Source organism: Euleptes europaea, chromosome 6 (assembly GCF_029931775.1).
Source record: "Euleptes europaea isolate rEulEur1 chromosome 6, rEulEur1.hap1, whole genome shotgun sequence".
NCBI classification, from domain to species: Eukaryota; Metazoa; Chordata; class Lepidosauria; order Squamata; family Sphaerodactylidae; genus Euleptes; species Euleptes europaea.
Genome location: NC_079317.1, coordinates 95,902,173 through 95,970,421, shown reverse-complemented (window position 1 = coordinate 95,970,421; position 68,249 = coordinate 95,902,173). Strand labels below are relative to the sequence as shown.

The window sequence follows — 68,249 nt, the reverse complement described above, 5'->3', positions numbered from 1 at the left end:
ACAGCCCATCTTATGAAGGAGCCTGTCCTCTGACTTGCAAGTATCCCTTGTTCCACCCAACCAATTGAAGTGCACCTATCTCAATGCTTTATATAGGTCATTTCCACATGGGGTTTTTTCTGACTTTTTCACAGCACCATGGATAGGACTGCCAGGTCTCCCAGACTGGGAGTTTGAGTGGTGAAAGGACCCTTGAGATATGGCACTTCTGAGTGTAAACCAGAAATGATGCGATCGCATCTATGCGGCCATGCGCACGCTATCCGTGCCTCGGCTCTGCCCCAAAAACCTGCCGCTGGAGATCTCTGCAGTGGGGATGGCCAATGCTGTAGAGATCCAGGTCTGGCCACCCCTGGAGTAGCCCGAGGCGTCCCTGCCCCCCGGCTAGGCCTGGCTCTCTGTGGTGGGGATGGCTGCCCGTCTCCAGATCAGCCTGAGGCATCCATTGCAGCATAGGAACCACTCCCCGCATCTGCTACAGCAGGGCAGCCAGGCCCAGCTCTCTGTGGCGATGACTACCGCCGTTTTGAAAGAACATGCACATGCAACATTCTTTTAAAAACCAGGGGAGTTTGACACACACACACCCATTTTTTTAATTTCAGATTTTTCTGCAGCAAGGCAGCATCACTGGAGAAAAAAAGAACAGTCGAACCGCGTTGGCCCAGCAGCCAGGCCAGGTCCTATACACTGTGGTCTTCCCCCAACAGTCAGTTCTCTCTTCCTTGGCCACCCTAACCCTTCCATTACAATGGAGGACAGGGCTCTTGCCTTCAATAAGAACAGCAGGGGTCATGGCATTTTGGCAGGGACAGCTTGTCATGTAGGGCCTACCCAAGAGTAGAGGAGCAGGTGGACTCCTTACTGTTAAATGAAAGTTGAGAGAAGTACATAAGGTGATCGTGAAACTGCAAAATGGTGTTAAATGCAGCCCATTCAATGCCAAACTTTATGAAACCGTCCAAGACGTTTGATGCATGGACAAAATACATTTGTTCAGTCCCTGTCCTGGTAAAAGATGAGGCCATTTCTGTACACGTGATTGGCAACTGGGATGACTCACAGATGGTTGCCTGACCAGAGTGAACTCAAAAACAGTGCATCTGAGAACAGAGATTAAGGTTGCCAGGTTCCTCTACGCCACCAGTGGGAGGTTTTTGGGGCGGAGCCTGAGGAGGGTGGGGTTTGGGGAGGGGAGGGACTTCAATGCCATAGAGTCCAGTTGCCAAAGTGGCCATTTTCTCCAGGTGAACTGATCCCTAACAGCTGGAGATCAGTTGTAATAGCAGGAGATCGCCAGCTAGTACCTGGAGGTTGGCAACCCTAGCAGAGATGCAAAACCACATGGGCACATTGTCAGAATGTTTCTCTTGGCAAATGAGGCGCATGCATGTGTGATTCATCAGGGTGATTGCAGACTGCATAGGCCACAGAAGCAAGGGGGGGAATCAGGAGCTCTGAAGATGGAGAATTAAAGAAAATGCTCTGAAGAATTAAAGAAAAAGGCTGGCTATTGTTTGAGGTTGTTGGGTTCTTCCCCTCTTCCTTTTCTATTTGATCAAAGGCTGTGAAAGCAATTAGAGCAGAACAGCATTCCTGAAACCAGCAAAGCTATTAGAAGCTCCATCTTCACAGGGAAAGTACGGCAACAAAGGGACTTTTTAAAATTAAAACCTGCCATGAAAACATTAGAGATAAAGGCAGCTGCTCAGATAGCTGTTGAGTGGAGTTGGCCCAAGGTCATGTGGGAGGAGAGGATTGTGTGTGCCATGGGTACAGCTTGCCTCCTCCCCGTTCTATGAAATTCCCTTGGTGGTTCTGGCTCTCTTCACAAACAGCCATTGTGTCACCCAAGCAATGGGAAGTTCCTGTAGCACAAAGCCCTGAATGAAGCTAGAATAATTTAAATGCACCTGACTTCTGCTTTGACTCCAAAATGTGGCACAAGGAGGTTAATTCCCCTTGCAGCCAGAAACAGGAGCTGATATAGTGGTAGGAGATATAGTGGTAGGAGATAATTTAGTGGGTGATATAGTGGTAGGAGATAATTTATTTGTGAAGATAATGCAAATAAATACATCAATAAATACATTATGATGGCTTCCCCCCTGGCCTTCTCCATAGTCAAGGGGCCTGTTTCCCAGATGCCATTGCTTGAAACGAAATGATAAGGTGCCCGGCCCCCAGCCCTTTCGTCCCTGACTGCTGCACAGCTCCTGCAAAGTTTCCTCTGGACCTTGATAAGCCCGTGGTTCTCAAACTGTGGAGAAGTACCCACAAGTGGGTCATAATTCTGCCCCAGGTGGCTCGCATGGCCAGGGGTGAGGAAGGAGGGGAGCTGGGAGAGGAGGCTTTGGGAGGCTTGATGGCAAACCAGGCTTCGTTTCTGCATAATGTGCTGCTCAGCAATACTTTGCATACAATATATTTGTAAAAAAAAACTAAACATGGAAAATCAAACTGATACTGAGATTCTTGCATTTTGGGGCAGGGGAGAGTAGCACTGAGACAGTTTGCAAGCAGGTCCCCAAAAGTACCGTACATATAGAAGTGGGTCCCACTTTACTTGAGAGCCAGCGTGGTGCAGTGGCTAAGAGTGGAGATCTGGGTTTGTCCCCCCACTCCTCCACATGAAGCCTGCTGGGTGACCTTGGCCAGTCGCACACAGTTCTCTCAGAACTCTCTCACCTCACGCAGAGGCAGGCAATGGCAACCCCCCCGCTGAACGTCTCTTGCCTTGAAAACCCTATGGGGTCACCATAAGTCCGCTATGACTTGACAGCAAAATCACACACACACACTTTAATAAGTCTGAGAACCACTGCTGACCTCCTACTGCTTGGCCTCCCATATGCAATTACCCACTTTGGTCCTTCTTTGCTTTCTTATAAACTTGACTTCCATTTAGGGTTGCCAACCTCCAGGCTCTCCCGCTATTACAACTGATCTCCAGCCGATAGAGATCAGTTTACCTGCAGAAAATGACCCCTTTGGCCATTGCACTCTATGGCACTGAAGTCCCCCCCCCAAACCCCACCCTCTTCAGGCTCTGCCCCCAAAATCTCCAGGTATTTCCCAACCTGGAGCTGGCAACCCTCCTTCCATGATATTATGAAAAGCTCTGCGCACACCAACCTAGAGGTGCCGTTCGGGTTGGACTTCTTTTCATTTCCTCTTTTCCTCAATTGGGGGTGTCCCACCTCCACCATAGGACCCCAGTGTTTCTTCGCAATTTTGCGTTTTCGCAGTACTGCCTCTGTGAAGACATCCCGGGAGGGGTGTGATCCTACAGCCTTTACTGAAGAAAGCACAGCACAGTAATCTTCTGGAGCGCTGTCTTCCCAGGCATTCAATTGGTGAGCATCCCGCGGCTTACGTCTTCTTCCCTGCCGCCTTGGAACCCTGCTTGTTGGCAGCTGCCTTGTGGGAACGCTCGACACCGTTCAGCGCCCTTCATGGCAGTCCCTGCCGAAGCAGGCAGGACTGATACCCTGGGGCAGTTGCCTCTTGCTCCGAGTTGGGCGTTATTTCCATAGATTATAGAACTGCATTGTGTTATTTCCGTTTTTGTATTGTTGGGGATACGGTTTACATGTGGTTGATGTGATTTTCATCTGTATTGTATATAGTGAGTTTGTAGAGAGAGATATTAGATTTAATGTCAATATAGCATGTTGAAAATGATAAGAGGTGGGTAGAGTTTTCATTAATTAGGAGCCTTTGTGAAGTCCATCAGTGGCACAACTAGATATGGGGCCTAATAGGGTTGCCATTGTCCAGATGGGGCTGGAGAATTACAGTTGATCTCTAGACTACAGTGATCAGTCACCATGAAGTAAATTGCATCTTTAGAGGGTAGATTCTGTGGAATTACATCCCCACTAAGCCAGCGTGGTGTAGTAGTTAAGAGCAGTGGTTTGGAGCGGTGGACTCTAATCTGGAGAACCGGGTTTGATTCCCCACTCCTCCACATGAGCGGCGGAGGCTAATCTGGTGAACTGGATTGGTTTCCCCACTCCTACACATTAAGCCAGCTGGGTGACCTCAAGCAAGTCATGCTCTCTCAGCCTCACCTACCGCTCAGCCTCACCTTCCCCAGATTCTGCCCCCAAATCTCCAGGAATGTCCCAACCTGGAGGTGGCATCCCTAGTGGCTAAAGGGAGCCTTCCTATATGCAGGCAGCCTACTTCTGAATACTAGTGCTAGAAGACAATATCAAGGGAAGGTCTTGGTCTCTAGGCTCTATGTGTTGGCTTTCCAAGGCAGTTGGTTGGCCCGTGTATGAAACAGGTTGCTGGACTAGATGGACCAGTGGCCTGATCTAGCAGGTTCTACTTTTGTTCTTATGTGCAAGGCCCCTCTGCATATGTGGGACATATCCAAATAAATATGTCTAGGATTTGGCTGCACATGCATATTTACACAACAGGAAGTTGTGTCTACCACTCATGGCTTCCCATAAAGAACCTTAGAAAGTGCAGTTGGGAACGCTGAGCCTAGCATTGTTACTCCTATCTAAGCTGGAAGGCTGTGTGTGTGTGTGCTCCTTCTGTTTTGTCTTATTAATTTCATTCCTTGTGAGAAGCTATTTTATTTATATCATGAGCTTTCTTTTTGCATATTGCTGAGCGATGTTCTCTGAAAATCACAAGGCAGCATGTGCTTCCCCATTCATACGAAGTGAGAAATCCTCAACGGACAGATGGGTTATTTGAATTTGGATGAGTTCTGTTTTCACATCTCTCTCACTGAAACTCTCAACGAAGTAGCTTAATTCAGGGGGGAAATTATGATAGGGAAGTCTGCTCATGTGTCTAAGCTTGGCATCCGGACCATTCTAGACCAGCCTGCTCCCGTGCTCATCCATAGTCTCTGTTCCCTTTTGGTCCAGCCACCAATAGTCAAGTTCATGGTTGCCCAGTTCCTCTTATGGAAGCTGAATCTTAAGAGGAACTGATTCCTCTTGAGTTTCACCCCTTATGAAACTTATAGTACAATTTGTGAGACACCCAAACCTATCACTGAGCTTGGTGGCATCAAGAATAAAGCTAAGCTTTCTATTAAACAATTGTAGTTTTAAAGTGCATCGGCTTAACTGTTGGGTAAGCTACCTCAATGCAAAACAAAAATATTTTCTTTATTCACTTAATTACTTTAATTAAAAATATTTATACTCCGCCTTTTAGCACATAACTCCAGGGGCAGCTTCCAACAACAGTCAAAGCAACGGGAATGCTGACAAGATGCCAGCATGAATCACATTTTAAAATCTACAGTAACGTTAAATAAATAAATAAATAAATACGGTAGCAGTAGAAGAATAAAAAAACAGTACAATAAATAAACCCAACAGTAAACAAACAAACAAACAATAAAAACAGCCACAAATTAAATACGATCAGCAAAAAAAGACTGGGTGACAGGGTGCGTGTGTGTCTTTGCCTGGCACCTAAAGCTTAGAAGTCTTGGCGTCTGGCAATCTGATGTGTGTGTGTGTGTGTTAAGTGCCGTCAAGTCGCTTCCGACTCATGGCGACCCTATGAATGAAAGTCCTCCAAAATGTCCTATCTTTGACAGCCTTGCTCAGATCTTGCTAGTTGAAGGCTGTGGCTTCCTTCATTGAGTCCATCCATCTCTTGTTGGGTCTTCCTCTTTTCCTGCGGCCCTCAACTTCTCCTAGCATGACTGTCTTTTCCAGTGACTCTTGTCGCCTCATGATGTGACCAAAATACGATAGCCTCAGTTTAGTCATTTTAGCTTCTAGGGTCAGTTCAGGCTTGATTTGATCTATAACCGACATTTGATCTATAACACCACATTTCAAAGGAATCTATTTTCTTCCTATCAGCTTTCTTCACTATCCAGCTTTCACACCCATACATAGTAATAGGAAATATGATCTGGCAATATGGGGAGAGAATTGCATGATGGAGGTGCCAAAACAGAAAGACCCCTGAATTCAGTACTCATCTGTCTTAGTTCTCGAAGTGGGAACACATGTAGCAGGTCTCTGTAGCTGATAGTGCCTGACAGGCAGGCTAGCATGATAATCCTTTAAGGTGGTCCTTCAAATAGCCTGGTAGACTGCTTCAGCATCTTGAATTATGCCCAGAAACAATCAGCCTGAGTAAATTGTTCTAAATTAGCAAGATCTGTTTTCTGTAAGTCACACCAGCAAGTAACCTTGACCTCCCTGCTGCATTTTGCAGTAACTAAAGCTCTTTAGCATTCCTCAAAGACCGCCCTCTGAAGAATGCATTGCAGTAAATAGGGCTTTTTTGGGGGTGGGGGGTTGACAGTACTCACTGATACAGAGTACTGGCACCTTTTTTCGGGGCTCTCCCCAGTCATGAGGGAGGAATTGGTGGAAACTGGTGTAACCTTATATACGAGTACCGGCACCTTTTATTTTTAACAACAAAAAAGCCCTGGTAGTAATCCAGTTTGAACACAACCAGAATACAGACCACTGTGACCAACTCATGTCTCCTAAGGAAGGGCCAACTGAAGTTGGCTGAAGGAGCTTTATGCCGCAGGTGAGACCTGCATTTCTATCTGTAGGCACAGATCCAAAAGCACCCCAGCTTGTTCCTTCATTGGGTATACAACTCCATCCAGAATTTAGGATAAGCACCTTATCCAAGAAGGGAGTATTTTCCACCAGCCAATAGTTGTTTAGATCATTGGGATCCACAGAAGTCTCGTGCTGGTGGATTTTCATGATTTCCTCCTTCCAGGGCCTGGAAATCTCCTGGAATTACAACTGATCTCCAGAATAAATAGATCAGTTACCTCAGAGGAAACTGAAGTGTCAGAGGGTGGACTCTACGGAATTACGGTATACCCTGCTGAGGTCCCTCCCTTCCCCAAATCCTGCCCTCCCCAGGCTCTACCCCAAAATCTCCAGGAATTTCCCAACCCAGAGTTGGCAACCCTAAGTCAGTCATTAGTACCCCTTCCTTTAAGGGAGTATTATGTCTCTTTCCTGATGCCTGGAAGTGTCGTCATCATGGTTAAACCATAGTGTTTGGGCTGAACGCTAGGGCATCCCCAGTGACTCATCCCCAGTGCCCCCACGGAGTTGCTGGCAAGGCCCCACCAGATGAGGTGAGTCTCCCACGGGTTACTAGCCTCATGCTGGCAAACCTACTTCCTCACCTCTGCTCCTTCCCTCTCCTCCCAGGAGCCACAGCAGCTAGTCCCCTTGCTTTGCTACCTTCATTGCCACAGAATAGGCTGGTGTTCTGATGTTTTCACTATTTTCTGACTTTGAAAAAGTCCCAGTGCCTGCCAGTGGGTGACACTCTTTCCCTTATGAGCCACGTCTTTTTAAATGCTTTAAACTGAACGAATGTGCTTGGGATTAATTCAAAATCGGTCTACATTACATAGAAACAAAAAACACACAGCGTTCATATTAAATACCCTGGGAATAAAATGTCTGGCATGCTACATGAATAGCTTTCAAGAACTCTGAAAATGCATACACAGGGGATCATTACTTTCATTTGTTTCTTCTAATGCCAACCCATTTTGCAAAATCAACAAAGTCTTGGGGAAACTGTGAAAGGCTTACAGATTTATAGCGGAATCCTAAAAACACTCCTGGAGGAAGCCACGTTGAATAGACCTGAGTAGGATTTTGAGTGGGCCTGTTTAGGATTTCATTGTTATTGTGGGACAGGCTTTTATGGACTAGAGCCCAATTCATCAGATATGTGGAATGCTGAACACATTAAGCTGCCTTATACTGGATCAGATCATTGGCCCATCAAGGTCAGTGTTGTCTACTCAGACTGGCCGTGCTTCTTCAGGGTCTCAGGCAGAGGTCTTTCATACCACCTACTGACGGGAGATGCCAGGGATTGAACCTAGGAACTTCTGTATGCCGAGTAGATCCTCTACCACTGAGCTCCAGCCCCTTCCCTTGCTTGGTAAATGCATGTATAGATACAGTGGAAAAGTATAAACAGTGGGGCCAAAATAAAATAAAATGCAGGAAGGAAGCAGCAGGTTTCTAACATGCTTATGCAGTGCTAAAATGTGTATAGGATACTGTGACACCCACAATCTATAATGATGATGATGATATGAGAAGGTGTACAATTTCATGACATCCTCAATTTGAATTAACAAAAAGCCTTAGTGCAGGGAACTTAAAAGCTTGGCTTAAACAAATCTAACCAAATGAGTGTACCTGTCTGATTTTACTATGTGAACAATAATAATGTATTTGTATGGGCCATGAAAGCGAGGAACAATGTTCAAAAAGAAGTATTCACATTCCAGTGCACTTCCCGTTGCATTAATTCCTCTTGGCCCTTATACCATAGAGGAAACATGAAAGACATGCCATGATTACAACAGACACAATTCTTTACTTGTGCAGCCTTTCCTATAATTTTTCCTGCATGACAACTTGCATCTCTGGGCTAGCAAAATGCATTCAAAAGTGATCCAGGTACACATGAAGTTTGGAAATTCCTAAAACCAATGTTTTGAAAATAGGTCCGTCCTTGTTCCTTCCATGATGGGTGGTTCCTACAGTCAATGGTTGTCACAGGAGAGTGTTGTTACAGACAGAGCCAGTGGCTAACCTGTGATAGAACAGAGCGTGTGATACACAAATGGATGGAAAGTTGCATGTATAACTGGCATTCATAACACCCTCGTGGTATTTGCATATATTGTGTAGAGATGTGTTTGTAGAATTGGGAACGGGATCAAACCTTCTCCTGTAATGACTAACTAGCTATGATGAGAACCCTGTATGTGTACTTCTTTGTGTGCCTGTCCACATCTTAACTTCTTATCTTAATTCTCTGGCCTCTTATGTTCTAATTACTACAAGTGCATGTGTATTTGTGTAGCAGATGAATGAGACAGTAGTCTTGGAGACGGTTTTCCGCCTGTTAATTGGTTACTATTACAGTCATTGTACCATGGGAAAATATTTCACGTTATGTTTAGATTAACCAAGGTCGTTTATGCATGGGTACTTTCACTCACGTTCATCCCCCGCCCCCGGTCTGTCTCAGTTGTTCCTTGGAGATGCATGAGTTTTCCCTCCATTAGAGATGACCTCGCTGCCCAGCCCTCACAAATCCCAGGACTTCCCATTCTTCTGTTAACCAGATTCTTCCCTCTCCCTTGAGCTCAGCCCAGGTGAAACCCCCATGCATAAGGCAAAGTGCAGGGCACACAAGCTTAGTTTTGCTCACAGCCAGTTACAAAGCAGCATGACCAGACAAAGGGATTCAAATACTTCCTTCTTCCTCGGAGCTCTTTCTGAGCAGAAGAAAGGCTTTTTAAAACTGAGGTTTGGATTTCTCCCCCACCTTCTTTTCAAATTGCTCCGTTTTATGTTCTTAAAATGCTTTTTTATGGGGCAATTGGGTTTGCAGAGGGGAGGGAACTTTTCTCTCACTACAGCCAATTACGAAGCAGCATTTCAAGGGGTGGGGATTCAAATACTTCCTGATTTGAGCTTGGAGACTGCTGGTGCATAGACTCCAAACAGGACAGTGTGGGTCCAGCGAGCGACGAACCTCCGGGGAAACTCCCATGCATAAATGACCCAAGGAAAACTAATTGCAATCAGAGAGATGAATTTGAAATTATAAAACCCACTGCCTCAATCTAGCAAGAGGTTGTGGAACCTAAGTACCACTGAAATCAATGGTATTTTAGTTACTACCAAGACATTGTGTTGCTTTCAATAGGCCCATAATGGCAATTAGATGTTGCTACATTCAGCCCAGAATCTGTATATATTTAAAAAGAATGCTGGATCCCATAAACATGCATATAAATGTTCTTCTATCAATCCCCCACAAAATGTTCTTCTATTAACCCCCTTTCTCTCTCTTTTGTTTTTGTTCCTTTCTTTTCATAGTTTTTAAAAAGCAATTCAAGTAGCGGCATTGCTGGTTATACCTCTTAAGCCCAGTTTTATTAGAACAGATCTAGGATGGCCCAGGCTAGCCTGATCTCGTCAGATCTCAGAAGCGAAGCAGGGTCAGCCCTGGTTAGTATTTGGATGGGAGACCACCACCAAGGAATACCAGGGTTGCTATGCAGAGGAAGGCACTGGCAAACCACCTCTGTTGGTCTCTTGCCATGAAAACCCCAAAAGGGGTCACCATTAGTCGGCTGCGGCTTGAAGGCACTTTACACACACACAGTGTGATACCAGGTCCATAATTGTCCTTTCCCATGCTGCTAACTCTCCAAAGGAACTCAGAGAAACATTACTGGGTCTGAATTAGAGTATGCAAATCACATATGCCCCGGGGCAATCACCTAGGACTGCCTAGTGGACGGGGCCAACTAGTATAGTAGCTCTCCCACTTCCTGTTATGGGCCAATTAGTAGCTCTCCCACTTCCTGTTGTGGACCAGCCGGTCCTTCCTCATTGCATCCTGGTTAGGGATTCCTTTTCCCTTATCCTAAACTCCATTCCTGTTTTTCATAGAATCATAGAGTTGGAAGGGACCACCAGGGCCATCAAGTCCAGCCCCCTGCACAATGCAGGAAATTCACAACTACCTCCCCCCTCCACACCCCTAGTGACCAGAAGATGGCCAAGATGCCCTCCCTCTCATCATCTGCCTAAGGTCACAGAATCAGCATTGCTGACAGATGGCCATCTAACCTCTTCTTAAAAACCTCCAGGGAAGGAGCGCTTACCACCTCCCGAGGAAGCCTGTTCCACTGAGGAACCGCTCGAACTGTTAGAAAATTCTTCCTAATGTCTAGACGGAAACTCTTTTGATTTAATTTCAATCCGTTGGTTCTGGTCCGACCTTCTGGGGCAACAGAAAACAACTCGGCACCCTCCTCTATATGATAGCCCTTCAAGTACTTGAACATGGTTATCATATCCCCTCTCAGTCTTCTCCTCTTCAGGCTAAACCACACCTTTCCCACCACACCTTCTGGTCCCAGCTTGGGCAGCCTATCATCTATCTTTTCTCTCTGGTTTGCTCTAGACTTGCCAAGCAGGAAGAACGTAATTTGGATTAAAAGTGCTTTAGTTGGGCGTTTAGCTTGAAGTGGCACAACTGCACTTCAGGACTAGGAATATTGACTGTTTTATTTGGTCTCAGATGCAGCTGCCTACTACCTCAGTTTCCCTCGCTGATTCGCTATTCGAGTCTGTATCTTGTAAGGGTAATAAAGTTATGCTGGTTAAGTGCTTGGTCTTCCTTGTATCTTTTCTTTGCTTGTGATTTGCTGTGTCCAAATGGGAGTCATGCATATAAGGGACTGGAACAATTCCAGTTTCCCCCAAGGTCTGGTGTGTGGACGGTAGGTGTATAGGGGGCACGCTGACAATATAGGCCTTGCATAGAAACCGATTTGGGTAGTGTCCTCAAACACAACAGTGCTCTCACTTGGTAGCAAAACTGGCCTTGCGTAAAGTGCCCTCAAGCTGCAGTTGACTTATGGTGACCCCGGCAAGGGGCTTTCAAGGCAAGCGAGAAGCGGAGGTGGTTTGTCACTGCCTTCCCCTGCAGATTCTTCCCTAGTGGTTTCCCTTCCAAGTACTGACACTGCTTGCCGGTAGTTTCTGAGATTTGTCGAGATCGGGCTATACCATGCTGCATTCTCTCACAAAACGGAGCACACTTCCCTTCCATTACATGTGAACTAGGATGCTGTTGGATGTTGATAGTGTTAAAAAAGAGAAGTATTACTTTCGCTAGAAAAGTACTCCCTTGCCTGGCAAAACCAGAGTGGTCCTGGCAGGGGAGGGGTGGCCCCAGGCCATCCATGAATTTTCCAGACGATGCAGTGGAGGCAATTTGGAGCTACATCACAATTGGTCCCTCATCCCCTAATGTAAAATTCTCCAGTCTGCTACTGAAAATTGTTACTACCCTACAGAAAGTTTCCCTTCTGTGCATTTGAACCATCAAGACTTCTGAGTCTCACCCCTCCCTTCTCACTGTTAGCTTCTCTGTGGAAAGCAAGATGATTTCACAGTCCAGCAACAGTGCCGGATTGACGTATAAGCTAAACAAGCTATAGCTTAGGGCCCCACTCTCTTGGGGCCCCCCAAAAAAATTTAAAGAAAAAAAACCTGGATGTACATTTCCAAAATATAAGATAAAAAACAAATAAAATGAAACCTACATACAGCAACAATGTTTCGTGTTGTGTAGGCTCCTATGATGCAAGTAATGGGCCCCGCCTGCTGGCCTATTAGGTCCATAAATTACCATATAGCATATATTCAACACAAAAAACAGCGACAATTTGTTGTTGACAAAGGACAGCTGGACATATAAAGGGCCCCATTACCTTCAATAGCTTAGGGCTTCATCAAACCTAAATCCGGCCCTGCCCAGCCATACTAACAAAGCACAGTTAGCCTCCCTTTGCTTTATATGTGACCCTTCTTTATGGGAATTTGAGGAAGCTAGCAGATTCTATAAGGAATGGGGACATTGATGGTGAGTTAGGTCGTTTATGCATGGGAGTTTTACCTGAGGTTCGTTGCTCGCTGGACTCACACATTCCTGTTGGGAGTCTATGCGCCAGCAGTCTCCAAGCTCAAATTAGGAAGTATTTGAATCCCTGCCCTTTGAAATGCTGCTTTGGTTGTAGTGAGAGAAAGGTTCCCTTCCCTGCAAACCCAATTGCCGCATAAAAAAGCATTTTTAAGAATGTAAAACAAAAAATGGAGCAATCTGAAAAGAAGGGGGGAGGAGAAATCCAGGCCTGGGTTTTTAAAAGCCTTTCTTCTGCTGAGAAAGAGCTCTGAGGAGCAGGAAGTATTTGAATCCCCGCCTCTGGTCATGCTTCTTTGTAATTGGCTGTGAGCAAAACTAAGCTTGCGTTTCTTGCACTTTGCCTTATGCACGGGGGTTTCACCTGGGCTGAGCTCAGGGGAGAGGGAAGAATTGGGTTAACAGAGCAATGGGAAGGTCCAGGATTTGTGAGAGCTGGCAGTGAGTTCATCTCTAATGGAGGGGAAACTTATGCATAACTCCAAGGAGCAACCGAGGGTGAACGTGAGTGAAAGTACCCATGCATAAAGGACCTTAGATGATCCGTAAAAAATAATAGCTCTTTTCCGATGTTACATCTATCCATAATGGGTGGCTGGCAACCGTAAGTATTGGGTGCATTGTTCCTCCTGACATGTACAGTTGCACAGGGGCATCACATGTATTTTGTATGCATGTACTGCTTTGGAAAATCTAGTGGTCAGTTTGTACATAGTGAAGCTGTGTAAACATACAAAATATGCGCAACATCTGTATTCAGGCAACATGGTGACTGCACATATCAGGAGGAGCTTTCTCTTGATATACACAATTGCCAGCATCCTGCTACACATGGACATAATGCAGCTTACGGTATCATTCTTCCCTCCTCTATTTTACCCTTATAACAACAACCCTGTGAAGTCCATTAAGCTGAGATTGTGTGGCCCAAGTTCAATCAAGCAAGCTCCCATAGCAAAATGGAGATTTTATCAGGCCTGGATCTCCTAGATCCTGGTCAGACCCTCTCTCACCACAACAACACACTGGCTCTCGTAGCTCTTGCTTCAGTCTTATTTGTAATGTGGAAATAAAATCTGCATTTGCCAGAATGTGTATCCTTATTACAAATGTCTCCCTATTCCTATTCAGCCTGAACAATTATCAGACATTAACAATAATTAGCTCAGGAGCGTTTCGAAGGCAAAGGCGATTTAAGCTCTGCATATAAAAGACTTTAAAAAGTAGGAAATAATGACATTTTGTAGACTTTAAATCCATAGAGTTGTCTGTAAGGCACTATAATTATTTATCAGAGGGAATTATTTGGGTCTGCTGGCAGTTTTCTTCACAAAGTTGTCTCATTGACTCTCTGATGTTATTAGGCTGACACGGAAAATAGGATGAGGAAATTAATGAAACCCTGCTTTTATGTCACCGTAGAATTTTAATAGCGACGAACAATTCTAAGGTGTCACTTGATGGAACTCAGGCAATTTAAGGGGAAACTAACAGAGGGGAAAGCTTTACCAACCTAGGCTTTGTTGGTTTCTCATTTAAATTAGTTCCAGAGTTTAAGATATGTGCGGTTTCAACCTTGTTACGCTGTTCTAAATTGGTTCTGAATCTCCTGACATAATTTTAGCTTAGGCTGCTTCCACACAGAAATCCCACTCCTACCAGGGTGGCGGCGGCGGCAGCAAACGGCATAGAAGCAGATGAGAACAACATCTCCATTCCCTGTTCCCACACTCCTCGCTGCTGCTACGCCCCCTCTCCCTTTTCCTCTGCCACATCTATGTAAAAGCCCAGTGGAGATGGAGATTGGGTTCCCCGTGACACAGCAACCCCCCTTTCCCCTTCCCAGCCAAACTGGGTTGTAAAGCTACAGCACCGTTTAGCTGGGAAAGGAAAAAAGCAATTTAAAGGGCTAACAGAGGGGAAAGCAATACGGAGCTCAGCTTCCCCCCACTCCCCATAGTGACTGTGGGTGGTTGGTCCACACGGACTCTCTGGCCATTTATTCATGGAAGGTTTTGCATTGGATTTGCCACTCTTTAGATTCACTTTCCCCCCATCCATATTCTCAAAACTCAACAATAAGCCACCATGCAGAGTTCTGAGAATTCAGATGGGGGAAATGTGCATCTAGAGAGTGACAAATCCAAAACCTTCCATGAATAAATGGCCTCTGCCTCCAGCCACCCCCACAGTTTTTCCTTTCAACTGGACTGAAGGAAGTTGTTCTTCCATCCAGTTCAAAGCTCTATGTAGGGCTGCCCTCGAAACTGATCCGGAAACTCCAGCTGGTACAGAATGCCGCAGCGAGGGTCCTCACAGGGACCCCGCTGCGGGCTCATATTCAGCCAGTGCTCCGTCAACTGCATGGGCTCCAGGTGGAGTGCCGGATCAGGTGCAAGGTGCTGGTTTTAACTTTTAGAACTTTACACCGTCTGAAGGGAAGTATACCCTTTACACCATCTGAAGGGAGACTAATATGAAAGAGGGGTCTTTCTTGGTGATATGATTAAAGGGAATGGGTTAAAGGGACTGGTTTTAATGGAAAGACAATCATAATTGATATTGATTATTAGAATATTAATGCTTAAAATAAAGAATGGGCAGATCTTGTTGGAAATTATATACTTCTTTTAATGAATGGAAAGAGATGTTGGGTAATTTTTTATTATTATATAAACACCTAGCGATAATCTATAATTTTTTGGGGGTAAGGAGGCGTGGAGAACTTATTGTGACAATTATTTTCTGATGGATCAACTTAAAGGATAAATTTTGATTTAATCCCATGTATATATTTTGTATAATGGCTAACTAGGTTACCATAAGATTTGCATTAGATAAAACAGGAAAAGGATGCATTTTTTTATATAGATGGGGATTACGCTGTTAGCAAAAGTATTTACAATTTATTTTCAGACGGAAGAAAGTGAAGGGGGAGTCATTTTTATTTGTATTAGACATTTTATAAGATTTTAATTTACATTTAGTAACTTTTATAACTGAGTAGTGATGTATGTATGAGGTATTAAATGAGAAAATAATAAAAATTCTTTTTAAAAAAAACTTTACACTGTCTGGGACCCTCGTATCTGCGGGACTGCCTCTCCTGGTATGCCCCCCAGAGAGCATTACATTCTACTAACAACAGCTTGCTGGTAGTCCCCAGCCCAAAGAGTGTCTGACGGCCCTCGACTAGGGCCAGGGCTTTTTCGGCCATGGCCCCAGCCTTCTGGAAATCTCTTTCTAGTGAGACCAGTGCCCTGCGGGACTAGGGTTGCCAGCTCTGAGTTGGGAGAATTTGGAGGTGGAGCCTGAAAAGGACGGGGTTTGGGGAGGGGAGGGACTTCAATGGGGTATAATGCCATAAAGTCCACCTTCCATAGCAGCCGTTTTCTCCAGGTGAACTGATCTCTGTCACCTGGAGATCAGTTGTAATAGCAGGAACTCTCCAGTCACCACCTGGAGGATGGCAACCCTATGCGGGACCTTAAAGAATTCCGCAGGGCCTGTAAAACGGAGAAATTGCACCAGGCCATCCACATGAGATCTTGCTTTAATTGCGACTTGAAGGCACTTTACACACACACACACACACACACACACACACACATGATTTCTCATTCTTCAGCATTATGTTTCTGTTTCGCAAACCATATTTTCTCCATTCTTTTTGGGAAGAGTGCAGTTGAAGAGAGTTATTGCATCATCTGGACAAGAACGCATACATTTTCCAAGATCATGTCTACATTGTCACTATTTCCCTGTCTTTAGCCCCTCACAGCTGCCCTTTCCCTTGCTACAATACTGGAAGGGGGGGGGGGTGAAGGCAGTTGCTCTAGCCCTACCAAGCCTCTCATTTGCCTTGCTGCGGGTGACCATAAGTCAGCTGTGAATTGGCAGCTCATGCATACATACTTATATACATACATAATCGCTCTCGCCATGGCAGTCACTGGTTTTAAGAAACCTTCCATTGTTATGTGGGGAATAGATGCAGAGGAAATGGTGAATGCATCCATGGTGATCCTGAATAAAACATTGAGAATCCTCCTGATGTAGATGCAGGCAAAGTTCATGTTTGGGAAGGTGCAGTTGAGAACGTGATATATATCATCAAGGCCATGAGCGAAGTCCATGGCAGAGATAGGATGAATGTTGGAAGTCTCTATCGAAATCTTGGATTCAAACCTAACTTTCAGACTGGCAGTGTTCCCATATAAAGGTAAAGGTAAAGGTCCCTGTGCAAGCACTGGGTCATTTCTGACCCATTGGGTGACGTCACATCCTGACGTTTCCTAGGCAAACTTTTGTTTTACGGGGTGGTTTGCCAGTGCCTTCCCAGTCATCTTCCCTTTACCCCCAGCAAGCTGGGTACTCATTTGACCGACCTCGGAGGGATGGAAGGCTGAGTCAACCTTGAGCCGGCTACCTGAAACGGATTTCCATTGGGATCGAACTCAGGTTGTGAGCAGAGCTTGGACTGCAGTACTGCAGCTTACCACTCTGCGCCACTGGGCTCTTAGTGTTCCCATGTAATCGAACATTTATGGAAATAAGATGAATCTATCAGACAACCAATAACTCATTGGTTCTTGTAGGTTATCCGGGCTGTGTAACCGTGGTCTTGGTATTTTCTTTCCTGACGTTTCGCCAGCAGCTGTGGCAGGCATCTTCAGAGGAGTAACCCTGAAGGACAGTGTCTCTCAGTATCAAGTGTGTAGGAAGAGTAATATATAGTCAGAAAGGGGTTGGGTTGCGCTGAATCATTGTCCTGCAAAAAGTATCAAAGGTAATGAGCTAATCATTGTCCTGTAAGTATCATGGTAATGTGCTGATTAGGGTGTGGTATGTTAATATGGAACCATTGTATCCTGAAGTGATCTGTTAATGTGTGAAATCCAAAGCTAATCTGCATGGCTATTGTTGACTGTAGTCTTTGTTAGTCTGGAGGTTTTCAGGACAGGAAGCCAAGCTTTATTCATTCTTAAACTCTCTTCTGTTAAAGTTGTGCTGATGTTTATGAATTTCAATGGCTTCTCTGTGCAATCTGACAAAATAGTTGGTAGAATTGTCCAGTCTTTTATCCTTGTTTGTATGCTGCGTTTTGTTGTCCCAATGTAAACTTGTCCACCAATGTAAACCATTGTCCACCGATGTAAACTTGTCCACCGATGTAAACCAATAAGTCATTCATTTTTATCTAGTTAAAATCCTTGCCTTGCTCCTTAGGCGGTTTATATCATTGCTGAACTGCTCTGAAGATGTTATTGCATATGCTGTCTTTTGTGGATGCCCGGAATATGGACATTCCTGCAAGTACAACTGAGTGGATCCCCATACAGGCTTCTGCTGGCTCAAATGTACTAACAGGACTAGTTCAAGAGGAAGAGCAACCATTGTTTAAAAGCAGCAAGGGTAACTGAAAACACCTGTGATAAAACACCTTCTTATACAAGGCACTTCCTGTCGTGTGGGAATGTGGTATTTAAATTTTCTGCCTGAGGCACAAAAATGTCTTGAGACAGCCCCGGGCACTGTATATATGATTTTTCCTGGTCCCAGTGATTATAACGATTCCGTAAAATAAAATATATCAAACACTAAAGATGCTAGGGAAAGCATGACACATTACTAGGAAAAGAAGACACATGTTTCTTCCTAAATAATATTGCTCATTAATAGTCTGGAAGACCACAATTTAGCAAACAGTGTTAAAAAAAATGGTCATCAGGAACATCTCCTGAGAGGACTTCTGGAACGAAGGCTATATCGCTGCTACCTCTGCCGTAGTCTCTGTCATCACCCTCATATTCATCATCTCTATCGTCACCACCATCGTCATTCTGATCTATATCACTATCAGCTTCAATCATCACAACGTCATCCTTAGCATCCAGGTCAGTGTCTTCTTTAAACCACACCGCCTTATATCCGTCATCCTCCACCCTCCTGTCTTTAGTGAGAATGGATTTGACTTCCTTTTCACTGTCATTGCTGCCCTCCCCTTCGTCACCTTCCTCTATCCTTGAAGAAGTTGATGGTGCCTGGCTGCTTTCCATAGCCTTCTTCGAGGGAGGTGGGGTACCCAACGGCACCCTTGGATCATCGCTCTCAGACTCATCTCTTGCTAATGATGTATCATCATTTTCACCTGAATCAGGCATATCGTCATCTTGGAAGGAGTGATTGGTGGAGCCCGATGAGAGCTGCAAAAGAAGGACAAACATTCTCACAACTGGAAGGATACAAATAAGAAAAGTAGTCCCATACCAAATGATTTGGCCTGGTTCCAGTAACAAGTTCAGTAGCATGTTCAGCCTATACACACAGCATTTCTGAGGCAGAAAAACTACTGCGTGGTAACTTTTCTTCTCAGATTTAACATGGCACTGTTGTCTTATGAAAATACCCCGCATGGGGAAATTATAGGTTACTTTCTCAAGAGTTGCCTCCTGAAGCATCAACACCTTCTTTGCATGCTCCCGTCTCATTGTCTGTTGATAGACGTTTGATCAACAGGCAATGAGATGGTAGCGTGCAAAGAAGGTGCCTTTTTTGGTCAGGGTAAACAGCATTTTTTGTCCTACTGAATGGCAAAGACTGAGGATTGGACTGAGATGCAGAAGAGTTTCATCTGTGCCTGATAGGATGGCTTGATGCTTCTGCTCCCCCCTCCCCAAATTTTCAAAATAACTACAAACATAGCTATTTCTGGAAGGTGCTTATTTCCCTCAGTAAGTACCATCGATCTCAGAGAGAGAGAGAGAGAGAGAGAGAGAATACTAGCAGGAGCTCTGCATCCATATTCCATCATGCTACTTGAGCCATTCCCCTTGCTGCTGAGGGCACTGGAGCCAGGCACTGTGCATTAGGCGGGATGAGATGTCCCCAACTCCCACTGAGTGAATGCTCTGTGACCATTGGTCCTGCTGGTGACAGCGGGTCACCCCAAATGGGTTATCCCTTCAAGGTTCCTATAAAGGTAAGGACAGAGTGTTCCCTCCGTACAATGAGAATGTTGGCTACTAATGTTTCTTAGTGTGTACAGAGAAGATTTCTAGGGGTGCCATGTACTTTTGAGCTTTTTAGGTAAACACTTATTGTTTGACAGTTCACTTCTCTTAAAGGCTCTTAATTTTGTTTTATCATTTGGGCTGTTTCGTGGGCCTTGTAACTGATGTGTTTGGGATGAGGGTCTATTGGGAATTTGGGGGGGCAGTAGAGTTGAAGTAGGGTTGCCAACTCTAGATTGGGAAATTTCTGGAGATTTGGGGTGCAGCCTGCATCAACAGAGTATAATGAACAACTGTTTGAACAAGGAAAGGAAGATTTCTGCTTTGATTGGCTTTTAAGTTCTGGCACTGTTCAATATAAGAAGGCTGCATTTTATTATTTTTGAGTGCCTTTGCTATTTTCAGAAAGTTTTTTTTTAACTTTTTACCTGTTGATGCTGTGTAAATTCTGCTTTCCTCTGTGCTTTTTGGGATTTCTCACTTATCTACTCACATCATGCTCTGGTCATGTTATTAGAGTAAACCCAGATAATATTGGGGTCCTTTTTAATCTTTTTATAAGAGGATTAAGTAGATGCTCTGAAGTCCTGGTGGTGGCAGTTTCTATATGTTTGGCCTGTGGATGGGTCAGGATATGGGTTTGGGGTGGGAGTTCAGGCTGAAACAAAACTCTGCACATACCGGGGGTGGTGGGGGGCATTTGTACTTGCTGTAGTTTAATAGTGTAAGACGTACAACTGTAGGATGGTTTTGGAAATGGTGTGCATCAATGCTGTTTTGCCAGCACCACAACATCACAGATGGGAAATAGCACTAAAAACTCTTTTCAAGTACTACACCTATGATCTGTGCAAGGGGGAAAAAAACCTCTCTTTATACTTCTTTGTTCTTCCCCAATATAAATGAATGGCAAAGGCCCACTTACTTGGTCGCCATCTGCTCCACCTCTCTGGTTCATTAATCTTTTGTAATACAGGCAGGTCAGTCCGAGCAGGACCAATGAAATTGCTAATAAACTCCCCAAAGTGGCACCAAGAATAATGTTCGTTTTTTCACAATTTTCATCTGCAAGGAAACAAAAACCTCATTTAGTATGCATTTTATTATGCATCCCACATCAATGGACCTGACTTAGATGTTGATGCAAGGACAGAAGTGCTGATCATTCAGCTCTGGTTAGCCATCCAGCCTCACTGGGGGTGCATGGCTGCCAGGATCCTGACGTTCCCCCGTCTTGGAATCATGCAGCCTTTTCTCTGGCTGGCCCCAACTGCTGACCTGTGGGTTTTAACTACACATTATGCCGTTGTTTTCTCACTCTAGATCGTGCTTTCTGTAGTAGTTAGGGTTGCCAACTGCCAGGTAGTAACCAAACAAATATAACACCCAGTGCTGTATCAAGACTATGTAGGAAAACGACAGCACATAGTCTCACTAAAAATGAAATATACTACAATGTTTAAAGTTTAAATTCTTATTCTTATCACTATAATATTTACAATATTTACAACAACGTTCAAACATTACACTCACAGGTGTTATTGAAGAAACATCTGCTCCCTGCCACAGCTTTACTATTCTTCACCAGTGTATGGGGAATTGCAAGTACTTCGGTCCCTTTTCGCTTCGTTCTATGTTAATGATTGTTGAATACTTTTGAAACACCTGTGAGTGTAATGTTTGGATGTTGTTGTAAATATTATAGTGATAAGAATAAGAATTTAAACTTTAAAAATGGTAGTTTATTTCATTTGTAATGAGCCTATGTGCTGTCGTTTTCCTACAACTGCCAGGTAATAGCAGGAGATCTCCTGCTAATACAACTGATCTCCAGCCGATAGAGATCAGATCACCTGGAGAAAAATGGCCGCTTTGGCAATTGGACTCTATGACATTGAAGTCCCTAACCTCCCCAAACCCCGCCCTGCTCAGGCTCTGCCCCCAAAATCTCCTGCTGGTAGCGAAGAGGGACCTGGCAACCCTAGTAGTATTGTTTGCCCAGCTGAAGGGAAAAATAAACCTTACCCCAGTGCAGCAAACAGAGTTGCCACCAGAGGAGGTTAAAAATAAGGAACAGTTTGGGTTTTCATTTTTCTTCCTGCTTGCGTACCTGCCAGACCTGCAGTTCATCCTAACCTCTCTGCCCCTGGACTTGGCTCCTCTCTGAGCAACAGGAGACCAACTTGGTCTCAGCTATACAACCACTTTGGGGGATTCACATCTACACTAACCACTAAAATTTCAGACCTCTCTAAAGGTAAGGTGTATGTATTTTCATGGGGATTTGTCTAGGATCCTCTTGCAGCTAAACAAGAGTTAATCATACCTGAAGACAAAGTTTTGGAAGGGAACCATTGAAAAACATTAAAACGAGAGAGATAACTTTGATAATCGATAAAATGCATGTCTACCTGTTTTTTCTGGAGAGGACTCAGAGCCTGATGTTGCTGAGGCAGTGGTTGCTGCGGTGACATGTGTTGTGGTAGATGTAGATGTCAGACTTGTGGACTGGGGAGTTTTTACTGCTGATGAAGAATGAGCAGTGGATTGAGTAGTCCTGCTGGTGGTGGTGGTGGTTGTTGTTGAAGACGTGGTGTTTTCAGACTGTGAAGTTATTCTAGCAGTTGACAGTGAAACCACATCTGTTGCAGCTGTGGGAGACTTTGTAGATCCAGCCTGAGAAGCAGTTGTGGTTCGAGTAGTTGTCGGAAGAGGATGAATTGTTGCTTGGCTTGTTCTTGTTACAGGAGAACTAGTGGTCGGAGACTGTGAAGTGTTCACTGTAATGATCGGAGACATCACGGTAGTTACCAAAGGTGGGGTGATGGATCCAGATGCTGTGAGACCAACATTACTAGTTCTGCTTGCTTGGCTGATCCCTGTCGTGGGAGATTTGGTGGTCTGAGACTGTGAAGTGTTCGCTGTAATGATGGGAGAATTTATTGTAGTTGCGAAAGGAGGAATGATGGGTCCAGATGCTGTATTTGACCCAGTACTTCCTGTGAGACCAGCATTACTTGTTGTACTTGCAGGAAGTATTGTTGAGGATCCAGAAGGAAATGTAGATAGAGTGTTATTTATACCCGTTGTTAATGATGGACCTGAGGGATTTGAAATAGTGGTCCTTGTCTCTTGGCTGTTTGGGGCAGATGTGGTGGTGGTAGTTGTGGTGGGAACAGTGGTTGTACCTGGAAACACATCAGGCATTGGCTTAGCCACCTTGCTAGCTATAATGTTAACTCTCATAATTTAACTCCTAGAAATCACATTTTTTGTCTCTATTAAATGCATGAAGGGTGAAGGAAAAGCAGATAATGTCATAATAATCTCTCTATGGTGAAACCTACATAAGTTCAGAGAGAGGCTAAACCTTGATACCCATCGTGGGAGAGTGGGGATTTGAACTCGGGTCACCCTGACATTAGTCTGAAACGCTAACCCTGAATCATCCTGGCTTTAATGTGGTTCCTGCTGCTGAACAGGATGGGGAAGCCAGTCTTGGATGAGTCATGGAACTCGTGAAGTATCAAGTTGCCCATGGTTGCTGCTAAGCCTGGCCCTGATGAGTCCCCTCTCAAAAGTCAAAACAGGCCTTGAAATATCCCTGCCCCCTCCCCCTGCAAGATCTGTCTTGTCTGTTTATGGCTCCAATCTCCAGATTTAAGTATCTCCAGATACTTAATCTCCAGATTTGGCCACACTGAGATTTTGATATAATGATATAATTATAATCACAACGGGAACCTCATCCCTCCATCTGAAGAAGAAGAAGAGCTGGTTTTTATATGCCGACTTGCTCTGCCACTTAAAGGAGAATCAAACCGGCTTACAATCACCTTCCTTTCCCCTCCCCACAACAGACACCCTGTGAGATAGGTGCGGCTGAGAGAGTGTGACTTGCCCAAGGTCACCCAGCTGGCTTTGTGTGTAGGAGCAGGGAAACAAATCCAGTTCGCTAGATTAGCCTCCGCCCCTCATGTGGAGGAGTGGGGAATCAAACCTGGCTCTTCAGATCAGACTCCACAGCTCCAAACCACCGTTCTTAACCACTACACCACGCTGGCTCTGATCTGATCATCCTCCACAACCTATGTCCATTTCCCCTCCTTCCCTCCCCATCACCACCCCCCCAGCTTGCTCATTATCCTGGTTCTATCTCTTCCATCTGCCGTTCTCTCTCCTATCCCTCCTTCCTTCCCCCTTGCAACTTTTCTGTTTTTCCTTCTTTCTTGACTCCATCCAGTCTCCATTTCCCCTCTTTGCTCCATTTTTCTTTCCTTTCCCATCCCCCTGTCTTTTTTCTTCTTCTTTTTTTTAGTGTGCCTTTCCTGTCCATTCTTTCTTTCACCAATTCATCTGGGATAGTCTTAGCTGCTCTTTGTCTTTTCCCCTTCCATCAGGGTGGGGCTCTTGCCAGTTGCCAAGAGAGAGGAGGGGAGGCCAGGGGAGGGGGGCGCCGCCTCCCACTCACCTGCTGGCTCCTTCCTCCTCTGCCCGGCTGGATGCGGAGGAGCTTCTGAGCCGACGGACGGGGGGGTGGGGAGCCGGGGAGCCGGCTTCCTGGCCGGCTGGCGGGATCCCGCCGGCGGTTGGGCTGGGCCAGGAACAGCGGCCGCCCGGGCCCCGGGGAGAGCCGCATTCAAGGGGCCAAAGAGCCGCATGCGGCTCAGGAGCCGCAGTTTGCCGACCACTGGTCTAGTCCGATCTCGTCAGATTTTGGAAGCTAAGCACGGTCAGTAATTGGAAGGGATACCTCCAAGGAAGACTCTGCAGAGAAGGCAATGGAAAACCACCTCTGTTTCTCCCTTGCCTTGAAAACCCCTTGCTGGGGTTGCCATAAGTCAACTGCAACATGACGGCATTTTACAAACACAACTGGACTGGCTAGCATGGCCATTTCATTCAAGACCAAAAATATCACCATGAAAAAAGATGGAAGGGCAACATAAGAAACACGGGGCTGGGATGGTGTGGCTAGCAACACCATCTTGATTCTCAATAATAACTGTGTAACTGGATTGTGGCAACTCCAGACAACCCAGCTAGAGTGGAAGTAACCTTGGGATTGGGAAACCCAGGTTCAAATCCCCACTCGCACCATGGAAGCTTGCTGGGTGACCTTGGGCTGGTCACACACTCTCTGCCCTGACCCTGGCTAGTAATTTGGATGAGAGACCTCCAAGGATTACCAGGGTCATGACGGGGAGACAGGCAATAGCAAACCACCTCCGAACGTCTCTTTCCTAGAAAACCCTGTGGGGTCACCATAACTCAGCTGTGACTTGACAGCAACCCCTCCCCCCAAAAAACCCATCAAGCTCCACTGAAGATAACAGGACTTGCTTAGCAAACATACATAGGACTGAGCTCTACATTTGTTTCAGCTGTGTCTATGACCCATGATTTCATGTGAGCTATGTAAGCCACTAAGGCATTTCCAACATACTTGCCAAAGGTGTGACATCTATAATGATCCGTGTTTTTGCCTCTTCCAGAGTTGTCTTATCAATGGCAACAGCCTACAGATATATAAAAGTGGATGTTAAACCCTTACATAAATCCACTGAGTCTGTAAGCCCATTTAAAAAAGACAATGGATTACTTGCTTAGCCCTATATAAACATAACTAATTATACGGGGGCAGGGTGGTTTCACACCAAACAGTGACATCCCTTTGATATAGAAAGTGGCCGTGCATTAGTCTTTGTGTTATTACAGTTTGGGCCTATATATAACGGGGTCTATGCATGTAATTAGTGCATTCAATGTTGCACTACTCTATTCTGAAAGCATCCATACCCTTGTAAAACCTGAACAGGGATGGGCAGATGAAGATGGTGGATCACAATCATGATTACACTGACACAATTAGAACACCTGCATAGGACCTCGGTTTTATTTTGTTGAAAAGGAATTGTCTTAATTAAATATCTTCTCATTTGTGTCGATGTTGAGCAATGTCACAATTGGGTTTTTTTGGGTAAAGAATGCAAAACAGATGCTGGCTTATTGTGTCCTGTTTGATTGCTATTGGAGAAGTTCAGCTTTGGGATTACACAGAAATCTTTGGCCTTTTATGCAGGGACGTTTCCCCACGGTCATCCCTGCCGACCGCTCCAGGGCTTCCTTTTGATTATGCATGCCTTTTCCGCCCATCAGAGGTCGCCTCACGCGCCCCACGCATTTTGCCTGTGTTTTCCAGATGCTGTTTTAGCCAGAATCTGGAAAATGTGGGCAAAATGCACGGGGAGAGCGAGGCGACCTCTGATGGGCAGAAAAGGCATGCATAATCAAAAGGAAGCCCTGGAGCGGTCGGCGGGGGTGTCCGCGGGGAAATGTCCCTGCATAAAAGGTTTATCATGTCTGATACCTCTGTCAGCATACATACTTCTGAGCCACCAGAAGTTGCACGGAAAAAAAAAAGACATATCACCTTAATTATCTTGCATGCTCTAACTTCCTGGGACAAATATAGCAAAATCTGCCAATACTATTGGCATATATCCTGCCATTCCACTCAGCCAAGTTTAAAACCTTTTCCAAGCTATGGAAACCTCCTCCAACTTCAGGAGCTCTATAACCCACTTCATCAAAATGCCTAATTCTCAACATAAATCTGTGAACTGGGATATGTACAGAGAAAATAGATCTTTCTATAAATTTGGGGAACTCTCCAGGTTTGCACAAAAAACTGAAAACTTTTTTAAAGATGGAGGGAGGGGATGAAATGCCCCCTAAGAAGAGTTGTCAGCACTAATACTCCTTCCACTGACATCTAGGTATATTGGTACTCTGAATAGTTGGTGGCGGTTTTATTTGGTTGCGCTCTTGAGCAGAATGTTAATAACCACTTGTGATTTCCCCCACCTGTTATCTATGATCTGCTTTAATTATCCATGAGGACCATGACCAACAATAGGAAATGCTAATGTCAATGGGCCTTGTAGCGCCAGGTATTGTACGTATGTTCAGTGCTGTCAAGTCGCTTCCAACTCATGGACTAATATAGCAATCATAATTTGGAGACAGAGGACTTACCAAAAGTGTTACGGTGGAGGCTGAGTTCAGAACCTCGGTAGTCAGGAGGAATCCATCTTGAACAACAGTGAAATTTGTGCTGTTTTGGATTTGGTATGTGATATCAGGATTGACGTTCTAAAAATGGTGAACATAAATCTACATTAGGCATTCATCAAGTGAATTACGTTCACAAGTCAGCTCTGTTGCTCTCTCTACACTCTTGTCTTGTTGTGCCAACATCCTAGGCGTGGGCTTGACTGCTTGTATGAACTGTCCATTATTGTCAAGGCTTTCAAACTTTTCCTTTCAGCCTGATAAACCAGCTGAGATGCTGGGAGTTCCATGTATGGAGGTCCTTCCTATGTCATTTGGACCAGTGTGTGGGATCCCAGTTGGGACTGGGACCATATCACTGTCTTTATTGTTCTGTCAGTAACATAACTGGGTTGCAGGGTGTTTGTCTGTTTCTCTCTTTTCAATCCTCATTCTGGAATGGCTGTTAATAGTACCACACCAGTCTTTCCCTTCATCTGGCAATCCCTAATAAAAAGGTAAAGATCCCCTGTGCAAGCACCGGGTCATTCCTGACCCATGGGGTGACGTCACCTCCTGACGTTTACTAGGCATACTTTGTTTACAGGGTGGTTTGCCAGTGCCTTCCCCAGTCATCTTCCCTTTACCCCCAGCAAGCTGGGTCCTCATTTTACCGACCTCGGAAGAATGGAAGGCTGAGTCAACCTTGAGCCGGCTACCTGAAACCAACATCCGTCGGGATCAAACTCAGGCCGTGAGCAGAGCTTGGACTGCAGTACTGCAGTTTAGCACTCTGTGCCACGGGGCTCCTAATCCCTAATAACATCACTTTAAAACAAACATTTCTAAAAAGAAAACTTCAGGGTAGTCCATGGAAATATTTTTGATAGAAAAAGGTTACAGAAGTATTTCAGTACATAAAGCAAGGGTGGGGAACGTCAGGCCAAGGGGCCGTTTAAGGCCCGCAAAATCATTTGGTCTGGCCCTTCATGGGTCATCCGCCCCCTCCCGCGGACAGGAATAGCCTCTATTCAAGGCGGATGTGAGTTTGTTTTGCTGAGAAAAGGAAAGTTTTCCCCCCTTGCAGAAGAGTCATTAGCTATCGAGCTGCTAGGACGGGGGTGGGTGCCCGGCTGGTGGAACAGACCATCCTGTGCCTCCAGGTGGGCGAGTATGCCACTGATTGGATGCCTGCCTGCTTGCCCGTGCGCGGGGGGGTCATCTGGGGCAGCTGTCTGCTTGGGGCTTGGTTGGCTAATTTTTAAGTTGATAGTCTTGAATGGCCCGCGAATGATGTTATAAATATCCAAATGGCCCTTGGCGGAAAAAAGGTTCCCCACCCCTGACATAAAGGGAGCTTTCCATTAAACGTTTTCTCTGGATTTCTCTTGCACCTGCAACAGGGTGATAGATCTAAGTGCCTTTGGACAATGCAAGTAGATAAGGGGCAGATGCACTATAGAGTGTTTGGGTCAGATACATATGTTTCTTCTGCCCTTCCCCTCTGGGGATGGGAGTGGGGGAGGGTTTTGCAAGCAGTTCTCAGAGGAAAGAGCCCTTATGTGGCCAACTGGGCCAAAACTAGAAGGGGGCTGGAAGCAGCTTTAAAAGGGGGCATTGCCCCACTTCCAGCTATGGCACCCACCCACCCTCTATCTTGTACAGTGGGCTGAAGCTGGTTGTCTTTTGCAACTGAGAAGGATTTTTTTAAACCTCTTGAATCTGATTGCCTTTGATTCAGGGTTTTTATTTCACCTACTTCACTCTGTAGGTCAGAGGAATGACTTGTTAGGACTCTAGCGGGTCAGTGATGTTGATAGATTTTCTTGGTTACAGCTGGTAGTTGCAATGTGGGTTAAATAGTCTGACTAAAAACAGTAATTTTGGTGGCCACCTTGAGGCATTCATTTAAAGGTGAAGGGGATGTTCCCCGGACCAGGATCTCAGGGTTAAGGCGGCTGCAATAACTAGGACAGGGCATACCCTTGGGTCCAAGGGTAGCTGGTTCAAGGTTGACTCAGCCTTCCATCCTTCCGAGGTCGGTAAAATGAGGACAGGGTCCAGGACCCAAAGTCCTCATAGATAGGGAGAAAGAATCTGTCAGGCTCTCCTCAAGCATACATTAGTGCTTGCTTGGCGAGAAAGAGGCTAGGAGCCAGGGGGACTTGTCCAGATGTTTTGGGATGCTTACATGGAGGGGTCCTGCCTCCTCTGCCTCCTGTTTAGGGCATCTGCGCTGAGCCCTGCTTGGGTGGGGAGGGAGTATAAGTCAAAAATATAAATAAATACATAAATAAATAAATATTTGAGTTGTATTATTAGTTGCTGCTAGTTGCAGGTTCTTTTTTCTTTCTTTCTTTCTTTTTTGTATTTAATAAAGCAGTATTCGACTCAACAACCCAAATCTGTGCTGACTCTATTCATTCCATGTCTGTCTGCAATCAGATTTTGCAGATTTGTATAAATACAGATATGAACTTAGAATCAGGTCAGTCAGAAGGGATCCAAAGATCACTCCAACCCTCTAAAAGGAAGGATTCTCCATTCATGATCATTATTATTTAATAACGGCTCCTTCTCTGTGATATCTGACATGTCTTTAATTCCTTACATCAGGAAAGTCTTCGTCAGCAGCAAAGATCCGCAGGGGCCTTGAAGGTATTCCAGCATCCATGACCAGGCTGAAAGGAGGTAGCTCCACAGACACCGTTCCTAAGTATGTGGTCTTCTCGAAGTAGGGCTCGTGATCATTTCTACGCACAACGTTGATTTCCACTGTAGTTTGGGAAAATCTGAATGGATTATTGGCTTGGGAAGCCTGGAGAAAGAGAAAGTGAGAGGCACAAATACAGTCATTCTTCTCACAGAATGAACTGCTCTGTGGAAGGAAAGTGCTGAGATTCTTTTTAGTAGATGCTTAAGAACCTTATAGAATTCGTCAGCCTTTAGCACCCTTTAATACTTGGCAGATCTGGATCCATGGTATAGTGACCTTGAGACTAGGCTATTCTAATGCACTCTGCATGGGGCTGCCTTTGAGGACAACTTGAAAACTTCAGTTGGTATAGAATGCTGCAGCTGAATTACTAAAAGAAGCTAGGCAGAGTATGCATATTACACCCACTCTGCAGTCACTCCATTGGTTACCCATCAGTTACTGGGTTCGATTCATGGTACTGGTTATCATGGTACGATTCATGGTACGTGGTTCGATTCATGGTACGTGGTTATTTCTGCAAGACCATGTCTCCTGATGTTCCTCCGAGACAGTCTACAAGCACTCTTTAATATTAGATAACAGGTACAACAGCTTGACCTACATTCAACTGTGCTGCACTGCAGTCTGCAGCTGCGTGCTACATGTTGCCATGCAACCAGTCCATGCAGAATGTAGGCACCCTATATATAGAAATGAGCAAACCAGTGATATTTTAGGGAGCAGGCTAGCAGGCGGGGCCCATTACTTACATCATAGGAGCCTACACAACACAAAATACTGTTGCTGTATGTAGGTTTTATTTTATTTGGTTTTTATCTTATATTTTGGAAATGTACATCCAGGTTTTTTTCCTTTAATTTTTTTGGGGGGCCCCAAGAGAGTGGGCCCTAAGCTATAGCTTGTTTAGCTTATACATAAATCCGGCACTGCGAGAGAGACTCCCACCCTCCCTCCCTTTATTTCAGAGTGGGCGCAAGCTGGGCACCCATTTGGGGGCTGACTAGGAATTTTTTTCCCCCTCTGGCAGATTGGTACTAGGCTAGATGGGGTTTTGCCTACACACTCTGAAGATGGTTACAGGAAATCTACCAGTTTTGTAATACCTAAGCATTAGTATTCCATATTGACGGTAGCGGCGGGGGGGGGGGTCAAGTTGCTTGAATGGTACACAGTACGGCTTAGGTGAGCACCCTGGGGCATCGTTTGGATGGTGAAGGGTTAACCCTCAGACCACGCCTGGTGCCTCTGTGCGTTCACGGATCTGGGACAGGAAGCCCTTCAGTGGTGCCATTATCCTCTACCCATAGACCTTGCAACTGGGGGGACAGGAAGAGGCACACCTCCCTCAAGCATCATGAAGGCTTGGCAAGGCAGAGCCTGAACAGTAAGTATGTGACGGCTCAAGGCTGGTAGCCAGGGTGGCCTCGCCCATAAATTCAGGGAAGCGCAAACAAGAGGAGGCCTGACTCCTCTGCATCCCACTAACCACTCTCACTACAAATGGGTTTGGAATGAGGTTTGGCCTGCGGGTGTCACAGGCAGGGCCGGTGCCAGTCATTTTTGTGCCCTAGGCAAGGCTAACTTCTTGTGCCCCCCCCCATTGCTAACCAATTTTCAAAAACTTGATGTCTTATAGAAAAAATGAAAGAACAAAACTTTTTATAAGACATTATAATTAATTATATCCCATAGCACTGTTGTGGCACTTATCTTAAAATAAAAAATATAAATTGTCAGTTGCATTTTTCCCCAACAAACTAATCTGTTTAAAACGGTGCCCCTCAGGTCAGTTCTGCACCCCTCTGAGGTCTGCGCCCTAGGCAACCGCCTGGTTCGCCTAACGGTAGCACCGGGCCTGGTCACGGGTCCCCTTTGATCAATGTAAATAAATCATTGAATAAAGTTGGCCCATTTTATCTCCCAGCTGAGGTGTCGGCTCTCCTTATTCTGTGAGGCTTATCGCACCAACAATTTACAGCATATTATCATCGTGCTCGGTGTGTTTTGGATGCGTATTCTTCATTTCCGATCACACCGTGCATGTTAAGACTGCTCCCAAGACGGCATATCGTCATATCGCAAGGAGGAGCGTGGGGGAGCACTGCGTCATGTCTACGTCGCTGATGCTTCCCCGTCTCCCTTCCCCTTTTTTTTCACGCATGCACAATATAATTGATCCGAAGGAGCGCTGTACGCCAGTAAGAATTGCCTCATTTGCACGGCAGGGAAACCCTAATCACAACCTATGCAGGCATTACCCCCCCAAAAAAAAAAAACCAAAATGAGCCGTTCCTTGCCGTTCCTAATCACAGAGCTGCCATCTTCTCGGGCGTTGGTCCAACTATTTTGCATTTTTTCGTTGGGACGAGCACATTTTTTTAAAAAAAATTGAGAGCAGGGAGGCACCCCGGCAGCGGGAGAAAGGGAGGAACAGGCAAGAAGAAACTTTGTGCCGGCAGGAGAGCCCTGACTTGTGTGTGTGTGTGTGTGTGTGTGAGTGAGTGCACGCGCGCTCTCTCCCTTCCTCCTCCTGCTGCTTCCCCCTCCCCCATCTGCCGCTCGCAGCAATTTCACTACTTTTCCAGCCCTTGCCCTCCTCTGCATTCCTTCCCCCTCAAGCCCACGAACCGTTTAAAAAATCCACTTCAAGGACATTCCATATGAGGGAAATGTTTGATTGGGACCCTGCACAAACACAAATGGTTGATCTAATGTTCCAGCGTTCCCGTGTTCCTTTGTAAGACCACAAGCACTTATGGGGGGGGGGGGATTAAGTAACAATAGTGATTGGTGGATGCAAATGGGAGGGGAGGGGGAAGGTGGGATGGGAGGAGAAAGGCTTTTCATTGGGTGTTGCAAAAAGAGGAGAGGAGAACTGAACAGCGTATGTAACTGAACGCACCCCTTGGATTGCCGGTTTTGAAACGACATAATGAAATACATCGAGGTATAGGCGTTTTGGGGAAAAAACAGATGTCTGGAGCTTCCAAAGCATTTCCAAGCCGAATGGGAGGTCTGAGGTGCGATCTAACCTGGATAACACGTTTTTTAAAACGTAGTATATACTGAGTGCGTTAGGACCCTGTGTCTATAGGCTATGGATGCATGTCATTTTGCACCACCTCCCTCCTGTGCAAACATTTATTCCAGACTCGAGTTGAGCTGCTGGATACTGAAATTATCAGAAAACTTACCATGATGTACAACATAAACGTTCTTAGAGTATTTGCAGGCTTGTTCATTGTTATGTTCCCAGTGTCTCTGTTTACAGAGAATGTGTCATTGTCGTTTCCTAAAGAAAATGAGAAAGTGACCTCTTAGCATTTGTGATGACCACAACAAAAAGTAGCATGGAGGTACTGCACTGTTAGGGTTGCCAGCTCCGGACTGGGAAATTCCTGGAGAATTTGGGAGTGTAGTCTGGGGTGGGCGGGGTTTGAGGAGGAGAGGGACTGTTATATGGGCTGAATTCTTCTTTTGAAAGAGAAAAAAGGTGGATGAATGACTATATCTAAAAAAAAACCACGAATTTTGGACAAAAGAAATTCCACTTCCAAAACAAAACAATTTGGGGAAAAGGCATCTCTCTGCCACACACACACACGCACATGCACACGCGCACGCGCACGCGCGCGCACACACACACACACACACAGCACTACTGTCACAGTCCTGCAGCTACTTGAAAATAAAAAGCAACATTGGGAGATCCAACCTTGATTTTCCTTGCATCAATATGGTTCAGTCCTAAAGTACTTGAAACTCAGGCCATTTATGCAGGGTAATTAGCAGAGCGTTCCAGGCTGAATTGCCCCACATATTTTTTAAAAAAATTTCACGCTGAACCTCATTCCAGAAGTGACAGCGAAGCTGCCGCATACCTGCTTTGCTTTACTTAAGAGCCCATTTAATGCAACCTTTTGTGTTTGCTGGGAAGAATCCCCTCAAGGAACCATGCAAAATAACAGCGGAGCATTAGCTATGCACATGCTAATGGCTATGCAAACAGGAACGAAGGAGAAGGCGAGTGGGGGGGTTGGAATTTCTCCTTTTGCGTCTGGACCGTGAATAGGCATTTTTAAAGTCGCAATTTAAAAAAGAGCTTTGAGTGAGCATCAAAATTGACCATGCATAAATGGCCTCAGAGTTTATAACACATTTGCTATTTCATATCTTTTCCAGCTTTGAACAGCAGTTTTTAATACTGTGTGGTTTTGATAATGGCTAATAAAATTAGTATGAGCAAAAAGAATGAAAGGAACTATGGGAAAATAAACCAACCTGTGCCATTAGGATCAGCATCCCTCTATGTGTGTTTGTGTGTGTGTGTGTGTGTGTGTGTGAGAGAGAGAGAGAGAGAGAGAGAGAGAGAGAGAGAGTCGCCACCTTTACCTGTTCTGTATGTGGTAGTGCCTAAGCTTGGATCAGTTTGAACAGACAAAAACCCATAACTGAACATTACAATGGAAATCTCTGCTTAGAATATATAGGAATATAACTGAAGCATTTTTAAAACTAAAACTCTGTGACTTGATTACATTGATATAGAAGCTTGAAAATGTCAGTAGCTAAAAATTATTTCTGGGGGGGAGAACTCTTACTTACCATCAACTATGCGATATTCTACTTTTTCATTCAAACTTACGTCCCCATCTACAGCATAGAGAGGTCCTGGATTCAGAATCAAGGGCTCTGTCTGCAATAACAAGGGAAACAGTTTTCAGTTGTTTCCAAACCAAGGCACCAAGATGATTTAGGGAGCAATCCTACTCAGAAGAAAGTCAACAGGACGTACTCCCAGGAACGCGTTCATAGGGTTGCAGCGTTAGGGGTACGTTCACATCTTTTACATTTAGCTAGGTTTGTAAAATGAGGGTGCTGAGGGTGAGATCGCAACCAGGTGAAGATTAAGTGGCTGAATTCATCCTGGCACCTTTGAAGGCCACGACACAGCAGATGGTACATGTGGTCACTTTTTTCTACTGGCTTCTCTGTCCCCTACCCATCTATCCCTACTTTTCTCACAGGAAACAGGGCATTTAATGAGTTTGCCAGTGGTGAGCAGAACCTGAAATGTTGTATGTCACTGTAAACCTCAGTGCAGTCAATGTACTTAAAATACAAAATTGCAGGTTCTTCTCACGGTGAATAAGTCCATAAAGCAGAAGCAGGCGCCACACCACAAACGTGAGTCATAAATATGTGAGCCATGTAGAATGAAAGCACTTTTAATCACTGATCTCTATTTAGAAGAAATATATTGTATAGGGAAAAGCCTTAGAGCACCCAAAGACGCTTTCTAGAATGAAACAGCCACAGTTGGACTTCCAGTCCCTTCTGGCCTGAAGTTAGGCTTGAGACCACCCCAGTATGGAGGAGGGCTCCTAAAATTGGTCGTATCAGTTCCTTCTGCTTTCCTGTTGGCCTCACTCCCACCGGTTTTCCTCCAATGCATCTTTTACTTTCCCGACTGCCTGTTACATGGAGGCTCCTTGGTAGGGTTGCCAGGTCCCCCTTCGCCACCGGCGGGAGGTTTTTAGGGTGGAGCCTGAGGAGGGCAGGGTTTGGGGAAGGGAAGGACTTCAAGGTCATAGAGTCCAATTGCCAAAGCTGCCATTTTCCTCCAGGTGAACTGATCTCTATCGGCTGGAGATCAGTTGTAATAGCAGGAGATCTCCAGCTAGTACCTCGAGGTTGGCAACCCTACTCCTTGGTCTATGTGGAGGTGCTAACTGATCCACAGCTGTACAGCACCTTACAGTACAAGAGATGCTGCACTTTTCTGTAGGAAATTACAGCTTGTCATGAAGTAGAAGGAAAACACTCATGTCTCTGGCCTTACTCTTTCTTTTCTGGATTGAGACTCGTACTGTACATTAGGTGGAATGCTATGATTCCCCCCGCCCCCTGCTCCATTTGTCAAAACCCTAAGCTGTCAGGCTGCATCTGAGTGGGAAATGGATGGTTGGACTTCACCCTTTCCCCGCTGTCATTTTTTCAGCCCAAAATTGCCCTCTCCAGGCTGCGTTTTAACCCACACAGGAAAAGATACCTGAAAGATGCAGAGAGCCATTCTCTTTCTACACATAATAGGCCATTTATTCATGGAAGGTTTTGCATTGGATTTGCCACTCTTTAGATGCACTTTCCCCCCATCCATATTCTCAAAACTCAACAATAAGCCGCCATGCAGAGTTTTGAGAATTCAGATGGGGAAAATGTGCATCTATAGAGTGACAAATCCAATGCAAAACCTTCCATGAATAAATGGCCCAAGAGCAGGCTAAAGAGGATGGTTTTGATTTGACAAAGGGCTAAAGGAGAAAGCACCTCCTCTTTGTGTACTTTTATTTTTGTATTTATTATTTATTAGATTTTTTTTCAGTCACCGCTCACCCAACTGACAACACTTAACCAACATCATAATGAATAAGTTAAAAACCAACAAAATCAAATGCTACATATAAAATATTAAGATATATGACTCAGCACCATGTCACTATCAAACCAGCCCAGAGCATCTGGTTAACCTCTGAAGGCCAACCGGAACAATTCAGCCTTCAAGCCCAGCAGAGACTGAGCACATCCCGCAGGGCACGGGTGTCATCAGAGAGTGCATTCCACAGGGTAGGGGCCATAACTGAGAAAGCCCTTCCCCTGGTAACAGCTAACTGAACCATCCTAGGCCCAGGCACCTGCATGAGGCTCCGAGAGGATGACTGAAGAGGCAGTGGCGGACCTACATTTTTGGGGCCCTGAAGCTTGAACTGTTATGGGGCCTCCTTCGTAACCAGCAACAATAGGGCAACGTCCAACAAGGTTCAAAGGGCCTTGCTGCCCTTGCAAGGACCTTGAGGCCGAAATGGTGGAGAACAGGGTGTTGGGGTAGAGTCCTTGAAAATGGGCCATACAGTGACAAAATAAAACTACAGAACTATTAAGCCGTACACCAACAAAGGATTTGAGGATCCAGCTGCCCAAATGAAGGCTGTGAATAGATTCAGGCGAGCTCAGTGGGCCCTTACAGCTGGGGGTTCAAGTGCTGCAAGCCCCTGAGAAAATTTTGAAATTTGACCAATTACAGGGACATTTTCAGGCTATATGAAATGGGTATTAGAGCATATTCTGAAGTCAATATTAAGTACTTCAACCCATTGGTTTTTAAGTGATTCTATCACTAAAAAACTCCATCAATTTTGTTGAGAAATTTACTCATTAAAAAAATTTGTTTCAGGGGGCCCCTCCGGGATTAGGGGCCCTGAATCTTACATTTCATTAGTTTCACAGTAGATCCGCCTCTGTGAAGAGGACATAGGGGATTGTAACAGGCAAGGCAGTCTTGTAGGCATGAGGATTCGAGGCTGTAAAAGGGCTTTAGAAGTTAACACCAACACCTCGCACTGGATCCAGAAACTCATTGGTAGCCAGTGCAGCTGCCACAAAATTTGGGTAATATGAGCTGACCAGGATGTTCCGGTCAACGGCTGACTTTTCTTCTGCTCATCCTCAAAAAATGCCCTGTGTTGGATCATATCGTTAGAGGCTCAGAAGTGGGCCAGGAAAAGGGTCCATTTTGAACACAAGAACACACGTGAACCCATAAAGCTGCCTTATACTGAATCAGACCCTCGGTCCATCAAAGTCAGTATTGTCTACTCAGACCAGCAGCGGCTCTCCAGGGTCTCAGGCAGAGGTCTTCCACAACACCTACTTGCCTAGTCCCTTTGACTGGAGATGCCAGGGATTGATCCTGGGACCTTCTGCATGCCAAGCAGATGCTCTACCACTGAGCCACAGCCCCACCATAGCTACTTTTTGGAGGAATAGCTGGTGCAGTCCACAGCTCCTTCGAAGTGATATCCTCGATTTCATTCTGGGCTTGACACAGCAGACAGAAGTGAGTACTGACAAGAAGCCCTATGCTGCAAATGGCCAAAGAGCAGCACAAGAATGTTTAGGAACAAGAAAGGGCAAACTCCAAAGAACAGACGCCAACCAAAATCAAGGGAGGCACTCTGCTGTAGAGTTAACACAGCCTAGGAACCCTGAGTACGTACCACCATCTCTGAGATGTTGACCTTGCCAGTGTAGCCACGATTAACACACACTTTGCTGTCTGCAATGAAAATGCACGGCTGAAACCAGGGAGGTCTGAGGTCAGCCTGTAGGACATGTATGGTTATCGTTGCCGTGGCTGTGTGAACACCTACTGCACCGGCAGTCCCGTCCTATATAAAAGAAAAATGGAGAACAAAGAAAACTAGAACATGACCATCTGGTACAATAAATAATAGGGTATAACTGCAACACTAGAACAACCCCTATCAGTACATTTGCCAAAATGAGCAGGATAGAACTTCATCTGATGTAATTTGAAGGCAGCGCCTCTGATTAAGTATCTTGTGTTGTATGTACAACATAGCCAGTGTAGTGTAGTGGTTAAAGTGTCGGACTAGGATCTGGCAAACCAAGGTTCACATGCCTACTCTGCAATGAAAGCTTGCTGGGTGGCCTTGGGCCAGTCACACATGCTCAGCCTAGTCTACCTCGCAGGGCTGTTGTGAGGATAAAATGGAGGAGAGGAGAACAATGTAAGATGCTCTAGGTCCCCACTGGGGGGAAAGGTGGGATATAAATAAAGTAAGTAAATAAATAAAATGGAGGAGAGGGCTATCCATGGCTACTAGTCAAAATGAATACTAGTCATGATGCATAACTATTCTCTGTAGTATCAGAGGTGCATGCCTATTATATTAGGTGCTTTGGAACACAAGCAGGATTGTACTGCTGGAGTTTTCTTGTTTGTGGGCTTCCTAGAGGCACTTGGTTGGCCACTGTGTGAACAGATTTCTAGACTTGATGAGCCTCGGTCTGATCCAGCAGGGCCTTTTTACATTCTTAAAATAGCCATTCACCAACAACTTTCCCTATTCACTTTCAGCGCAGGTGTAGCTCAGCAAGTGCATTCCTCTGAGGTGCAGATCAGGTCCCTACACTGAAGGAATGGGCAAGCTCTTGCAAGAATGGGAACTTCAGGTATATATCAAAACTCATGCACCCAGAACAGATCTCTGGGTCTGGCCATTGTCAAGGCTGCCGATGTCCATGTTAAGTCTGAAAACACACTGGGGGTTATTCTGGTGCATCGTGAAACATACATATGTAGCAGTCCATAAATAAAAATGGTTTGCTCACTCACCATGGCATATAAAGTCAACTGCATTAAGTTTATTTTTTCATAGTCCAGCGCCTTGTGCAAGTATATTGCTGGGTTATTAACTCCTTGTATATTAAAATAGTCTGTTGCTTCCTGGGAACCAAGAAGAGAGAGAGAGGATAGCAATCTAGATCATAGATACGGGGTCTAAAAGGAAGAGAGAATTATGTAAGCCGTTTGGGCTCCCCATTGGGGAGAAAGGAGGATATAAATGAAGTAAATAAAATTCCATTCACTGTTAAGCACATCATTTACTCTTGTGTCATTAAAATCTGGGGCAACTGGGTTATTGAGATTTCTGTGGGGTTGACCTGCTTACAAAATTGCATTGCCTCTTGCTCCTCAGTATGTGCTGATGAATACAGTTTCAACTCTTCATTTATTTATTTTTAGTCAACAGAAAAGTTTTCATTTTTGATGATAGGGAGAGGGCATAATGATACCTATTAACGATCCAGCTAAAGAATAATCTGCCTTAATTGTTTGTTTTACACCTAAAGCATTCCCACTAAACATTCAGCATTATTCAGGATCTGCATTGTTGGCTCCCTTTATTGCCACCATTTTTTTTACCGGTAAAAAATAAAGTAAAAATAATATCACTAATTGGCTTTGCCTATGTCTTGAAAAAATTTGTCTCTCCGGTACCTGGCATTAAATTTTATGGTACGCATGGCCCGGCCCGACGAAGTGACAATTATGTCATATCTGGCCCTCATAACAAATAAGTTCGACACACCTGGAGTGGGCCTGGTGCAGATACTGCAGTGTATGAGGATCTCCCTTCTCCAAACATGGGGTGGCACTGTCCTCTCTAAACGACAACCACTACCTGTTTGGAGGAGGAAAGATAGGATGGGACTGCCTTAATTCCACCATCTCATCCCACAAATAAGTGATCAGTGGAAAAGGCAGTTTACTGTGCATTCCTGAGCCTCTGGCAGCAGGGGACGGCATGGAGGAGGTGCAGCCGCGCCACCTCCAAACCAGTTTCCTGGCTGCTGAAAACCTTTTGCAGGCTTTAAAAAGCTTAAATGGGGCTTTTCGTCCCATAGAGAATAACGAGGCTGCACCTGCTAAAAAGTGCCGGTGTTACAGGGCAAAATGGGACAGGAGGCTTCCTACAGGCATCCCCACCCCCCAGAACTCCCCGGGGACGACCCCGGGGATGCCAGAACGCCCCCGGGACGCTGGCACAGGCCTTTATGCTGGTGGCCTTTATGCAGAAGGCCCCTTTGGCATCCCAGGGTGGCACTGCTGTGCTCCTGGAGACCAGCGCCCGGCCCTTCCTGCCGGGGTTGGGGCCACTTATGGTGGCATAAGTAGCCCGGATGCTGGTGTAGAAGGTCCCAACAACGACGCAGCCCCTTCCTGACCTCCTGAGGATTTTCGTCCTCAGAAGTCAGGAATGTGCTGTAAGATGCCAGTTCTTGTTTTCTTTTCTTTCTGTCAAGCCACATTTGACTTATGGCAACCCCTGGTGGGGTTATCAAAGCAAGAGATATTCAGAGGTGGTTTGCTATTGCCTTCCTCCGCATCACAACCCTGGTATTCTTTGGAGGTCTTCCATCCAAATACTAGCCAGGGTCGACCCTGCTTAGCTTCTGAGATCTAACCGTATGAAGAACGTTTTACAGCATCCTTTCATTTGATTTAGCAATTGATTTATTTACAGTGCATTCCTGAAGGGGGGGAATGCTCTTAGGAGCCGGTGTGACTCCTTCACCGGCGTCCGTGTAGGGTTGCCAAGTTCCCCTTTGCCACCGGCAGGAAGTTTTTGGGGCGGAGCCTGAGGCGGGCAGGGTTTGGGGAGGGGAGGGACTTCAATGCCATAGGGTCCAATTGCCAATGGCCATTTTCTCCAGGGGAACTGATTTCTATCAGCTGGAGATTAGTTGTAATAGCAGGAGATCTCCAGCTAGTATCTGGAAGTTGGCAACCCTATGTCTGTGCCACTTGCAGTGTGCAAACTGGCGCAGATGCCAGCGTAGTGCCACTTGTGCCAGCCCCCCTGGACTGCCATGGCAGAGCAGCCTTTGGATGCTGGCTTGGCCTCCCATCGGTGTCCTGCTGCCGCAAGTACTCACGCCAGCATTCCGGCATTCCCGGGGCATTTGGAGGGGGGAGCTGCCGTTAGGCAGCTTCCAAACCTCATTCACCCCGGGAACGCCTCCCAGGATGGTGGCAGTCCACCGGCTTGGAGGGCTTGAAGAGGGGAGTGGACATATTCATGGAGGAGAGGGGTATTCATGGCTATTAGTTAGAATGGATACTAGTCATGCTGCATACCTATTCTCTCTAGTATCAGAGGAGCATGCCTATTATATTAGGAACGCAGGCAGGATGGTGCTGCTGCAGTCGTCTTGTTTGTGGGCTTCCTAGAGGCACCTGGTTGGCCACTGTGTGAACAGACTGCTGGACTTGATGGCCCTTGGTCTGATCCAGCAGGGCCTTTCTTATGTTCTTATGTTCTTATGCCACTTTTTCATGTGGTGCAGGCATGCTTTCCCCTATGGGGGGGAGACTTTCCCCCTGGTTTTATTTTGGAAAAAAGGCTCCCCCCCCCCTCCATGGAGGCCAGGAAGCCTCTGAGTTGAATTCTCAGCTGCACCATACCAGCCGCCGTAGTGTCCCCCCTTCAGGAATGTACTGTTGGACTTCTATCCCCTCTCCCCGCCTGGTCCCAAGGCCTCAATTAAACTAGATACTAACCAGTGGACTTCCTGTAAGGCTGTAAAATACTGTGTCTAAGTCAGCATCAGTAGCAGTTACATTCCCCTGGGGCACAACAGTTGTGTTCACTTTGGTATCCTGAAAAACAAAATGGTGTCATTTTTCTGCCACATGTACTTAATAAAACCACCCATATGTCACCTGTCTTAAAAGAGCCAAGGCAGAGCAACATGCAAATACACTAGCAAAAAAAAGGATGGTAAATGTAATGTGGATTTCAGCTTCTAAGGTAAAATCACTCATCATAATTAAGGTATAGAAAGGATGCTCTTTCTTTTTTCTTACTGAAAGCACGAAAAGTTGAATTTTGGCAAGCCTTCCTAGAGAGTTCTGCAAAACTGGAGCTACAGTGAAGTCCTGCATTGGTCTATACTTATTTTTTTTCAAGATGTGAGGATGGCAGGTGTTTCCCAACGTCCCAGGAGCCCCTAAATGGGGGTACTCTAAAATAGGCCCAGAAGATTTGTCCTTTTGACAGCCTTTGGAAACAATTAACGGTACAATCCTAAGCAGAGTTACATGGTTTCAAGTTAATTGAAGTCAAAGTGTTTAGAAGGGTGTCACACTCCATTCAGTATTGCACTATAATGCTTATTTTTATTATTACCTTACCTTTCCCTAGATTTAACAGCCATTGGCTATTCATCTTCCATTTCACACTTTAAAAAAGGGGAAATGAAATTTAATTTTTCCTTGACACTATAAAGAGAAAAGTTGCCACATCGCTCATGCATTTGACCAGTCTACTTGACAGCAGATAACAGACAATGCCCATTTTGTCTGGATTAAGTAGATTCCCTAGCGCACATTGTTTTAGCAGGTCCACAAAATAAATATATCACTCCCTGGATAAAACAGCAAAAGACCTTTTCCAAGACGCGGATACTGTGTTATCTTTATTATTGCACATATGAATTTTTCCTTCCAGGATTACAGTCCCATCAGTTTATAATTATGACCCCCCTCCATTAACTTTAATTAGGGTGAAATGCGAATAATGTTGTTTACCTCACTAATACTGACGGTGATATTAGCTTCTTTGAACACAGGAGAGTTGTCATTCACGTTTATAACAAACACAGTTATGTCCACAGTATTTATCTGGTTGTGGGAAAAGCAGAATGAGACTAGCTGTTGGTTGACTTGAACAAAAGTTGAAAATATAGGACATAATAGAATTCCATGAAGCTGGGGATATTAGAAATAAGGAATGCTTCCTTCCAACAACTTTGTTTGACACCAACTTTATTTTACACCAAGTATGAGTTGAGATTGCAAGCGAAGATCATCTACAATCTGTAAGGATTCCTTTAATGGCCCTCTGCCCTCTGCCCTGCTGCCAGTTCCCAACCTCCAGGTACTAGTTGGAGATCTCCTGTTATTACAACTGATCTCCAGCTGATAGAGAGCAGTTCACCTGAAAATGGCCGCTTGGGCAATTGGACTGTATGGCATTGAAGTCCCTCCCCTCCCCAAACCCCGACCTCCTCAAGCTCCGCCCCAAAAACTTCCTGGCGGTGGTGAAGAGGTCCCTGGCAACCCTAAGGGCAGGGCAGGGGCAATAACATGCATGAGCATGCAACCCCCCTCTCTGGAGAAGCCTGGTGGATTTCCCACAGAAACAACCCACCTGGAAACCCTACACTGGGGCAAGACCAGGTAGCAACCACCAGTTGCTACCATGCAACTTGCATGACTCACCCAGGCCCGGCTACTTGTGAATGTTCAACTGCAGCCATCCCACAGAAGCCACTTTTGTGCCGTGGTTAGAGTTTCAGATTAGAATCTGGGAGGATCAGGTTCAAATCCCCACTCTGCCACGGAGGCACACTGGATGGCCTTGGGCCAGTCTCTCATTCTCTGAGCCAAACCACCTCACAGGATTGTCGTGAGGAAAAAGTGGAAGAGAGGAGAATGACGCAGGCTGCTTTGGGTCTCCATTGTGTAGAAAGGGGTATAAACGAAGAAAATAAATACAGCCGAAGATGGGGGGAATAAAAGGTTGGCTGGCTGGTGGGTCAGAAGGAGAGAAGGATATGGGGTCCGTTATGCCTTCTTTCCTCTGTGTGTGAATGTATGTGTGGTTTTTCTTCTTCAAATTCCTGCCTGCTCTTAACTGCACCCAATTTTATCAATGGTCAGAGAGCAGGTGAGATCAAATATGAGAGATTCTTCAGTAGAAGGGATATTAATACACTTGGTTGTTAGGGATGAACATGGCAGTGTATAGACGATAGTTTTTCAGAAGGTAGTATTGTAGAGCGCTTATGACCAGTGGTATGCACTTCAATTTTTTACAACCCACCAGTGTTTCTGATCAAAGCAGTTGTATATGTTTCTGCTGTGCCTCAATCAGGGTCCTGGAAAAAGCAACACTAAGAAGCCCCTAGGAGCACTGCGGCAATAGATGTGTATACATGTTGGTGAGCATCTTGGATATTACCCTTGATGAGGAGCATGCTCCTACCCCAATGAGTTCATTGCACGAGAGGAGAAGAAGAAATCAACACAATTAAGGAATATTTTTTAAATTACTCACTTCCACACCACTGCTCCAGCAGTTCAGCCTTACATATATTGCGGATGTAGTCTGTATTAAAAAGAAATATTTTCAGTGAAAACATATTTTTATACTACTGCCGACATGCGCTATATACAAGCTGCTTTGTCCCTTTGAGCATTTGCAGTGGAGTTTTACTGTGTTACACGTACACAGCCACAAGTATAGTGCTCTGCTGATTTACAGCTTTAACCCTCAATAAATTCATCCATATTCATGCATGCCACTTTGACAAATGTGCTCATTTCGTGAGCTGACACATACATGCACACAATGGAGACCTTCATAGCTGCATTTTGAAAATGACATTAATGTATTGATTTCAAGACAGTTTTTAACAATACTGAATGCTATTTTAGAAATAAAGCCATTTGAAGAGACCTTGCATGTGTTGTTTGCACACAAGATGAACTAAAGCCACTGAATACTCAGCTTCTGAAAGCATTTGGGTAGCTGACTTCTCTTGAGCACCCCGTGAGCGTGAGTCCTTTGCTTAAATACATTTTGTGAAGAACTGGTCCATTTGTCTCAGGGCCACCTCATACACAGTTTCCTGTGCAAAAATATCCTTAATGTGTATTTTATCTTCCTATCTCTTCAATCTATATGCAGAACATATAATTAGGAAAGCTGGATTAGGTTTAGATAAAGGTGGAGTGAACATGGAGGGAGGAACATTAATAATTTGAGATATGCCGATGACACTACATTATTGGCAGAAAATAGTGAAGATTTGAAATGACTACTGCTGAAAGTTAAAAGAGAAAGTGCCAAAGCAGGACTACAGCTGAACATCAAGAAAACAAAAGTAATGACTACAGGAGAATTACACAACTTTAAGGTTGATGATGAGGAAATTGAAATTGTTCAAGTCTTGGCTCCACCATCAACCAAAAGGGAGACTGCAGCCAAGAAATCAGAAGGAGATTGAGACTAGGAAGGGCAGCCATGAAGGAGCTAGAAAAGATTTTGAACTGTAAGGATGTGTCACTGGCCACCAAGACTAGATTAATTCATGCCATTGTATTTCCTATTACTATGTATGGGTGTGAAAACTTGAAAGTGAAGAAAGCTGATAGGAAGAAAATAGATTCCTTTGAAATGTCGTGTTGGAGGAGAGTGTTATGGATACCCTGGACTGCCAAAAAGACAAATCAGTGGGTTTTAGGTCAAATCAGGTCTGAACTGACCCTAGAAGCTAAAGTGACTAAACTGAGGCGATCGTATTTTGGTCACATCATGAGACGACAAGAGTAACTGGAAAAGACAACCATACAGGAAAAGTTGAGGGCAGCAGGAAAAGAGGAAGACCCAACAAGACATGGATGGACTCAATAAAGGAAGCCACAGCCCTTAATTTGAAAGATCTGAGCAAGGCTGTCAAAGATAGGACACTTTGGAGGACTTTAATTCATAAGGTCGCCATGAGTCGGAAGCGACATAATGGCACTTAACACACACACACACGGGGGGATCTTAAACATGAATGTCTGAAACACATTGTGAGGGCTTACTTTACCATACGTATGTGAGTTGGGAAGCCACTGTATCAAACAATTCCATGTATGCACCTGACATTGCACAAGTTACTGCTCTTATTTCTATTTCAGATTTTAAGATAACCGTTATAGTGCTATAGCAATATATAGAACATAGGATGAAGAACTCTATAATCTCTCTATAAATATCCATATCTAAATTTAGTTGCATACCCCTCTTCATAAATGCTTCTACTGGGTTAATCCAACCTGGAGTTTTATTTTCAAAAAATCCTTTATATTTTCTCCAAGTTTGAAATAAACCATATCTAATAATATGAGAATTAAATTCTTTATTTACTTTCTCTTTCTCATACCACAAGTATGCATGCCATCTGAAACGTAAGTTAAATCCTTCCAATTCTAAAAGTTTTATATTTTCTAATAGTATCCAATTCTTTAACCAATTAACACAAGCTGCTTCATAGTACATTCTTAAATCGGGTAACCCCAAACCTCCTGTTTCCTTTAGTTGAATTAAGTTATTATAAGCTATTCTATGTCTTTCTTTTCCCCATAAAAAGTTTAAAATATATTTCTTCCAACTTTTGAATATATGTACTCCTTTTATGATTGGCAAATTTTGAAACAAAAAAAAGCATCTTGGGTAATACCATCATTTTAATCACAGCGATTCTACCCCATAGTGTTAGCGGTATTTTTCCCCCAATTTTTAAAGTCTGTTACAATCTGTTGCCATTGTTTAGTATAATTATTTAGAAATAAATTAAGATTATTTTGAGATAACCATATACACAAATATTTTATTTTATGTTCAATAATAAAGCCTGATTTTTTTGTTAATTCTTGTTGCTGTGAGAGAGTCATATTTTTAACCAATATTTTAGTTTTATTCTTATTTATTTTAAAACCTGCAAGTTTTCAATAAACCTCCACTATTTTATTCCAGTTTTCAACTTGATCAATAGGGTTTGTCAAAAAACATACGAGATCATCTGCATATGCTTTAATCTTAAAGTGATTTCTCCCTATTTGAAATCCATGTAAATCTTCCGTTTGTCTAATCTTTTTCAATATGACTTCCAACACTACTATAAACAATAACAGAGAAAGAGGATAACCTTGTCTGGTACCTTTTTGTATTTCAAATTGTGAAGATAGTGTACCATTTATCAACAGCTTAGCTGTCTGATAACTATATATATTTTCAATAGCTGTTTTAAAATTTGTTCCCACATCTATAAAGTCTAATATTTTCTTCATAAAATTCCAATTCACATTATCAAATGCTTTTTCGGCATCTAAAAATATCAAAGCTACCAGAGTTGGAACATGTTCTGCATATTCTAAAAGATCTATTACCACTCTAACATTTTGACTAATCAATCTACCTGATAAAAACCCCGCTTGATCTTCATGGGGGGTGGGGGGAGTTCTTAGCCAGTGTGTCCTCATTTCATCCCTGCAGGCGGAGGTAGCAGGAGCCGGCTGTAGAATCCAGCCCCGACCACGTGTAGCAGGAGCAACTCCAGCGTGCGGCTGGACGGCTACGCCCGGCTGGTGCAACAGACCATCCTGTGCCACCAAGTGGGTGAGTGCACCACTGGTTGGATACCTGCCTGCTTGCCCACGTGGGGGGGGTGTCATCTGGGGCAGCTGCCTGCTTGGGGCTTGGTCGGCTAATTTTTAAGTTGATAATTTTGTATGGCCCGCAAATGATGTTATAAATATCCAAATGGCCCATGGCGGAAAAAAGATTCCCCACCCCTGGGATGGAGCAAGTCAGAAGACTAAATAAATAAGAGTATTTGTTGTAAATTTACTATCACCACTCCTCTGCTCAATCTTGCAGGCTACAGAGGCTGCTGTTGATTTTAAAATAAACTTTTCAAGGATTCATTATGATATGTATTTGAATGTAATGTCTAGCTGGGTCCTAAATTATGCCCCTATGGTTTCTATGTGGCAGATTTTTAAGAGGAAAAATAATTTATTTTCCAATAAAAGCTGGCAATGGGGAAAAAGAGATGCTTAAGAATTAGAAAGATGCACTGTTAAATATACCTTCCCCAAAATACAGTCTAATCCAAAGGGGAAGGGACCTGGCTCAGTGGTAGAGCATCTTACTGGCATGCAGAAGGTCCCATGTTCAATGCCCAGCATGTCCAGTTGAAAGGACCAGGTAGTAGGTGATGGGAAAGACCTATGCCTGAGACCCTGGAGAGCCACCACCAGTCGGAGTAGACAATACTGACCTAGATGGACCAAGGATCTGATTCAGTATAAGGCAGTTTCATGTGTAGAATCATAGAAACATAGAATCATAGAGTTGGAAGGGACCACCAGGCTCATCTAGTCCAACCCCCTGCACAATGCAGGTAGTTCACAACTACCTCCCCTACACACACCCAGTGACTCCTACTCCATGCCCAGAAGATGGCCAAGATGTAAAGAGTAACAAATTCACTCAGAGTTGGCTGTGAGACACTCCTCACTGTCGTTAGATAGGAGTGCTTCCGTGCATCCCTGGGGTTTTCCCTGTATTTTCCTGTGATTGTTCCCAAACCTACTTTGCTGTGATATTTCAGGGAAGATTGCAGCCAAAGTCTGGGTTGGGATATTCAGGAGATCTGGGGGTGGAAACTGGGGAGGGTGGGGACCTTAGCATGGTAGTCCTCCCTCCAAAGCATTTCAGAGGAGCTGATCTCTGTCATTTGGCAATCAGTTGTAATTCTGGGAGATCTCCAGGCCTGGAGGTTGGCAGAGTTTTCATATACAGGAGAGTCACTATGCCATTAATCCCCAATCAGAACTGTTCAATTTTTCTAATGAATTATTACCTCATAATCCAAAGAATGTTTCAGGATTAGCTGTGTACCATTAATCTCAAAAAAACCAGGGTACTCTGATGTAGGATCAATGGTGACTGTGACACCGGGGCCTTTCTCAATGGTGGTAACCACCTGCCCAGGAAGGTTGTTCTCCTCTATCTGAGGACTGTTGTTATTGACATGACAATCTAGTTAGGCAGAAAGAAAAAATTATCTTGAATAAGTGAAAACACAAAGTAATTGAATAACAACAAGATTTGCTAAAATCTACTCCAGTATCTTGTCTTTATGACTGCTTTCAGTAGAATATGTTCATAGGAAGTTACATGTAATGTGGCAATAGGCAGGTGTGAGGCAATCTGTCTAATAATATTTTGACCTGAAAATACATGTTAATGTTTGTATAGCCATTTCAATGTTAAAAATAGTTAATTTTATCAACCTCTTTGAAGAATCTACAACCATGTAAATTGGGACACATCCAAGGTTTATAACACATTTAGAAATCCTTAATCATAACATGATTCTTTTTTTGTAAAATTAATTTCAAATTATTTAAATTAATTGTTAATGAATTATAAACCACAATCAATTTCTTTTAGAATTGTCCATTTCTGCTCACAATGTTAACTTGGACAGTCAAAGATCTGCTATAATTCTTGTGTTATAATGTTAGAAAGAGTATCTAAAGTCTGTTCCTGACCCCCCCCCCAAAAAAAAAACCTTTTGAAATTCACAGGGCACTTAATTCCTGACTAAACCACAGTTTTTGTTGTTTGTTCTTATATCTCAACTTAAACAGCCATTCCTCGTCCATTGCTTTAAAAATGAAGCCCATATCAGCCATTTTAGCCTATGCTGTTAGACTCTGGTTACCTGTCGTCTGTGCCTGAACATGAATTACCGTCACCATCAGGAGGAGCACGCAGGTCCAAGACGGTCTGAAAAGAGCCATAAGGAAAACAAATCCAAAAGGTAGGGAAAGCAAATATGTTTCTTTTCTTCACTTATTGTGACAATACAGTCTTCTTTTCACTGCTCAATGAGGAAATAACGTCTCAGATGACACCAAACCACCCATAGATTAACCTTTGCATCCTAGTTTATTGATTCACTTATTTATGACTTATTTACTGGAACCAGCAGCTGCCTGCAATCTGCTATTCATATTATCATAGATATAGACATTGAATTGTCCCTGCTTTAAAGATCACCTGCGTGCAGATGGAACCAATGAGAACAGGTGTTACTGAATACAGCTGAGTGACAATTTCATTTGTGAAACATCTGAACAGACTAAAGACCTCTAAAATATTCAAATCATGAAAAACTTGAATAATTGGACATGGGATAGTTGTTTGGGGATGGACCACCTTAGTTGCAGCTTTAAAGGGTGCCACTCCCCTCCCACTTAAACACCTGCCATGGCACTCCTTCTTGGATCTTTCTACTTCATCACTCTGTGGCTATGTGCCTGGCTTAGGAGAACTCTCTCAGCCCACGCGGAGGCAGGCAATGGCAAACTACCTCCAAATGTCTCTTGCCAAGACCTCACCTGGCCCCACCCACTTTCTAAAAATGCTTGGCAGGCATGAGGAAAGGTGTTGGTGGGTGGCACGGGGCCCCCAGGCATCATGTTGGGAACCCCTAGCTAAGAAAGTCAGCAGCAGACCATACTCTGTGGGAAGCTGTTTCACCATTGACAGAAACAGCCTTCCTCTTTTAGAATCACCCAACCAGGGGACCCACAAGGAATTGCAGGGGGCATCTCATTTACCCCTCCATGTGTGTGTGTCTACCTGGGTTCTGATGGGCTTCTGCACATTGCAGTGGGTTAGTACTGCTGGGAAAGAAAAAGCGGGATCGCAAAAGTACGCCCTCTGTGCTTACGATTGCTGTGCAGGGCTTCTGCCCTTGACTGTGAAAAAGAAAAAAACATGTTTAAAATGCTGACATTCTGTGGTTTGACAATGGTTCTGTTGGGCTTTCACTGCCAGAGTGGGCCTGGGTTCTGGTGGGCACCTGCACATTGTGTTTGGTTCAGTCTGGGCTAGGAAAAGTGCCCCCCCTTCTTGATTTTTTTCCCTGCTGTGATTCTCTGGTTTAACATTGGTTCTTTTAAAAAATATATTTGATTTTTCATAACAGAAGGGATACATAAAAAGGGGGGGAGACATTGAGGGTAGTTCCATTCATAAAAGACCTCCGTGCTCAGATCTTATCTTGTCATCTCTAGTGAACTCTGATGTTGTGCCACCCCCACTTGTTAACAATATTTACTAAAACCAACATTTTCTCCATACGGTTCTAAATGCGTATCGTAACTATACTAAACATTTTATCTGCTCTTGTTTCTTGCTAAATTAAACATTATTTAATCTCGTTTAGCTGGATAGTGACATTTCTAATTATGAACATTAGCTGATCTGTTCCTATTTCTAAACCTATTAACAAACAATTATTATTTAAACAGTTCTATTAATATCTGTCGTATAATGGTTGCCACTTTCGTCCGTGGTCTTCCACCGATATCCTTTTCAAAATATGGGTTCGTTTTGCCATCGCTGCATAGTCTTGTAACTTTGTAATCCACTCTGTTAGCACAGGGACATGCTTAGCTTTCCAGTATTTGGCCTAACATTGGTTCTGTTAGGCTTTGCCACATTGGCTTGTGGTTCCGTTGGATTCCTGGGTTCTGGTTTGGTTCTGTTGGGCTTGTGTTGATTCTTGGGGTGGGAGGCATCGACTTGTGGTTGCTCACAGGAATGTCTCTTTGCTTTTCCCCTGGAGCAGAAAAAAAGGCTGTTTTCCCCCCTCCATTGGAAACAATGGAGGATGGATGGGGCACCCTATTTGGGGGCTCATAAAATTGGACCCCCCCCCCAACCCAATCATTATCAAACTTGGTGGTTGTTCTAAGGAGAGTCATCAGAAGCAATGCTGAAAAATTGGTGTATCTACCTTAAAAAACAGGGCCCCCCCCAAGCCCCAGAAATATTCCCCATGGGCTATAATAAAGCCAGTGTAGGGAATTAAACTTTAAAGCCCTGTTGAACCCAGAGTGAATGTGCCAAAGTGGTGGTGTTTTTTTTTTAAGGGATCTCCTTCCTTTCCACTGCTGTAGCTGGGGATTCCAAAATGATCCCCATAAAGCCGATTTTTCGCCTTTATCGGGATTGCTGGCTTTATTGGGATTCAGCCAGTGCTATGTCAATTGCATTGGCTCCAGCAGGAGTACCAGTAGGGTACTCTTCACCACCGGCGAGGTTTCTGGGGCAGAGCCTGAGGAGGGCGGGGTTTTGAGAGGGGAAGGACTTCAATGCTATAGAGTCCAATTGCCAAAGCAGCCATTTTCTCCAGGTGAACCGATCTCTATCGGCTGGAGATCAGTTGTAATAGCGGGAGATCTCCGGTTAGTACCCGGAAGTTGACAACCCTAAGTACCAGATCAGGTTCAAGGTGCTGGTTTTAACCTTTAAAGCCTTACACGGTCTGGAACCTTCATATCTGCGTGACCACTTCTCCTGGTACACCCCTCAAATAGTTTTACGCTCAGCTGATAACAATCTACTGGTGGTCTCCGACCCAAAGAGTATCCGGCTGTCCTGAGCTAGGGCCAGGACTTTTTCAGCCCTGGCCTGGTGGAACTCCCTTCCTAAATGAGATCAGGGCCCTGCAGCATCTTAAAGAGTTCCACAGGGCCTGCAAAACGGAGTTATTCTGCCAGGCCTATAGTTGAGGGCAGCTGCGGTTTTCCATCAGTACTGGCCTCCTCCCTAGCCCCTCATTCTTTTCTGTGCCTTTGATTTATGTACCATCTGATATGGGGTCCCTGACTGCTTTCTCAGCCCTATAGCGGACCCTGTGTGCATAAAGGAGAGCCATCTGTTCTTTTACCATCATTTTATGGGGATAGCTAAATTGTTTTTATCTGTTGGTTTTATTGTATTTCATAATTTTTATTGTATCGATATGCTGCTAGCCGCCCTGGCCTGGCTTCAGCCGAGGATTGAGGATGGAGTAAAAACCTAAACAAACAACAAATAAATAAATAAGGTGCCGCAAGATTCTTTGCTATCTCAGCCTCCCATGGGTGCTTTTCCTTGAAAGAAAGTATTCATCATAGGGAATAAATGTAACATGTAGTGTGGCAGTGTTCTTCCTCTGGGCTTTCTGCTAATTTGGAGTCATGGGGCGAAAACGCATGGTCGCTTTGTGTGTGTGTGTGTAAAGTGCCATCAAGTCGCAGCCGACTTATGGCGACCCCTTTTGGGGTTTTCATGGCAAGAGACGTACAGAGGTGGTTTGCCAGTGCCTTCCTCTGCACAGCAACCCTGGTATTCCTTGGTGGTCTCCCATCCAAATACTAACCAGGGCTGACCCTGCTTAGCTTCTGAGATCTGACCAGATCAGGCTAGCCTGGGCCATCCAGGTCAGGGCATGGTCGCTTTATCCTCCTTTAATCCCTGTTTCAGCCAGGATTCAGCCAGGATCGAACGCATGCATTTCGCCTAATTTTTGTTTCGTTTTGTTCCCTCTTAACTTGTTTGCTGTTTGTTGTTGTGCTGAATTTTTACTCTGTAGCAAGCTCAGGAGCTATGTAGCCACCTGAGGATATTCTTTATACGATGTAACCACATGTTTGTACTCTTTGTATACTCTATGGTTTAGAAATGTTGTTGTGGGACTTGAAATGTTTTAAAGGTTTTGTATGTTAATTCAATGGGTCAGTTGAGTGAAGCTTAGCAAGCTAGTCTGTGAACCATCTGTAAGAAGCTGGGGGAGGATGTTATGTTCGGGGTTCCTGAACCCATGGCAAACTGTTTATTGTCCCAAAAGGGGGCAGTCAGAAAAACAGGAACTGTGGCTCAGCCATTTGGGGCCCACCTGCCAAAGGGGATCTGATGGATGGGCATCATAAAATGCAATGAGGGAGAGAGATACAAGGGTTAGACGAGGACTACTATAAACCAAGGGGCATCACTGGCAGAGAGCAGAGCAGCTCCCACAAGGGGCAGGATTCCTAACTCTGGACTGGCGGGGGGGGGGGGGGTCACCTAAGCAGGCAGAAATGTTAAAAGGTGAACTCTTCCTTTGTTCTGTATTCAAACACTTTGTCCAGATGCAGTGATGGAGACGCATTGGCTCCATCTGAAGGTAACTAGCATAATGTAACTCAGATATATCATAGAATCATAGAACTGGAAGGGACCGTACAGGCCATCTTGTCCAACCCCCTGCTCAATGCAGGATCAGTGTAGAGCGTCCCTGACAAGTGTTCATCCAGCCGTTGCTTGAGGACTGCCAGAGAGGGGCGCTCCCCACCTCCCTCGGCAGCCGATTCCACTGCTGAACTATTCTCACTGCAAAAAAAAAATGTCCTAATGTCCAGCTGGTATCTTTCCACCTGCAATATATACCCATTACTATGAGTCCTTGTATTTCCTTAGATCTGTATTTCTCCTACTATGTATGAGTTTAATGGTTTAATGGTTTAATGGTTAGTGATAAATGGTTAATGGTTAGTGATAAAGCTTATTTCCTGTTTAAGAAAGCAGACTGTGTCTGAAATCCCACCCACAAGCTAAGACTACTCATACACACTAAGGACATACACCCACGGTGGGAGCTAAGGTAACTGGAAGCTCTGCCCTTTGTACTTGCTCAGAGGCAAGCTTTACCAGTGTACCCCAAGGCACTGGTTACTGACAGGCTGGGCTCTATATCTTGGGATGGTATCAAGAAGAGGAATCATGGGTTTATATGCAGGCAATCATGCAACACACAGACTCAGTGCAGGAATGTGACATTAGTTTTCTTAGTGTGGTGATATTGTGTATTTTGGGGAAAGGGTTAATATTTTATTACTGTTTTGATGAGCTTGCTTTTAAGGTAGTTTGTGAGCTGTCTTTCCCGATCAGAGACAGTGGCTGCTTCTGGCACATTCTTTTGTTAATTTTTGATGCCTGAATACATTCATATGGAAGTAATCTTGCAAAAGACTAAGGAGAAATACAACTACTTTACAAGTTTGCTCTGTCTCCCTTGTGACTGATTCCCCAATATCACATGCAAAATACCAATCAGTAAGAAGTTATGCTAAAGCTCCTTTATTAAATTTTGGAGATTAAGTCAAGATGAAGAATTCTAAATTATAAACTATGATGAAATATCCTCTGGATGTCTGTGTTTTTCTGATTAGCAATTCCAGTTCCCTTGATTAGTTGAGCTCCCTTACTAAAGTTATTTCCATAATTGTCACCTCCCCCCCACCCCAATCACTTCATTTATACAGGAAAAGGAGACATGGCAATTTCCTTATGACAATCTGTCCAGTGTTGGATGTTTCATTCATGGCTTCTATCAAATGTTGCTCCAGATGCTTCTTCGTTCATTTCTGCAAGCAGTTGGCAAATAGAACGGCTAATCACCTGAGTGGCATCTTGAGCATCATTACCTGGAAAACTTTAAAGGAGAAAAACAGGTAAAATGTTACACAATCATTGGATGATGTTCCTGGCACAGCAGCCTTCTAAGCACATTGAAGCCAGACGGACGTTCCTGACCAGTCCCACTTGGTTTGTTGAGCCATTTCTTCTGATTCCCACAGCTGTGATCACCCCTTGAGCTCTGACCTCCCTGTCTTGATAGGTTGCTCATCAACCCATTATTCAGGCCCAGATTTATACTTCATATATGCACTATATCCTCCCAGGGGTAAAGGCAGCTTGGAGAGGGAAGGGTTATAAAAGTATCTGCCCTGCCAGTCTCTTCCTTGAAACTGCAGCTCCAGGAGCTACAGTCTGGAAAAGAACAAATATAGGGGCTGTGGCTCCGTGACAGAGTATTTGCTTTGCTCACAGAAAGTCCTAGGTTCAATCCCCAACATCTCCAGTTGAAAGATTAGATCAGTGATGTGAAAGACTTCTGCCTGAAACCCAGGAGATCTACTGCCAGTCTGAGTAGACAATAATGATTTTGGTCATATATATTTTATTTACAAATACACATGTAGAATGTAGATAGAGGCAAAAAGAGATCCCTGTAGAGAAAACAGGATAACTACCCCACGTATCAGATTGGGGGGGGGAGAGAGGGAGAGAGAGGGGGGGGAGGGAGAGAGAGAGGCGGGAATCAGATTGCTCTTTTATGCATTCATGTGTAATGTAGAACTCTTGCTGTGGGCAAATGTAAGAATTCAAGATGCTTGTAATACATTATGAAGTCCTTGCGTTCACCATGTGTTCTGCTATGGGGCCCTGTTGACAGACATGCTCTGGGACTTCAGTGCTCAGAACTTAATTCCTAGGTGCACATGGGCCCAATTTGAATAGGTACTACAGGGAAAGTGGGCTTAACTCCCATGCTGTATTCCTGGTGTGAAATGGTACCATTTTATTCAGGAAACTTCCTGATGTGAAATGGTACCATTTTATTCAGGAAACTGATCGGCTTTGAGATGCTGGGTGGGGTCACTCTCTCTCTCTCTCTCTCTCTCTCTCTCTGCCCTGCTGGAATGTCCTTTTGCCTCTACTTATGTTCTACATGTATATTTGTAAATAAAAGAAACATTACAAAGGTACAGTAAAACTCCACGGTTCACTAATCCAAGGAAACCAAACCTATGCAATGTTGCCCTGTAATCTCACTGTTTGGGAAAACGGTGAGCGTGGAACTATGCTCTGAGAGCCAGTTTGATGGCCCATCATTTCTTATTTGTATGATTCATGGTGTGACGTACTATACCACAAATGAGGTAACCCAGGTCTGAAGACCATATCAGACACATCTGGTAGGGTTGCCAGGTCCCCCTTGGAAACTGGCAGGAGGTTTTGGGGTGGAGCCTGAGGAGGGCAGGGTTTGGGGAGGGGAGGGACCTCAATGCCATAGAGTCCAATTGCCAAAGCGGCCATTTCCTCCAGGTGAACTGATCTCTATCAGCTGGAGATCAGTTGTAATAGCAGGAGATCTCCGGCTAGTACCTGAAGGTTGGCAACCCTAACATCTGGCCCTTTCCTACTCCCTTCTTAATTTATCCAAATCCTCAGTCCTGAGCTACATCAACCATGCAGGAGGTTTCTGTCAAAGGGACTTCTGCAGGAGGTAAAAACAACATCAAGATTATGCTGCCCCACCTCTGTTCCCTTTCCCATGGGTAACAACAGAAGAAAAGTTATATGTTTGTGTGCCATGGGATGTGAAGCCTCCGGTGATTCCTAAGTGTTTCTGTGCTGATTATTGCTATGAAATTGCCATCCTTGCGACTAATTTTTGGGAGGGGAGAGATGAAAGAATGAAGAGCGCATATGTATCATTTGGGAATGCATCTCAAGCAAAGAACAGCATTTCAGGGGCTTGTGGGAATTCTGGAAAATTCACTGCACTAGACAGTGGCTCCTTGGGAATGTTCAGTCTGGGGAAGAGTAGGTTGAGGGGGGATGTGACTGCTCTCTTTAAGTATTTGAAAGGCTGTCACTTAGAGGAGGGCAAAGACAATCATGCTAGGAAAAGTTGAAGGCAGCAGGAAAAGAGGAACCTTCAACATGAGATGGGTTGACTCTGTAAAGGAAGCCACTGCCCTCAGTTTGCAGACCTGAGCAAGGCTGTTAATGATAGGATGTTCTGGAGAACATTGATTCATAGGGTCGACATGAGTTGGAAGTGACTTGACGGCACTTAACATACACACAGGCACCCATTATTGGAGGCAGTCTAAATGCATTGGGTATACCATCTTCAAACTTCAGTGGATGGTTGGGCACAACAGCTCGCAGAAAAATCCAGCCATGCCAGAAGAAAATAATTGCAGGCATCACCGTTTACTCCCTGATGACCACAGCACCACTCCTTGTTGAACCAAGACCGTTGTTCCAGAATGTCAAAGGGCTTCCTGAGACTGACCCAGTCCTTGTTCTTCATATAAAAAAAAATTTATAAGGAACTATCTCACACCAATGCAGTCTGTTAATTCACCTAGTCCAGTACTGTTGACTTCAGCTGGTAGGTATTTTCCAAGGTGTGTCAGGAAGAAGTCTTCTCTAGTTTTGCTACCCAAGATCCATTTAATTGGAGATGTCAGGTACTGACCTGGGGCCTTCTGGGAGCAAAGCATGTGCATTGTCACTGAGCAGCTTCCTGTGTGCTTGTGTGGTATTAGATGGTCAGATGAGTGCAAGATAAATGCACATCTACCCGATAGAGCAAAGTTGCTGGAACTAGAGCTCATGCATCATGTAGTTACATCTGACCTTCCTGACATTTCAAAAGCATGCATCTTCAACAATTTACATATGAACATAAGAAAAGCCATGCTGTATCAGACCAAGGCCCATCAAGTCCAGCAGTCTGTTCACACAGTGGCCAACCAGGTGCCTCTAGGAAGCCCACAAACAAGACAACTGCAGCAGCACCATCCTGCCTGTGTTCCACTGCACCCAAAATAATAGGCATGCTCCTCTGATACTAGAGAGAATAGGTATGCAGCATGACTAGTATCCATTTTAACTAGTAGCCATGAATACCCCTCTCCTCCATGAACATGTCCACTCCCCTCTTAAAGCCTTCCAAGTTGGCGGCCATCACCACATCCTGGGGCGGGGAGTTCCACAATTTAACTATGCGTTGTGTGAAGAAATACTTCCTTTTATCAGTTTTGAATCTCTCACCCTCCAGCTTCAGCAGCTGACCCGTGTTCTAGTATTATGGGAGAGGGAGAAAAAGTTCTCCCTGTCCACTCTCTCCAAACCATGCATAATTTTATAGACCTCTATCATGTCTCCCCTTAGCTGCCTTCTTTCCAAGCTAAACAGCCCTAAGGGTTTTAACCGCTATTTCCCTACATTCATTTTAAACGTTTTAGAAAGAAAATGTAAATACTTTCTATGGTGCTCTCCCTTACCTTGCATTAAGTTTTTGCACAATCTGCAAACAAGTCTCTTCTGAATTCTTCCAGTCACCAATGAGGTTATCAGCAAAGCCAGACACATCCCTCGCTCTGAATGTATTTGGGTCTCTGATGCATAAGAAATGGGCAGGAAAAAAGGTCAGTGTACATGTATGCTCTTCTTTTTTTGGCTCTTTTCTCTTCTGTAAAGTTTCTACCCACTCAAAAGCATGGTGTCAGCTGTTAAGTCACCACATAATGTAAAGCTGCAGAAATCAGACATGTTCCCAGAAAAGCTTTTCCTCTAGAAAACGATTTCACAAAATTTGCAGTTCTTCCACTCCAGCAAGACCTTCAATGTTCCAGTCTAGTCAAGCATGTTGTCTTCCCAAAGCAAATTAGGATGAAAAGGTCCTTCACAAATCAGGCTATATTGTGCAACTCACACCTACCTATTCATTCAGCTGCCTTGAGCTGTAGGAAATGTAAGATTAAAATGAATAAATAAATGAGTGAGTGAGTACGTGAGCGAGTCCTCATAACTAAGGATCTTGGTGATTAATTATGGGAGACACCTAGGGCTCAACAACAAGTAAAAATCTATGTGTGTAAGAAAAGCCCAGTTGTAACAAGGCTGAATGGAAATAATGGAAATAATATGGGGAAAGAATTGAACTCCCCTCCTCTGCTACTTCTCTCGTTCACATTATCTTCTCCTGCTGCTTTGCCATAAGCACTGAGGCTAATGGGGTTTTCCTACATGTGTCTGTGAAAGAACCAGGAGTGTGCGAAAGTGTTTAAAGGAAGGCAAGGTGATTTTTCCTCCAGGAAAAACTACATTGCCTGTGTGAAGGCAGTAATGTGCTGGCCCCTGTCAGCCATATGGATACCCAGGAGACCAACTATCATGGAAGGGAGATCAACATGATTTGAAGCACCTTGAACGTCTATACTGCAGAAATTGGATGTACTGGATGGGCTTATATTATCCCAGCAATCAGAGCCAAATCAGCCCGTGGCGCAGAGTGGTAAGCTGCAGTACTGCAGTCCAAGCTCTGCTCACAACCTGAGTTTGATCCCGACAAAAGTCATTTTCAGGTAGCCGGCTCAAGGTTGACTCAGCCTTCCATCCTTCCAAGGTTGGTATGAGTACCCAGCTTGCTGGAGGTAAAGTTTCGATGACTGGGGAAGGCAATGACAAATCACCCCGTAAACACAGTCTGCCTAGTAAACGTTGGGATGTGACGTCACCCCATGGGTCAGTAATGACCTGGTGCTTGCACAGGGGGCTACCTTTACCTTTAAGGCTGTGACCCTATTGTAATGATTCTCTGAATAACTTCCATTGCTGCTCTGAATGCAGAAGAGAATGCACAGAAATTTGCAGTGGCAACAGATTGCCCATATGACAATTCTCCCCACACTTTCCTTGTTTCTGCCCCTGCATCTTCAATGCCCTCTGCCACCAGAGTGCTTTTTAAAAGACTGGTAGTTGCTCTAATAGATGAGTCCCGTGGCGCAGAGTGGTAAGCTGCAGTACTGCAGTTCAAGCTCTGCTCACAACCTGAGTTCGATCCCGACGGAAGTTGGTTTCAGGTAGCCGGCTCAAGGTTGACTCAGCCTTCCATCCTTCCGAGGTTGGTAAAATGGGTACCCAGCTTGCTGGGGGTAAAGGGAAGATGACTGGGGAAGGCACTGGCAAACCACCCCGTAAACAAAGTCTGCCTAGAAAACGTTGGGATGTGATGTCACCCCATGGGTCAGGAATGACCTGGTGCTTGCACAGGGGACCTTTACCTTTTACCTTTTAGTTGCTACAATGCCATATAATAGTATAATGATCTCTATCTATGATCTGCTAATTTATCTGAACTCCCAACTTAACATGTTTTTAAAAGTATGTCTCTAGCCATTGCCATTGCCGAGATATAAAAGGAAAGCAGGAATGGAAGATGCTTATAATTCTGAAAGTTCTCAGAGGCACCTCCTATTTCCACACACTGTCTATATCTGTACATATTTGTGGCATCTACTAGCTCCTTGTATAACTTGTACTTTACTAGTGGTTTACACAGAGCTTTTTGTTTGGGTTAATTTTACTCTTAACATTTTTTATTAAAAATATTTAGTTTTTATCTGCAAGAGACCCATAAGGAGACCCTGGTGCATCAGGAAGGGAGAGGGGGTCTTTTGCAGGGCTGGTTTTGCCATAGTATTCTGCTCCCTCATCCCACATTTTTTTTCACTTCTCAGATTTTTCTTCTGGCCCAGGTATTTTGCCCAAGTTTGTTGAAACATCTTCTTAACCCTAACTGGCATCATCGTGCAGATTTTTTTTAATCTGTAATTTTAAAATTTATTATATTTATTCAAGTTTCTTTTTATTTATTCTATTGTTTCCATTGCTTGAAATGCAAAACACATCTCCAGTTGCAACTCCCCCGTCTCCATCCAAACAGGATGAAATTCTTATAGACTGCACCTACTCCTCTCACGAAAGGAATCCCCCACCATAACAAATATCTTGCCGCAATAACTCAAAGGTAAATTGGTGTTTCCCTCGCATTTTGAACTCATTTAAATAACCTACAGTGCAGCCCTGAGCAGAGTTATAATTGTCTTCTAAGTCAACAGAAGTAAACAGCTTAGGATAGCACTGTTAGGAAACAGTTCTTAAAAATAAATTAATTAAAAACTAAAAAGTTAGGAGAAGTCATCAGCTGCTGTTTTCAGCACTTGTTTTCAGAGTGGAGACATCCTTTCCACCACCCTTAGCATGTCTGTATGTCTTCATTTGTTTTTTGTCCTCCAGCAACCTGTTACCCTATACCAACTAGTTTCTTCCTTCATCACTATTGGCAAGGTTTGCTTCTGTTAGAGAAGAGAGAAGACAGAAGAGAGAAGACTTCTAGCACAGTACTAGCACGCATGTTCCCATTTCAAGCTCCTGCTGCAGGTATAAATTTAAACATTATCAGAGCAATCTTACATTTATGTTTTCTAAGCACTGCAGTGTACTTGTAATCAAATGTGACCTGTCTTGTTGGTTTGTTTTACTTTTTACACATTATCCGCATTTTTACCTGCGCTTGGAATTCATTATGCTTTGAAGTAAGTTGTGTGTCCTTTCAAGCTCTCTCAGTGTGCCCAGGTAATCTGCTACCCTGGCTTCAGCTTGCCTCTGATGTCTGGAAATTAGAAAAAAAAGAAGTGATCAGAAATGTGCCGCTGTTTGTTTGGATATTTATATCCCACATTTCTCCCCAATGGAGACGCAAAACAATTTGCAACATCATTCTCTCCTCTTCCATGTTATCCTCACGATAACAACCCTGTGAGGTCGGCTAGGCTGAGAGAGGAACTGGCCCAAGACCACCCAATGAGGTTCCATGACAGGGTGGGGTTTTGAACCTGGGTCTCACAGATCTTAGTCCAGCATTATAACTACTACATCACTGGTTCATGCCATACACTATAGCACGATGTGCAGCTTTATGCTTGCTATTTGTTTTTATTCTCCTATCACAGATCATGCGATCTCACTGATATATTCAACGCTCATATACTCAACATTCAGTGGTTTCATACTACTGTCCCTGTTCATATTACTTTGCCTCCTGTGTGGATCTGGCCTATCTACTTAAAGCAGGGTTGCCAAGTCCCTCTTCACCACCGGTGGGAGGTTTTTGGGGCGGAGCCTGAGGAGGGCAGGGTTTGGGGAGGGGAGGGACTTAAATGCCATAGAGTCCAATTGCCAAAGCGGCCATTTTCTCCAGGTGGCTGGAGATCAGTTGTAATAGCAGGAGATCTCCAGCTAGTACCTCAAGGTTGGCAACCCTAACTTAAAGCCTATCCTTACTATCAATCAAATCCTTATTTTCTGCTAATAGAGGTTACAATTATTTGTAATTGTTTTCAAGATTAGATATTTAAATGTTAGCTTTAACTGAACTTCTAGTATGTATGTGCTGCATATTGTCATATTACCCCATGTATATGCTCTGTTTAGTTACTCTTATTTTATTTATTTTATTTAATTCATTTGTACACCACCTTTCTCCCCAATGGGGACCCAAAGCGGCTTACATTGTTCTTCTCTCCTCCATTTTATCCTCACAACGACCCTTTGAGGTAGGTTACGCTGAGAGACTGTGACTGGCCCAAGGTCACCCAGCAAGCTTCCATGGCGTGAGTGGGGATTGAACCTAGATCTCTGAGGTAATAGTCCAACCCTCTTAACCACCGCACAACACTGGCTCTCCTTTTGAACATACATAAAATTAAACAGAGTTTCCTTATTGCCTTCAAGCGGATTTGTACCAGTCAGGGGTTTGGCCCTAGATCCACATATCATCGGTTCATGAGAAGATATTTATCCGGATATGAATTAACTTACTGGCACCTTTGATCTATGGTGCGGTGTGTTTCACCTTGTCACCCTCTTTCAATGACTGGCTACACCTAGATTTCACCCTCAGTATCAGTCCGCCGTGTTATTGCTAGATGCACAAAAGTGACCGTTAATTTACTTGGCTGCTAAACTTTGTTGGCAGTCCTGAGGTTTTGCTGTAACTTCCTTGGATGTTGCAGATGACGAAGGAGCTCTTTTCATTTCTTCAGTACATCTTCTGAGACTTTTTGTGAGAATGAGATGGGATAATGGAAACTTACAAATCTTAAAGCTGGCAAATTGGATAAAATTTAGTTTAAAAAAAAAACAACAATTTTTATTATTCTTGTTTAGATCTTGGTCGCCAATAGTACGTTTTAGATACTAATTGGTTTATGTCCATCATAAGGAAGGTCTTTCACATTGTATTTATTTATTTGTGTTTTGGCTATTGAACAGTTGAAATCCAAAAAATCCAGATCTACACATCTGCACCATTTGAAAGGGGGGCAGATGTACATCCAAATACACCACATTCCCACAGTCCCAAAGCATGCTTCATTGCTTGCATGGTTCTCTTCTTGGTCCCAATAATGTAACTCTCAAATACTTTGTCAGGGAATTTAGCCAGAATGTCACTGGATTGTACAATCCATTCAAGCAGGGTAGTTACTCTGTTGGAGGGACCAAAGTCAAAAAAGAGTATTGGGAATACTTAATGATGAGCATTTATTGTAGCATAAAGTTTTGTGCGCTAGATCCCATATGGGCTGTAGCTTACCAAAGCATATGCTTCAATAAACCTGTCTTTAAGGTGTCATGAGGATACCTTTTGTATTTATTGAACTGAATGTACATGAGTGTGCAGATAGCTACAAGTTATATCTAGTGCTGTGGTTCTTTTCCCTGTGGGCTTTCTTGCTTCAAGTAAAGCAGCTACAGGTGGCTTCTGATTGAAAGGAGAAGCAGAAGTGGTTGTTCAAGCCTTTCCTTCCCAGCTGTTTGTCTGTTCTTGGGAAGAAACACAACTTTTGATTATGAGCAGACAAATCCCTGGAAGGAAAGTGAAATAGCCCTTTCCCCAACCTGAAGCCATACATAATTGTCTGGTTCGTCCCTGATTCCTAAAAGGCTGCTGGAGGCACATCTTGCTCTAAGCTGATCAGGGAGTTAACCATGTATGTCTTGGAGAGCTGTGTATTTGCAAACAAGTGCAGCGATCCAGTCTTTGCTGGAAAGTTCTCAAATGAAATCTGTTTTCCAGATGGCTTGTGTAGTCCCCCTGTTGCTGCTATGACCGCTAATACAGGACTTCCAGGTTTCCCTGGTAGGGTTTTTTTTTAATAGTGATTTAATGGTGTTATAGTAATATACCATTGCACTAAAAGATGCATCAGGTTCTTTGAGTTCCCAGCTTTCATTTTTTTTAAAAAAGTAAATCTCTAGTGCATTTTGTTGCAGGCTTATGCTTTTCTCCCCATATATCCCAGCAAGGAAGGGGAATAGATACTTGACTTTATTTTTTAAAAAACCTGGTTCATATTTTGGTATAACAGTATATCACTATAACACTATTATATTGCTAATTAGGGAGAGCAATCGGACTGGGGTGGGGCTGGGGGAGATGGTTTCTGTGTGGGCAGTATCAGGAAAATTCAGGCTTTGCTGCAATCTTTCCTAAAATGTGAGAGCAAAGCAGTCTCAAGAAAGATTGGAGAAAAGCTGGGAAAACCCCAAAAGGTATACGAATACACTGTGAATGCACCATGATGATATGGGGTAGGGTTGCCTGTTGCCAGGTCCCCCCTGGTCACCAGTAGGGGATGGGGGGTAGGGTTGCCACATCAAGGTTGGGAAATTCCTGGAGATTTGGGGATGGAGCCTGGGGTAACCTCAGTGGGGTACAATGCCATAGAGCCCCTCCTCCAAAACATCAATTTTCTCCAAGGGAACTGATCTCTGTAGCCTGGAGATGAGTTGTAATTCCAGGGGATCCCCAGTTCCCACCTGGAGGCTGGCATCCCTATTTGGGGGAGCAGGGGGGGAACCCATTTCCCAACAGCATCAAATTCAGGGCAAATAACCAGCCCAGAAACAACCAAAAAGTATGGTGTTGTGATTAACGGGTAGCCACAGAATTGAGGTAAGATGAAAGCTTAAGGGAGACTCCAGTGAAGGTAGGGGAACTAATGATGTGAAATGGTTAATGCAGGAACCTATTGGGAAGCACAACCTATGAGGGCAATAAGCTTGAGAGGCACTTGAGAGTTATGTGACATGTGACTGATCCGCAGAGCATCTAAAAACATACAGAATTAATCCACTTAGTAGCAATTGGACCAACCATTCCGCATACGCTTATCAAGCAGCTCAGTAATACTATCCTATGATGCACCCCCTCAATTCTTTAAGAGCACAAATACTAAAAACAAAAACTGCCAGCTGTCAACACAGCCTTTGAAGGGGAAGCTCGAATTTGTCTTTGCAATTGTTGGTTTCTCCTGGGAGAGGTCTGCCTCGCACCCTTTTTTTCAGCCCATGATGCAGAGAGGAGTTACAAAGGTGGCACGTGGGGTATGACTGGGATAGCCGAAAGTGAGAAACCTTTGAATTGTTTAGCAAACCATTAAAACAGAAAGCTGTTTCGGGAAGAAAGGGAGAAAAGCTGAGTCATTTAAAGGGTTTTTTTTTACCTCTCCAAAGAAGGATAGGCTGCTGAGATATGAGAGAAGATAATCATCGAAATAGCTAGTTGCCACAGGCCGATCATCACCGAAGCCATGATGTCTCCTTAAAATCAAACACATATTTATGAGGAATGAAAAGTCCAGCTGTCATTTGATTAGTATGCATTGCTTATTATGTCTTACCAATGGCACTTGTGTAATAAATGAATAAGGAGCCACAGCAAAGAACCCAGGTATAGATTTACCCGAAAGCTGCTGGCAAATTGTAGACTAGAGATCATCTTTGACTCTCCATGACTGTTGATTGATTATATGAATGTGAGCGTGAACAGTATGTAACTCCTGCTGTATTCACTAAGATGAAATGCTCTGTAAATCGTCATCCCAAATAATGCAAACATATGGTAACATAAAAATTCCCACAAATGAGAGAAGCCAATGGGCAGTTTTGTGGTAACATTTGAGGTGAACAGGGGGCCTGCTTTGGCCGCTGAGCCCCTAATTCCTGGCCAAAACAAGGTGCACTCCTCACTCAGCTCAGCCCTTGTTCTGGGGCTGTCAACGTTGGGTTGGGAAATCCCTGGAGATTTGGGGAGGGGTTTGGGGAAGAGAAGGATCTCAGTTGGGTATAATGCCATACAGTCTACCCTTCAAAGCTGCCATTTTCCAGTACCCTCTCAAGTGAGCTCAGAATATAAGGAACTTTTTCAATATGCGACAACTAGAATTTTATATGCATCATATTGGAAAAATACAAAAATTCCGGTTCTAACTGAGTGGATCCATAAGCTATTAGATTTTGCATCGATGTCAAAACTTACACACTTGATGAAAAAGAACCCATTAGATAATTTCAAGATGAAATGGCAACCAGTATATGATAAATACTTACCTGGGTTAGAAATTGCTGATAGAGGCAGGACATAGATATATGCTTATTTCTGGTGTTATGTATTAGGTAATGATAATTTTAGTTTATGGCTAGAATCAAGAACATCAAATTATATTGAGGCATTATTGAGTACTTGACTATATCTTATCCACCAAGTGATTTTTATATATCCTGTAAAATTAAGTATTTTATAAAGGAATAGAAAATTTTGTATAGGGCATCATAAAGAATTAGTTTCAGTTTTAAGGGGTGAGAATGAAATGGATAAATCTATGTTTTAATTTGTAAAGCTTGAACACAGGCATGTGTCTGTTTTCCCTTTCTTTGCCCCTTTTTGTTTCTGTACCCTATTATATATAAAAATAATAAAAAAAACATTTTAATAAAAACAGCCATTTTCTCCAGGGGAACTGATCTATATCATCTGAAGATTAGTTATCATTCCAGGAGATTTCCAGGCCACCCCTGGAGGTTGGCAACCCTACCTTGCCCTCCAATCCAGTGTTAAAAATATCAAAGCAGAACTGGTCTCCCATACCTTTAAGAGTTTTTTTTTAATCAATGTAACTTTTCTCACAGCTATACTTCATGAGAAGTCAAAGCCTGCGCCTACTGAAAGACCCTCATCTGTGCAACTATTCAAAGCCCAGAGGCTTTGTCCTGATTGGCAGGTGTCGTGTCAACAGTCAGGCTAAGTCACAAGCCTTGCTCCTGATGGAGATGCTTGTACCGTGTCTTTCCTCATGTCTCCAGGGACGTTATGTAAGTAGGAGAAAGAAGAGCTTTAAAACAAGCAAAAGACAGGAATCCGACAACAGCCTCCAGAGGGAGAAGCAATCATTGCAATACATGCTATAGAACAGACCCAGATCTGGACTTGCTCCTTTTTTTTTTTACACGCCTAGAAGGAAAAGATAAGAATACCGGACTATTATGTGTAAGGTTGCCAACCTCCAGGTCCTGGCACGGGAAGAAATCAGATCTCCTGCTATTACAACTGATCTCCAGCCGACAGAGATCAGTTCACCTGGAGAAAAGGGCCGCTTTGGCAATTGGACTCTCGGGCATTGAAGTCCCTCCCCTCTCCAAACCCTGTCCTCCTCAGGCTCTGCCCCAAAAACCTCCCGCCAGTGGAGAAGAGGGACCTGGCAACCCTAATGATGTGGTCCTTTAAGCACCTGGCTGTAATGTTATTTCTCTTACCTGGTTTGACTGTGAATAAAATGAAATGTAGCATTCAATTAAAATCATAAACCTCACCGGAATCTAATCAAAACATTTTATAAAGGCAAAAAGCCACTGAGGCACTTTCCGTTGTGACCGTGATAGGCAGGGCACCGCAAGAACTGCTAAAACACCGTCTCAGAGCCAGGTTTATCTCCTCCTGGCTGCTGCAAGTTCTTTATTCTTCATTATTCTTTCATTCCTTTCAGATGAGTCACAAAAATAATTAGACGTTGGGCTTTGTGGCTAATGTATCTATGGCTGAAATTGTACAGCCGAGACCCAGAGGGCTGTGTGAGCTCATGTGCTTTTCAGACTTCCCTTCTCATGCTCCCCTCTCTCCCTCCAAAAATCTACTCCTGAATATCAGGGGATCCTCTGGATCAGTATGATAGGATCCAAGGGGTTACACCCGGGAGGATTCCACCCGCTAGAACAATTCACACAGCAAAGTGTGCGTCAGAGCAGCAGCCATACAAGCAGCACAATGCGTGACTGTACAGCGCGGCTAAGTTAAATTGACTCAGAGCATGGAAGAGCAGTTTTATTCCCAAGGAAAAATAAATGCTAACTGGCAAGCTGAAGAAAATTTGAAACATGTAAACTGGGATCGACCACATGTCCTTGCCATCTCCAACCCAGGAGGTTCCTTTCTTATATCTTGGACCATATGGGCAACTGCTGATTCGCACGGAATAGTTTTCTTCAGCCCGGGTCTTTCATTTTGCTGCACTTGCATGCAGAACTCGTTTCTTTATCTTATAACGTTGTATCAATCCTTTGGAACGTGTGTATCAATTGTGATGTTATTATACAGTTAAGTTAGATAGTCAGGCAATAGAATATTTGTTGTAATTTATTCTGTTCAAGAAAAATATAAAATTGAATATACAGGGAGTTTTTGATGTTTAAGCACAGGTTTATTGTTGATTATAGTAATCTAAACTCCAGGTAGTGGCTGGAGAGCTCCCACTACTACAACTGGTCTCCAGCCAATAGATATCAGTTCACCAGGAGAAAATGGCCGCTTTG

At 44.2% G+C, this 68,249-nt stretch overlaps 1 protein-coding gene across 1 annotated transcript; it reads right to left on the bottom strand.

Moving 5' to 3' along the window:
• Positions 1-18,227: 18,227 nt before the first annotated feature.
• Positions 18,228-65,196, bottom strand: CDHR5 (cadherin related family member 5). The gene is made up of 18 exons (XM_056851967.1): positions 65,108-65,196; positions 61,108-61,212; positions 58,040-58,153; positions 49,018-49,082; positions 48,151-48,329; positions 43,791-43,841; positions 42,260-42,352; positions 41,231-41,329; positions 38,501-38,611; positions 37,355-37,529; positions 33,907-33,993; positions 32,496-32,593; positions 29,194-29,400; positions 26,568-26,684; positions 24,976-25,048; positions 21,941-22,717; positions 20,455-20,594; positions 18,228-18,722 (listed from the first exon to the last, which is right to left on the bottom strand). Exons 1-18 carry the CDS (start codon positions 65,194-65,196, stop codon positions 18,228-18,230), a joined length of 3,075 nt encoding a protein of 1,024 aa, XP_056707945.1.
• Positions 65,197-68,249: the final 3,053 nt, after the last annotated feature.

Excerpts from the sequence above, each read along its gene's own strand:
- CDHR5 (XM_056851967.1), bottom strand. The coding sequence starts at position 65,196 with ATGGCTTCGGTGATGATCGGCCTGTGGCAACTAGCTATTTCGATGATT. Across the intron at positions 61,213-65,107 it reads GCCTATCCTTCTTTGGAGAG|ACATCAGAGGCAAGCTGAAG; the intron begins GTAAAAAAAAAC and ends TCTAATTTCCAG. Across the intron at positions 29,401-32,495 it reads CGTTTATGTTGTACATCATG|GCTTCCCAAGCCAATAATCC; the intron begins GTAAGTTTTCTG and ends CTCTTTCTCCAG.